The sequence below is a fragment of the Gracilinanus agilis genome, chromosome 2, assembly GCF_016433145.1.
Source record: "Gracilinanus agilis isolate LMUSP501 chromosome 2, AgileGrace, whole genome shotgun sequence".
Lineage (NCBI taxonomy): Eukaryota > Metazoa > Chordata > Mammalia > Didelphimorphia > Didelphidae > Gracilinanus > Gracilinanus agilis.
The window spans coordinates 288,970,911-289,042,038 of NC_058131.1; the positions used below are offsets into that span (position 1 = coordinate 288,970,911).

The window sequence follows — 71,128 nt, forward strand, 5'->3', positions numbered from 1 at the left end:
CCTTCCTCTGGCCTTCAACTTTGAGAGATAAGATGGACAATGTTCACCCCACTTTAGGCTGCTGAAAGAAAAGATTCTGGAGAGAAGCCAACACGGGAGGAAGGGGCAGTCTTCGCCTTGTGTCTGTCCCCAACTTGCTACACTGGGAATCCACCCCTTGGGTGAGATCTAGGACTTTCTCTCTTGGTTACATTGTACTATCTCACTCCCAATGGGAGAGCTCCTTTAATCTATATTATCTAATACGTATTCTCCTATGTATTACAATTTATGTGGTTCCTGTTTTGCTACCTGTTTGGATAAATGAATTTCTTGGTTAATTTATATATATATATATGTACTCATTGTAGAACTGATATTTGGTAGGAAAAGGTCAAGACTTGGAGTCCTTTTCTTCTCCATTAATGAACAACAATCAAAAGTTAGGTAAAACCTCATCTCCTAGACCAGTGATGGCAAACCTTTTAGAGACTGAGTGCCACGCCCTGCCCCCCACCTCACCTCCCTACCCCCCTTAATCCCAGACAGGGGAGGGAGGAGACACTCCTACTGAGCTGCTGGGCAGAGGGGTGGGATGAGAGCTCCACTCCCCTCCAGCTATGTGCCACACTGTGAGCTAGGCTCCCTTCACACCTAGCTCCTCTCCAATCCCACCACTGGAATTGTCTTTAGCACAGACTCAAGAGGCTGCCATGTGAGCCCCTCACCCCCTCTCAGTGCCTAACCCCAGACAGGGGAGGGAGGAAGCGCTCCCATTGACTGACGGGCAGAGGGATGGGTGAAGTGAGGACTGTCCTCAGGCACATGGAGAGGGGGAGGGGAACAGCTCTGCGTCAGTCCCTCTGGCTTTCTAGTAGTGAATTCTGGCACGTGACTGCAGGCGTGCCCACAGAGAGGGCTCTGTACTGTTTTTTGCACCTATGCCATAGGTTTGCCATCGCTGCCATAGACAAATAATATTTAAGGGAACAGATATAATTTTAGCTTGGTATTCTCTCTGTCTGAAGAGAGTAGAATGGCCAAGCTCTCTGGTCCTAACTTCCTATTTCCCTTCCTGTGAAGAATTATAGTCTCCCTTGGAGAAAAAGGTGGGGAAAAGAGACTAGAGATGGTCATTCTGCGCCCTTTGTGCCATACAATGACACCTCCATACTAAATGTGGAGGACAGCCTTGCTACCATAAAAAATATAGCATTCCCCAAAAGTCTTAGTGCAGTTGGAGAGAAATTAGGGAAGTCCTCATGTAAAAGGTGGCACTTGAAGCTGAGTTTTGACAGAAGTTAGGGCTTAGAAGAGGTGGAAGTGAGAAGGGAATGAATTCTAGGCTTAGGGGACAGCCTGCAGCCTGTGCAAAGGGATGAAAATAACCATTTTTTCATGACCTAAATGGCAAGGTTATTGTGATGAAAGCACATCAGAAACCTCAGTGAATGGGGCAGCTAGGTGGCTCAGTGGGTTGAGAACCAGGGCTAGAGATGGGAGGTCCTAGGTTCAAATCTGGCCTCAGATACTTCCTAGCTGTGTGACCCTGGGCAAGCCCCTTAACCCCCATTTCCTAGCCCTTAGACAATTCTGTCTTAGAATTGTTAATAAGAAATTAGGGATTTAAAATCAAAACAAAACCTCCGTGAACTAGGAAAATGTGAGTTGTTGCAGTCATCCCACTTCTCTATCCTGACAATTCTCCCTTTGCCTTACCTCCCTGATAAAACCCATTAGGGAAAGAGATCAAGTTTTATGCCCTATGGATGTATGCACAGCACCTTGTGCAGTACCAGGTACATCATAAGAGCTCACTAAATGTTCATTGACCATGAGGCTGCACTTCATTTTCTCCATTTCTCCTACCCAGTCATGCCCAATGTCTTGCAAATCAAGGTGTTGGTCCTTGTACTTCAGGATGACCCCCGGAGGATGACTGACTCTGAGAGACAGCAGATGGTCTGGAAGAAAATAGCTACCTCAGCTGTTGCTAAAATAAACAAATAAATAAATAATAAAAATTAAAAAAAATTCACCTTCTATATAGATGACCCAACATTACCCAATATTACCAAAGTAAATGATGGCACTGGCTCATTTCCAGTAGATTGTCCTTCTAGGACTTCCCACACAAGCTCTCAGAATCACAGGCTCTTGAGGGAAGGGATCATAGAGGTCATTAAGTGATATCTAACTAGAAATTCCCTAGACAATACTCCCAACAAGTAGTCATCCAGCTTCTGTTTGAAAAACTTTAATGATAAAGAATCCCATCTCCCTGAAGCCACCCATTCCATTTTGGGGTCCATCTGATGTTTAGGAAGTTTTTCCTTGAGAGGCATCTTTATGTAAAAAAAAAGTCCTAGACATAGAGCCAAAAGAGATTTGGGTTCAAACGCTAGATTTGCCGCTTAATACTCATGACTTTGGGTAAGTCACTTTTCCTTGGTTTTCAGTTTTCTTACCATTAAAATGAGAGTGTTGCACTAGATGATCTCTAAATTCCCCTCCAGTCCTAAATCTGTGGTCCTATGAAGCAGAAATCCATCTGTCTATGAATTTCAGCTATTATTTCTAATTTTTCTCTCTGAAGTCAACTCAGAACAATTCTACCCTCTCAAAACTGACATTTATTTAGCACTTTAAAGTTTGTAAAGATTTTTAAATATAAGGTTTCATTTAACCCTTATAAGAGTCCTATAAGGTATGTTCTAAAGGTATTAGTATCACAATTTTACAGATGAGGAAATAGGCTCAAAAAGGTTAAGTAATTTGCCCAGAATTACACATCTAATAATCAGAACCAGGACTCAGATCCAGGTATTTCCAAGTTTAAAACTCTTTTTTTTTTTTATCATATCACACTTACTCTTTTTTTTAGCCCTTCTCTTCTGTCTTAGAATTACTACTAAGTACTGGTTCCAAGGCGGAAGACCTGTCAAGGCTGGGCAATTAGGGTTAAGTGACTTGCCCAAGGTCACACAGCTAGGAAGTGTCTGAGGCCATATGTGAGCCCAGGACCTCCCATCTCTAGACCTGGTTCTCTATCCACTGAGTCACTTACTGCCCCTACACTTACTCTTGGAAGCTTAGGGGCCCAGGAAAGAAGGCCACCTCTTCAGGGGTATAGGATGGCATTTCTATGAACAAAGACTGGAATTCAGACTGGGATGGAGGAAACTCCTCTGGTTGGTGGAAACCACAGAATCTCAAAAAGTTAAAACTGGAAGAAACCTTAGAATTCATCTAGAAAGTAGATTATAGATTTAGGGATGCAGTGGGCCTTAGAAATCCCACTTTTTCATTCTACAGATATAGAAACTCAGGCCCATAAGAGCAAATTTACCTGATCAGGATCAGTGACAGTGGCACAGCTGATTTAACCTGGACTCCCAACTAAGCCTGGGGCATTTTTAATGCTGTTAGCATTAGGAAAGAGAAATGAGAACTAATTAGTGGAGAGAGTACTAAGGTGACACTGAGTATTTGTGTAAAGAATGGAATTAGAGCAGAGCTTCTTGGGAAAGAAATATGAATGGTTCCAGAGACTCTTTAGGGGAGACACATATGGAGAAAGAAAGACTTTGGAAGGTATAGACATGTAGAGAATTCAGGTTCTCAGCATGTGCCTGATTTCCAGCCTGCCTGCCTAGAGACTTTGAAAAAAGATTTGCCTTTTAGGTTTAGATCAAGGCTCTCTCTTGGTTGATGTTGGTGAGTATAAGCTAAAGGGTTACCCTTCCCTTAAACATGGGAGCCAGATTTTGTTTGGAATCCCCCCAAACAGTATCAACAATATTAAGGAGGTAGATAGATAGTCCTAATAGTGCTTACCCTAGGGTTCAAATATCCTCAGGGTGTTTTGGGGCATATCTAGTCTTTGCCATTGACTCAGTACCTCACTAAATATGTTCCCCCAATTCTAGCTGGTTCCCAAGCTCTAGTTCCAGTTACCAGTGAGATTAGTTTTTTACAAAAGAATAGTTATTCCAAAGATATGGTAAAAACAAATATACAAGTGGGAGGAATAATCTCCCCTCATACCACTATTTCTGAGGAGGGAACATAACTTGACTTACTAACTATATAGCATTAGTTCCAACAAGTTCCAAGTCCAAAGGCCACCCTCAGGCTTGCAATCCAGCACCCTGAATTCTCAGAGTAGAATCCTAATTCCAAGGTCTCTGTGACTTAAACTCCCAGGTTTTAGGGACCCTGAGCTTGCACCTACAACTGAAAAGGACCAACAAAATATGGAAACCCTGAATCACAAAGCCTCAATGGAGGTGGAATGGGGAAAGAAGTCCTTCATCCTCATACATTCAGCTCGCTTCCTGGCACCTAGGCTTTGGATAAAAGGAACCTCCACCACCGACCCCTGGCCTTTTCCAGAGATATTGGTCCAATCAGATAGTTCTAAAGAGGCTGCCTGTTCCAGCTATGCAGCCAATGGAGAGAGGCTGTTTCCATTCACACGACAGAGGAATGCAAAGAGTGAAAGATGGTTTCTTCCAGAAGAAGGCTCCTGCCATCTTTCATAGGGGTACCCTCCAGGAATATGCTAGAATGCTCTAGCTCTAGCTCAGGAACCCCAATTATTAAATTTTCAGTGTATTTAATCTCAGAAGCTGGCAAATACTACAAATCTTGATATGTTGTTTTGTTCATTTCTAGACTTTCTAAAAGAGAGAAATTGTAAAAGGATTCAGATTAAATTTAAAAGGATGTTGTGGAGGGCAGCTGGGTAGCTCAGTGGATTGAGAGCCAGGCCTAGAGACAGGAGGTCCTAGGTTCAAATCTGACCTGAGACACTTCCCAGCTGTGTGACCCTGGGCAAGTCACTTGACCCCCATTGCTCACCCTTTCCACTCTGCCACCTATGAGCCAATACACAGAAGTTAAGGGTTTAAAAAAAAAAAAAAAAGGATGTTGTGCTCAGTGGATAGAGAACAAAGACCTGGAAACATTAGGTCCTGGGTTTAAATCTGGTCTCAGATACTTCCTAGCTGTATGATTCTTGGCGAGTCATTTAACCCCACACCTTGTCTAGCCCTTTCCTCTCTTTTTCCTCTCTTCTGCCACCGAACCAATACTTAGTATTGATTCTAAAACAGAAGGGAATGGTTTAAAGAAAATAAAAAAGTATGTTGTATATAATTTGTTTTTCTCAGAGCTGATTTTTAAATATTTACCAGCACAACCCTGGGTACCTCCCTCTTATGGGATCTGGGTAAGCACAAAGGCTCATTTGCATATAAATTGGGCCAGATAACCCATCTTAAAGATGGGCATTGAAAAGAGCACATCCCCATCCATAGCCCTTCTCCTGTTCCCCACAAAACAGAACAGACTTCCTTGGAGAGGGGTAGGCCATGTAAGGCATACCTATCTTATATGGGGACATATATTTTACTGCAACTTTTTCGAAAGTCTAGATAACAGGAGGTGAGGACCTGGATTAGGGTAGTAGCTGTGTGAGTAGAGAGAAGGGACATATATGAAAAATCCTATGGAAATAAAAATGACAAGATTTGGTAACTGACTGGATCCGAAGGAACTGAGGGAACAGGAAGACTGAGGGATTGAAGATTACATGGAGGTGATAAGCCTAAATGTCCGAAAGGATTGCGTTGCTCTCATAGAAATATCTGATAGATATGTGAAGAAGGGCAGGTTTTGAGGGAGGACAGATAATGTAATAAGGGGCCAATATGGTGAAGGAGTACGAAGTACAGCAAGCTCCTCCTGCCCCCAACCAAATCAATCTAGAAAATGTACCAAACTGAACCCTGATCAGGAAAGCAAAAAAAAAAAAAATCATAGTGAGTCACTTTTCTAGCCCATGTCTGCATAAGGAGACAGACAGAGAGGTCTAAGGGCATTGGAGAAGCAATGTGGCCAGGACAATTGACCTGGAAAATAGAATGAAGAGAAAAAAAAATTAAGAATCACTGGACTACCTAAAAATCATAACCACAAAAAAAAGAGCCTTCACATCATATTTCAGAAAATCTTAAAACTGTCTAGTTCTCTTGGAACCATAGGAGAAAGTAGAAATAGAAAGAACCTACTGGCCACCTCCTGGAAGAAACCCCAAGATAAAAATTCCCAAGAATATTATAGTTTGAATCCAGAGCTCCCAGGTCAAAGAAAAACTCTTGAAAATCATCAGAAAGAAATCAAATAGTGAGGAGACAATCAGAATCACACATAATTTAGTAGTCACCACTATAAAAGAATATTAACATGCTATTTCAGAAGTCAAAGGACAAAGGACTCACTTAGAAGCAAGAATAATTTACCCAGCAAAATTGAGTATAATCGTTGGGAAGGGGAAATGTACATTCAGTGAAATAGAGGACTTCCAAGCTTTCCTGATGAAAAGACCAGAAGTGTGTAGGAAATCTGAAATTCAAACACAGGAGTAAAGAGAAATATAAAAATACAAACATGAATGATAAAGCACGAAATAAGGATAAACTGTTTACATTCTAATATGGGAAGATATGACACATGTACCCTCTCTGAACTTTATCACTTCTATATGAAGGGAGTCTAATTAATAGAAGGCCTGAGAGTGGTTCTGTTATGTCATGATGCTAAAAAAAAAAAAAGAAGAAAAGGAAGAAAAAGAAAAAAGGAAAGAAAAGAGGAAGGAGTAGGGGAACAGGCAGCATTTGAACCTCACTTTCACCAAACAGTCAAAGCCAGGAAGAATATCCAAACACAAAGTTGGATACAGAAATACATTTCATTCAATAAGGAAATAGAAAGGAAAGGGGAGAAAGGAGAATTAGAGGGAGGCTAGATCAAGGGAAGGCTTGATCCTAAACAAAATAAACTCCGAAGATATACTAAGAATATTTATAGCTCCTTTTGAGTTAGCAAAGATTTGGAATCTGAGGAGAAGCCCGTCCATTGGGGAATAGTTGAACAAGATATGATATAGATCTTGTTGATGGAATACTATTGTGCCGTAAGAAATGATGAAGGGAGTCATTTCAGAGAAACCTAGGGAGACTTGTTTGAATGGATGCAGAGTGAAGTGACTAGAAACAAGAGAGCAATTTATACAATGACAACAATATGATAAAGACAAACAATTTTGAAAGACTTGGGAAGTCAGATGAGTGTAATGACAAATCATGACTCCAGGGGACTAATGATGAAACATGTTACCAACTTCCTGATAAAGAGATGAGAATTAGCATACAGAATGAGACATTTATGTGTATATACAGATAGATTCATTTTCTTCTTTTTTAACTTTTAAAATGAAATATTTACTTCAGAAGGTACAATAACAACTGGACAAACGTATTGCCCCAACACTTGGAGGAATAATGCTACTCTCTGCCTGCCCCATCTGTCTCTGGAGAGAGGAAGGAGAAAGTTCCATAGCTTAGCTCCATTCCTATGGAGCACCTTCACAGTTCCAAGTCCAAAACCCTCCTTGGGCTTGAGCCCAGGCTCCTGGCTTCTCAGAGTTCCCATGCCTGGTTGGCTGATTGCACCATCCTGCAGGCAAACCTGGCTCCAGGGCTGCCATGGCTTAAACTCCTAGGCCCCTTTGGGATCACCTCCCAACACCTGAAACCCACCTCACCGCCTCCACCCCCAGCTCATTTCTTTACATTCTTCTTTCTGGCCTTTCTGCTGTGCTCTTTTTGGCAGCTCTAATCTGCTTTATCCAGTGGGTGTGGATCCCAGTTCACCAACAGTATGGGCAATGGGAACTGAACCAATAAAAGAGGAAGGAACAGAGCTGGGGGCTCAATGGATAGAGCCAGACTCTCCTGGTGAGAGGAGGTCCTAGGTTCAAATTTGGTCTCAGATACTTCCTAGCTGTGTGACCCTGGGCAAGTCATTTGACCCCAATGATCTAGCCCTTACTGCTCTTCTGCCTTGAAACTCATACTTAATATCAATTCTAAAAGGAAAGGAAAGATTTAAAAAGAGGAGAAGGACTTCCTTCTTCTGCTCTCTTTTACCCAAACGTTTTTTTAATGGACATGGCCAATGAAGAATTTGTTTCGCTTGACTACATGTTTGTAACAGAGGGTTTTAAAATTATCATTATTATTCTCAATGAGGGAAGGGGCGAGAGGGAAAGAGAGCAGATTTTTCCTGATTGAAAAAAAATGAATTTAAAAAATTATGTAATTAGATCTGAACTACCCAAAGTGAAAAGGGATAAGATAAAGCTCTCACTCACTGGTCATTACCCTGGAGCTGGAGCCAAGGAATGGCTAGGAGGTTTTTCTCTATGGTGCCTTTGCAGCTATTTGTTGTGGGTATTTGGCCAGCAGGTAGCTTATAATATCCCTTAGGAACTAACACTTGGTGCAGAAGGAGGGGAGGTCAAGAACTTACACAGCTGGAGAATATTGAAGGAAAAGACCAGATGTAGCTGTGTGGGAAACAAGCTTCAAAGGGAGGGTGGGATGCAGCCAAGGTTTTGCTGGTATCAGCTTGTACAGCCTGGAGAAAGTCAATTGTTAAGTATTCATTGTGAGCATTTATATCTTGGAAACCAATTAATACTACAAAACAGGAGTTGATTTATTATTTTGTTGATTGTCTAGACCAGTGGTTCCCAAACTTTTTTGGCCTACCGCCCCCTTTCCAGAAAAAATATTACTTAGCCCACTGGAAATTAATTTTTTAAAAATTTTAATAGCAATTAATAGGAAAGATAAATGCACCTGTGGCCATCACCGCCTTCCTGAATCTCTGCAGCACCCACCAGGGGGTGGTAGTGCCCACTTTGGGAATCACTGGACTAGACTTTAAAAAGCAATGGAGTGGGGGAGCTAGGTGGCTCAATAGACTGAGAGCCAGGCCCAGAAATAGGGGTCCTGGGTTCAAATTTGACCTCAGATATCACCTAGCTGTGTGACCCTGGGCAAGTCACTTAACCCCCCCATTGCCTACCCCTTACCACTCATATGTCTTAGAACCAATACACAGTATTGATTCTAAGATGGAAGGTAAGAGTTTAAAAAAAAAATGATAGAGAACATGTTAATGCAGATTAAACTTTTTTCTTCCCTGTAATATTTTATTGTACTTTTCCCCAATTACATGTAGAAATAATTTTTAACATTTTTGACATTTTGCAATCCAAATTCTCTCCCTCCCCATGTCCATACCTCCTCCCTGAGATGGCAAGCAATCAAATAAAGGTTATACACGAATGAAGATTAAACTTATATGGGTGTTGTGGATTTTCAGACAGCCAAGTTTTTATCATTTACCAAAACACACTCCTGAATCCAACCCATCTTTCTACTCTGGAGTGGTTTATTACCTACTCTATAGGGTCAGGCTACAGCAGCCTTGAAGTGAAACTACCATTGTCTAGGGATCCTGGCCCCTGCTTTGGAAACACTGATCTAAATGACCTCTGAAATCTCTTTCAGTTTTGAATTTCTTCCTTTTTTTTTTTTATTTAAACCCTTACCTTCCGTCTCGGAGTCAATACTGTGCATTGGCTCCAAGGCAGAAGAGTGGTAAGGGTAGGCAATGGGGGTCAAGTGACTTGCCCAGGGTCACACAGCTGGGAAGTGAACTTAGGACCTCCCGTCTCTAGGCCTGGCTCTCAATCCACTGAACCACCCAACTGCCCCCAGTCAGCTTTGAATTCCTATGACCATTTCCAACCCTGTCTTTTTAGGCTTTCCTTTGACATGAATTCCTGCCACAGAACCATAGTCATGTTCAGCCTCCATTTCAGCCTGATTTTAGGGTCTCTTCCATTTCAATATTAATTCTAAGTATTCCTTAGCACATCTTTTCAGCCTCTCAAACCAACCTTTCCCTCTCTATAGGACTCTCCAGCAGCTTCCTCCTCTGTTACCAATCAGCTAAGATGGCCTTGCCTTCTTATATCAAGCTTCTAACCTAACCTCAAAACCTTAATAGACCTTCACTCCCAGGCCCAACGACCCCAAGAGTTGTTACTCCTCCTCCTGAGCTTTATCACATGCTGGGGACAACCATTTGCCCCAGTCTGCCAAGCAGCTCCATTCCATGTTTTAAAATGTCTTTCAATTCCCTCTATTCCATGAAGCTGTTGCTTAACTGACCACAGGAAGTAGCCATTTCCCATTGTCTTCCTCCCTCTCCCTATTCTCCCAGAACACAGAACTCAAGTGAAAACTCTAGACTCTCCAGCAAGATTCTACAATTGTTCCTCCTCCCCATCTAGAATCAAAGAACTCCAGGGCTGGAAGAGGCCTGAAAGGATTACCTGGTACTGGGGTTTTTAATTTTTTTTTGTCATGTACCCTTCTCAGTATGACATCCTTACATGTATAAAATAAAATGCACAAGATTATTAAGGAAACCAAATATACTGAAATATCCACAGTTTCTACGACAGTTGCTCTTCTAATTGCTGTTCTGAATACCCCCAGAGACAGAGAGCTCACTAACTCTCAAGGCAACCTGTTATATTGTTGGAGACCTCCAAATAGAAGATATTCTTCCCTATATATTTTTTTCAAACCCTTAACTTCTGTGTATTGGCTCCAAGGCAGAGGAGCGGTAAGGGCTAGGCAATGGGGGTCAAGTGACTTGCCCAGGGTCACAACACTAGGCAGTATCTAAGGCAAGATTTGAACCCAGGACCTCCCTAAAATTAGCTTCAATCTCCTGAGCTATCCTTGATGGCATGGTTTTTGAATTTATATTCCTATCCTAGTTGCCCTTTTCTCAGCATGTTACAGTTTGCCAATGTACTGCCAAAGCATTATTTCAGCTTCAATAATATGTATTGAACATCATATACTGGGCAAATCATTTAATTTATGACATAGCCACCTATCATGCATATGTGATATTAGTTTAATTCAGTTCGGCATTTAAGTGGTGGGGAGGGCAGGAGTCAGGGGAAGAAAAAGATATATACACAAGTAACAAAATGTCACCTTAATACTTTTATTCTGTTGTATAGCCATTAAAGTTTGTCATACAAGCTGCAAACTTGTCACCAATTAGTTCACTTGACAAGAAATTATTAAGTCACTAGGCCAGACCCTAAGAATACAAGTACAAAATATGAAATTCTCTGCTTTGAAAGACCTTTCATGGTCATAGTGGGAGATATAACAGAGTTAAATAAAATACAAAAGAGATACAAAGTAATTTCTTGTGGGAGGGTAGGCACAAGCAACAGGAAAACCTACCTGTAAAAGGTAGTAGAGGAATAGCTAGGATGTCAGGCCCGGAGTTGGGAGGACCTGGGTTCAAATTTGACTTCATATACTTCCTAGCCGTGTGACCTTGGGCAAGTCAGTTAACCCCCATTGCCTAATCTTTACCACTCGTCTTCCTTGGACCAATACAGAGTCTTGATTCCAAGACTGAAGGTAAGGGTTGGGGGGGGGGGGGGGAGGGAGAAGAAATATCAGAGGCATACTGGAAAGAGACTAGCTTTGGAGTTAGGAGACTTGGATTTGAATCCTGGCTTGAAGACTTATAAGCATATGACCATGGGCAAGTTCATCTCATTTATCTCCACTGCAGAAAGAAATAACAATGCCTGACATTAGCCACTACAGAGTTTGCTGAATTTTGAGGAAAGTGCTTATAAACTTATAAACTCCAAGCAGAAATTTCTCTTTTCCTCATTTCTAATTATCTATCCATACAGATTTGTCTTTATAGTACCATAACACACCCACACCTGAAACTATCTACTTCAATATGCTTTTGGAAAATTGCACTTGATGTTTATTACTTCCAGAAAGTCCCTCCGGAGTTCCCTTAAGAGTAGCCTGAGGGCAGACTGGAAAGATAACTTGATGCAGTGGAAAGAACACTAGACTGTAAATCAGATGGCCGGCTTCTAATCTTGGCTCTGTCACTTCCCTGACGCATGGCCTTGATCAAGTCACTAGTTCTTTCACTTTCCTTATCTGTAAAATGGAGAGGTTGGACTAGATGGTCTCTGTGGTCCCTTCCAGCTTAGGCATTCTATCCTCATATTCTTTCAATGTGCAATAAACATTTATGAAGAGTCTTCTGTGTACAAAGCACTGTGCTCCTTTGGTCCAAAGGAGATACAAAGTTTAGATGAGACATGTTTCTTTGCCCCCATGAACTTCATGTAGTATTAGATAATAAGTACTTTAAAGTATAAAGTGCTCTGTGAAATCAAAAAAGAAAAAGGTTCATCCCACTCCTGATCCCCGTGGAGGAATCAAAGTTTCATGGAGGAGTTGGCATTTGATCTGGGAAATTCAGCATCAAGGAGTTGGGCAAGGGTTAAGGACCAAATAAGCAAACATAGATAGGGAGCAAAGTCTGACCAAGGGAGGAAAATATGGAGACATGGGAGGGGACAGATAATAGTTCAGTTACCCTAGAATAAAGAGGATGTGAAGAGGATTAGGATGACATTAAGCTGGCACCATTCTTGAAGTCCACGCAGAGAAGTCTGTACTTTCTCTAAAGAAGGTGAATTAGGCAGCGGTGTTGAAGAGCAGATTTGTAGAGGAAGGCAGAAAATGGAGGCCCAAAGGCTGAACTCCCTGTCTTCTGCCCTGCTCAGCCATTCCCACTCATAGTGTCTAGGTTTGAATCCTAAAGTCTCAAAATGAAACTTTAGCTCTAAGCACATCATTTGTGCTCTGACATGAAGAAACAGTGACATCAGCTAATAATAAATATGACATCTACAGTGGGACTGGGAACAGACGTAGCCTGAGGACCAATATCCTGTGAGTGGGCATGAGGGGGGTATTGCATGACTGGCCTGAAGACTTGTCAACAACACTAACTTACCCAGAAGAGATTACAAAACTATGACAGCAAATGTGCAAGCAAGCCCCCGATAAACCAACTTATCACGAAAGTTGTTTACCATGAAGCACTGTGGTGATCAGCAGGGTAGCCTTTCCCTTCAAAAGAGCACATAGAAGCATGAAATCTAACCTGCTCATTTCCTAAATAACAAGAATGAGATCAAGAAAGGGGAAGTGACCTAAAGTCAAAGAGAAAAGGGCAGAGATATGACTAAAACCCAGTTTACCTGTGCTCTCCAAGCAATGTCTTATTGGTCTCTTTCCCCCTCCAGGTCCCCTGCCCAACCCCACCTGTAAATTTTGCCTTCAGGTTAGTATGTTTTTCCCACTCACACTGAGGTGTCAATTACAAATAATATCTCACTTTGCTATAACATTTTTTTTAACCCATACCTTCTGTCATAGAATCAATATAGTGTACTGGTTCTAAGGCAAAAGAGCAGTAAGGGCTAGGCAACTAGGGTTAAGTGACTTGCTCAGGGTCACACAGCTAGGCAGTATCTGAGGTCACATTTGAACCCAGGACCTGCCATCTCTAGGCCTGGCTCTCAATCTACTACTGAGCTACCCACCTGCCCCACTTCCCATAACATTTTTTTGTTTTTTAAACCCTTGTACTTCGGTGTATTGTCTCATAGATGGAAGATTGGTAAGGGTGGGCAATGGGGGTCAAGTGACTTGCCCAGGGTCATACAGCTGGGAAGTGGCTGAGGCCGGGCTTGAACCTAGGACCTCCCGTCTCTAGGCCTGACTCTCACTCCACTGAGCTACCCAGCTGCCCCCCTTCCTATAACATTTTAAGAAAAGCACTTTTATTTTTCACAGCTCTGCAAAGCAATCAGTACCAATATTGTTATCCCCATTTTAGTGATAAAATTAAAACCCAGAGACTTGTTCAAGGTAACAAAAGTAATAGGAGGAGACTAGGATTAGGATTTGGATCTTCTATGACTCCAAATCCAATATTTCATTTAATCTCTCCCACTTTTGCTAATTTAACACAAGGGTTCTTAACCTTTTTGGGACCATTTTGCTACTCTGGTGAAACCTATGAACTTCATCTCAGAATGATTTTTTTTTTAATGTACAAACTAAATTATTTAAGATTATCAAGGAAACCAGATAGATGTAAATTCATTTAGAAAACAAAATGTTTTTAAATTCATGGTCCCCAGTGCTCTTTCTTCTCTCCTGCCAACAACTCAAACTCATCCAGTCCAGACCAACATCTTACCCTCCACCCCTCAAACTGTCCTTCTTCCCAACTTCCTTATTCCTTCTGTACCACCACCTAGTAACCCACACTTGAAATCTCTAAGTCCGCCATCTTTGACTTTTCCCTAACTTTTACCCTATCACACAGACAATTGACAAGTCCTTTCAATTTAATTTCTACAATGCCTATGGCATCTAACTTTCTAAGTCAGGTCCTCATTACCTTTCACCTTCACAACTGTGATGTTCCTAAATGGCCTCTTGCCCTTCCAATCCATCCTTCAAATAGCAATGGCTCCCTACTGCCTAGAGCAAAGTTCTCAATTTAGAATCCATGGATTAAAAAAAAAGATTCAATAACCATATTTTAATATGATTGGTCTTTATACTCATCTGCATTTTATTGTATGCATTTACTGTTTCCATAATCCCTCATTAAATAGGATTTTTATTGCAAAAATAAAAATAAAGTTCATGGCCCCTAGATAAAGAACCTCTGATAAGAAACCATTATTTGGAGGCAGCCAGGTAGCACAATGAAAAGGCCTCGGCCTGGAGTCAGAGGACTGGGTTCAAATCTACTCTCAGACACTGCCTAGCTGTATGGCCTTGGGCAGTTCACTTAATTCCAATTGCTTAGCCCCTACCACCTTGGAACCCTTAGTCTAAGACAGAAGATAAGAGTTGGTTTGTTTTTTAATCATTGTTTTTCTCTGTAGGAATTTGTATACTAATGAAGAATCAAAATCTGAAACCAAAAGATTTACTATTTAATGTTAGAATGGAAAGCAATAGGCTGAAATCATCCTGATTCAATCTATGGGACAGGTAGGTCTTGTTGTTCCAGTTCTAGAGACCCTGGCCCTCGGTCATTGCCCCTACCAAGTTCTCTTTTCATCAGATTCAGTTTCCTCATTTTGCAGATGGGAAAACTAAGAGGTTAAGGGCTTGCACAAACAGTATGTTACAGAGCCCTGAGTGAACCTCCATATTGTCCAGGCTCTTTGCATTGACCACAATGTAAAAAGCATCTATGGCTCAGCTTCCTGATCCTCTTACTCTCTGAAGCCAGACTCTGATCCGTTTCACTTGCCCTCCCTAGATTCAGTTTCCTCATTTGCAAAATCAGAACGTGGGATTACACGATCTTTAAGGTTCCTTCCAGCAATAAACTGAAGATTGGCAAAAGCTTTCTACCCTACTTCTGCAGATAGAAGGGTAGCAGGAGGGAGGGGGCAGGAGATGAGCCCGGGCATGACGTCAAAAGAGGAGTGGCTTGAAGCGTCCCAATTTGGCCCCTCCCGCCAACCCTCCGCTCTGGGTAAAGGGACCCAGGTGTGACGTCACACGCTTCACGTGAGATCGTAATGGATCCCTCCGCACCCAGGAGAAAGTAGTCCCAAAAGCCTGAGGAATCTCCACTACCCCAGAAAACGGAGACAGATATAGACTCATATCCTTCTAGGATCTCTGAGACGCCCTGCGATCTTGGGTGCCAGATCCAGGCCAGTTCCCGACCTCGCCCTTCCGCAGTGGCGTGGAAGTAGATCCGGCTTGTTGAAAAGACGATGGGTCCTTCCGCGGCGGGGGGAGGAGGATGGCGGCCGAGTCGATGCCGGAGCGGGAGAGGAACCCGGGGGAGAAAACAGCGGGTAAGTACAGGTCAGGGGCAAGCCTCCCCACATTCTCTGTAGAGCAGCGATTATGGGCTTCCGCGGTGACTGGCGACGAGGTCCTGGGCCGGCGGGGCTGCCCGGACAGGGCCCCGGGGTCCCCCGATCTTTTAGTCGCTCTCGCACTTGCCTGAACGGAAACCCAGTGCCTCCACAAGATGGCGCCGGGCCCAGAGCTCAGGCAGCGCTTGGGACAGCCCTCCGCCGCCAAGGCCCCGGGATCGCCGCAGTCAACCCCCTCCACTGGGGGAAAAAGGGGGAGGGGGGGACAGAGTGGAGAACGAACCACACTGACCCAGGGGGCCAATGGGCTGTACCACTGATCCTGGGACTGGGGGACCTCTGGGGGGCATGGACCATACCATTGACCAAGGGCACCAGCTTGTTCCCCCGACTGGGGCGGGAGTGAGGAACAGTGTGGCTAAGTGGCCAGAGCCACTGTTCCCTATGTGTGGGATGGTACCCCTAAAATTGAGAGCCCAGAAGTCCTGGGTCCCGTTGCCCCGGGAACTTTCCTCCCCAGGCCCGCAAACGCCCCACCCTAGCTGGTGCCTCAGTTTCCCCTGTGGGGTAGGATTTTGGGCTGGGGTGAATGAGGCAGCCTCTGGGGGAGGTTGGCTCATGGACACCCCCTGTTTTGTTACTCCTTGCAGAGTGAAGGCCCCAGACTGCGAACTGGCCCTGCTGTCCCAGAGCAAGCCCCCTTCTGTGCTTTGGGCTTCTTGCCCAGGGCACTGCCCAGCTTAGTGGGCAAGAGACAGTGGTCGCCACGAGGCCTGGGTGCAGGGGCCTCAGGACTTTCTGCACAGCACCCCCAAGAGATACCCCTGGTGAGGCCAGTCATTCCTGTGGTACCTGTGCCTGGTGCCCAGGCAAGCCAGGGCCATCGATGGAGGAGAATGAGGTGGAGAGCAGCAGCGATGCAGCACCCAGGCCTGCCCAGGAGGAGCCTTCTGAGAGTGGGCTGGATGTGGGCACCTCAGAGGCCATGTCAGCAGACAGCAGTGATGCTACTGCTGCAGCCCCAGGGCCCAGCCTCTTGTCAGAAGCAGATGATTCTGTTGTGGGGCAGAGCTCAGACCACGGCACCCGTTCCTTGGTACCAGATGGGGCTTGGGAGGAGGCTGTAAGGACTGGGAAGGGGCAATACCCAGTTGGGGAAGAGAAACAGTATACCAGAGAGCCCAGCAGGCTTTGTATAACCCATGGGGCCAACCCCTACGGGGACCCTTCCTACATTAAGAACATGGCCATAGTTCCCAGGTAGAAGACTTAAGGGAGCTCCTCTATCCTCCATTTCTAAATAATGTACTATGCCTGATATCCATTCTTTTTTAAAATTCCATTCAATTCAGTTATTTTTCTCCCTTCCTTTCTCATTAAATACTTAATATGAATAAAAGATTTGAAGAGAATGAATGAAGGGAAGAAAGCATTGCCATCATGTTCTGGTGGACATGGGGTTTACTCATGTGGTTACCCCTCACTTCTATCCCAAAATTTTATAAGTTATGGATTTGATCTAAAAGATCCCTTTCTATATTTCATTCATCAATCCAACAAATTTCATAAATCATTAAGTCCAAAACACTGCTAGGCACCAGGGAGACTTAGATAATAAGATAGAGTTCTTTAACAATCTAAGATAAAACAAATACCTTGTGATGTCAGATTATCATTAAATGCATCGAAGAAGTTTTTTTAAAAAGTACTTTGTGAGATCCGAGAGTGAAAGTCATTTGGGATCAGGGGAGGCTTCCAGCAAGAAATGGCATTTGACTTTAAAAGATGGATAGGAATTCAGCAGGTAAAAAAAGGGAGAGAAGCAGTGTAGAATTGTTTGGTATTTCTCAAACCGTGCCATAAGAAATCTTGAAACACTACAAGTTGTTTTTTTGCTTTTTTAATGACCCTTATATTATTAACAGTCATTAAAATAATTTCAGAGGATTTTACTTCAAGGGTTCTGCTAAAATTTTGTTGAAACTCAAGTTATATCACTGCAGAAAAAGTTTGAGAACCACTGGGATAATGAATGGATAAAGAGGCAGCCCTGAGGTCAGGAAAACCTGGATTCAAATTTTACCTTTGACACATACTGGTTGTGTGAGCAAGTGATTTAAATCCTTGGTGCCCCTTCACAATTCTCTGTGATTATAAATTACAGAAAAGTTCCAGATCTGCAATAATGGAGGGAGTTTTCTCACTGGATATTGCCCATGTCTATGAAAGAACAAGTTTGTCCTAATACAAAGAAAAGTATCCAGGACATTAGATGAGCCATCTTTATTTATTCACCCTGTTTTGTCCAGCAGGTGGGATATTTCCAGGTGTAGGAAACAGTAGGAATAAAGGCACAAAGACAGGAACATTCAGGGCCTCTAGGAGATTCAATGTGTCCACAGACTCCTTTCTTAATTATCTTTACTGGAGTCCCAGTGTATGGTAACCCTGGGTAAGAAAGGGTATGACCCAATACTGACCATCCCCACAACTGGAAACATTCAAATTACCTTTGATATGTCTCCAGCAGATTCATAAATCTAGGGTTGAGGGTATTAGAAAAGCTGTGGTCAAACTTCATTCTGTCTTAACCTGCAGGAGGAAGTGTCTGAAAGTAGCTGCAGCCGGGATGCCACCCCTCAGGGCTATCTGCCTGACTCTTCATCCATTGGCCCATCAGCATTAGTGTCCAGTGGGTCAGCAGGTGGCCCCCCAGTGTTGGTGCATTCCAGTGTACTTGCCGATGCTGCCATGCTGGTCTCCGACTCCACTGCTTCCTCCTCTGATTTGGGTTCTGCTATTGACAAGATCATTGAGTCAACCATCGGGCCAGACCTAATTCAGAGTAAGTGAGGGACTGATTGTGTGGGACCTGGGATTAGGCCATTTTTCCCATTGCTTATTCAACTCACTGCTGGTTCCTGTGCTTGGCTATAATGTGCCTACTAAAGGCAGTGTAACGTGGTAGAAAGAGTCCTTGCCTGGTACTTTGAAGACCTAGGTCTTAGACTAGGCTCACTGACTTGCAGTGTGACCTTGGGCAAGTCTCTTTCCTGCTCTGGGCTTCAGTTTTCTCATCTGTAAAATGAGGGAGTTGGACTAGATCAGCGATGGCAAACCTATGGCACAGGTGCCAAATATGGCACCCAGAGTGCTCTCTATGGGCACGTGGCTGCTGCCCCCTCCCTGCCCCGTTTGTTACTAGAAAGGCAGAGGGACTCAGGCAGAGTTGCTCCCCTCCCCCCCTCTGTCCAGAGGACATTTCTCTCATGCCCTGCCCCTCTGCCCAGCAGGCAATGGGAGCGCACAGGGGATAAGGTGGGCGGCTCACAGGTGGCAGAGCTGGAGGGGAATGGAGTGCTTGGGCCCTCTCTACACTCACTCCTTACTTCATCCACCCCTCTGCCCAGCAGCCCAATGGGAGCACTTTCTCCCTCCCCTGTGTGGGGTAAGGGGGGGCAGTGGATGAGAGGAGCACTGCACCCAGTCTCTGGGGAGGGGGGGCATGGCATTTAGGCATTTAGTCTGTGGGGAGGGCGGCACTCTGTCTCTGAAAGGTTCCCATCAATGGGCTAGATGATCTCTAATATCCCTGTTTTTTGTTTGGGAGGCAAGACTGATATGGAGTAGTTCAATGATAGTGTATAACAGTATGTACTGAAGTGCCAGAGGGGCTCTTACAAAACAGTAAGAGCTATGGAATATGGACTGGTACAATCAGAAAGCTCCTGGGGGGAAAGAGGGAGGGGAGACTAGAGCTACATGTCAGAGAACTGAAGAGTGGAAAGTGAAGGGATCCAAGGTGCAGAGTCAGGTCTGAACCTGGTGGCCCAGAGAACAGTTTTGGTTCTATTCCAGGTTGCATCGCAGTGACAAGTGCAGAAGATGGTGGTGCTGAAACCACCCAGTACTTGATTCTTCAGGGCCCAGATGATGGTGAGCACTAGCCTGGCAGCTGGTCATTGGGGCTGGAAGGAGGGAAGGAGTAAGGGTAAGAGAACAATGGCCCTGGAATCCAGAATGTCGGTCTCAGCTTATCTCACACATCTGATATTGCCAAAGTTACTCCTCTAGACATCATTTGTCCCATCTTTACAACAAAGGGGCTTGTACTCAACTACTTCTGAGGTTCCTTTACCCACCCTGACTGACATGCTATGATTCTTTGAAATGGGGGAGGCAGGGTCGGGGAGAATAGCATTCATCCTACAGCTTTTGTTAAGGACTTTGAGGTGATCCTCACTCTCTCGCTTCCCCAGGTGCCCCCATGGTGTCCCCGATGTCCAGCTCTGCCCTGGCCCACAGCTTGGCAGCTATTGAGGCTTTGTCTGATGGGCCCACCTCTACCTCTACTTGCATGGAACCAGCAGAAACCCAGGACTGCTCTCCCACCACCAACCCCCCACCAGGCCCTGCAGAAGAGCCTGACCTGCAGAGCCTAGAGGCCATGATGGAGGTGGTGGTCGTGCAGCAATTCAAGTGTAAAATGTGCCAGTACCGGAGCAGCTCCAAGGGCACCCTGCTCAGACACATGCGGGAGAGGCACTTTCGCCCTGGTACGTGGGAATGGGTGCGTCAGGGTGGGGAAGGTGCTCCCAGGGATGGGCAGAAGCAGTGGGAACTGGGCCCCGTGCCCCAGCTCCGCCACAGATTGGGGGTGTAATCTTTAGCAAAACACTTCCTCACCTTAGTTTGCTCCCTATTAAAATGAGAGTTGAACCAGACAGTTTGAAATACCTTCAGTCCTGCCACTAGTCCTGAGGCCCCTTCCTACTCTAGCATGCTTCTAGGGTCCTCTCTAGCTAAAATTCTCTGTTCTTATTTATTGGGTATGAGGGAGCTTGGTTAGTGTGTTCTGGAATCCACACAACAGCAGAAGGTGGTGAGTGGCCTCTTGGTGACTAAGCCTGGGGGACAAGTTGGCATGGCCTCTGCCTCACTTTTCCCATAGCTTCTACAACAACAGCATTGAAGAAGGGGCGTTCCAGGAAGTGGGGAGCTTCAGCTAAACCCCAGGAGGAAGAAGGACCAGAGGAGGAAGAAGATGATGACATTGTTGATGCTGGAGCCATTGATGACCTGGAAGGTGAGCACTGGCTGAGAGATTCTGGGGAAGGGAGGAGCAGGAGAAGGTAAGGGCTGAGGCTGGGGCTGGTGGGTGGAAGAGTGGACTTAACATACTGCCTTCCCCTTTGCCAGAGGACAGTGATTACAACCCTGCAGAAGATGAACCCAGATCCCGGCAGCCACGTCCCCAGCGTCCCATTCCTACATCCAGTGCTGAACGGCCCCGAAGGAGGCCTGGGAGGCCTCGAAAGCTGCCCCGCCTGGATCTCCCCACCCCTCCAGAGGGTGAGCCTTGTGAAAGAGGATGGGGTGGGAGGAGGGGAGGTAGCAAGCAGACTGTGGCATATCAAACCCATTAGAGAAACAGCATGATATAGTTCAGTGATTCCCAAAGTAAAAATTTAATTTCCAGGAGGCTAAGTAATATTTTTTCTGGAAAGGGGGCGGTAGGCCAAAAAAGTTTGGGAACCACTGATATAGTTGAAGTAGTTCTTGAAACTTGAAACACTTGAAATGTGCCTTCAAGTCTCACTTCTGACACCTAGCTCTGTGGTGCTACAAAAGTCTGTTAACCTCTCAGAGACTCAGTTTTCTCATCAGTAAAATAGAAATAAAGTTTACCTATCTCAGTGTGCTGTTGGGAGGAAAGTGCTTTTAAACCACAAAGTTCTAGGACAGCATTGGCGAAGGTTTTTAAGTTTGGATGCCCAAACTGCAACTTCAAGCTGCTTGTGAGCCCCATGTTACACCAGAGAGCAAAGGAGGAAGTGCCTGCTTTGAGGGGCAGGGCATGCAAAAAAAGTCCTCGGGCTCTGGGAATAGGGGGAACAGAGCAGCTCTCCCCGTGCTGGCTCAGCACGCATGCCAATACTTTGCCAGTGCTGCTCTAGGAGAGTCTGAGTTATCATAAGTATCCCCTAAATCTCAGTCTTCTAGACTGTCAAAGCACCTTTCCTTCTCTGCTGTCATTTGCACCTCAACACTCAGAAGGTAGGTAGGGCAGGTATTGTTATCTCTGTTTTATAGGTGATGATGCTAACTTCACAGAATCACAGAATGTAGAGAGTTAAGGGTCTTTAGAGGTCATCTAGTCTAACCCTGCCAATGTACAAATGGGAAGACTGAGCCTTAGAGAGTTGAAGTGACTAGCCTGAGATCTCATACACAGAACTAAGAGACCACTGGGCCCTGAACCTCATCTCCTAATTCCAAGTCCAGTGTTCTTTGCACAGGGCTACCACATTTCACATGGCATGTCTTTAGTTTGTCTGATGTATCTGTGGCATGGCTGTGAAGTGTCAGATCTTTTACAGGTGTGGAAGGGGAGTCACTGGTGAGTTCTCAGAGTGGACATGGTCTCCCAGAGCTGCAAGGACCTGAGGCCACTAGCTCATCAGGCCCAGAGCCCTGTGGGCCCAGTGAGGGGTCTGCAGAGCCCAGTGTGAGCCAGTCAGATGCAGAGAACACAGCTCCCAACACCAGGGAGGACTCAGATGTACTGCCCCGTCGGCGTGGCCGGCCCTCCCGGCGCTTCCTGGGCAAGAAGTATCGCAAGTACATGGGGCAAAGGTGAGGGGGGGAGGAGCGCCCCAAGTGGTGGAGAAGACAGCCCTTTGTGGGGCTGGACCCCTACCCCCATCTCATTGCCTGTCACTGAACCTAGCTTTTTCTACCTCCACCAGGTACTACTATAAGTCCCCCAAACCACTCCTGAGACCCTACCTTTGCCGAATTTGTGGCTCCCGCTTCCTATCCCATGAGGACCTACGTTTCCACGTTAACTCCCATGAGGCTGGAGACCCCCAGCTCTTCAAATGTCTGCAGTGCAGCTATCGCTCCCGCCGCTGGTCCTCTCTCAAGGTGTGCAAGAGTCATGGCTCCTGGAAGGGAAGGGAGAGAACCAGGGTGGAGTTGTAGGAAATGGGCTGCTTTGGAGTCAGGCAATCTGGATTTGAGTCTTAGCTGTGTGACCCTGGGCATGTCATTTCCTTTCTTAGGGCTTTAGTTTCCTCCTCTTTAATGTGACAAATTAGATGATCTTTCAAGCCCTAATATTTGGTTGCTTCGTAGTAAGCAAACTTGCAGGATTTCTGGTAGGGAAGGGAATGAGTGACCTTAGTCTCTAACTCTGGATGCCCGGGCACTTGAGGGAAGAGCATGCTCTAAGCCTGTTACCCTACCTGCCTCTCCAGGAGCACATGTTCAACCACGTGGGCAGCAAACCATACAAATGTGAGGAGTGCAGCTACACCAGTGTGTACAGGAAGGATGTCGTCCGACACTCTGCAGTGCATAACCGGGACCGGTCAGTGGAAGCAAGTGTGCCTTTAGGAGACTGACAGGCAGGCAGCTAGGTTATTACCAAAATAAAAAGGATGGGAGGTATTAAGTGGCACAGTGGTTAGAGAGCCAGGCTTGAGTTGGGAGGTCCTGGATTCAAATCTGTCCTCAGACACTTCATAGCTGTGACTGGAAAAGTCACTTAACCCCATTGTCTAGCCTTTGCTCTTCTGTCTTAGAGTTGTTACTAGGGCAGAAGGTAAAGGTTTTTAAAGACAAAAAAAAAGTAATAAAGGGAAAGGATGACAAGAACAATTCTAGACACATAGAGAGCATTTTATCATTTTCAAGACACCTGCCATATATTATCTTATGTTGATCTTCTTGATAGCTTTATGCTAAAGTTATCACCACCATGTTGTAGATCAAGAACTTGAGGTTCAGAGAGAGGTGGTGACTCCCGCCATAGTCCTTTAGTTCCTAGCCAGAACAATGGACTTGGCTCAGGAAATCTGGACTAAGTCTAAGTTTTATCACTTACTAGCTTTGTGACCTGGGACCAGGTATTCCAGCCCTCTGCACTTCAAGTGCTTCCTTTGGAAAATAAGGATAATGATAACCCGAATGATTTGCCTCAAGAGAGAAAGCTTTTCAACTGTGTGACCTTGGGAAAGTCACTTGACCCTAGCCACCAAGCCCTTAACTATTCTTCTGCCTTGGAACCAATACTTAGAATTGATTCTAAGACAGAAGGTAAGAGTTTTGTTCTTTTTTTTAAAGAGATAGAAAGAGCAAATAAGCTTTGCAGCCATAAGGCACTACTGATGTTTTCATTGCAGGGGGGGTAGTGGTTGGTGAGGAAGGAGTCACCTTCAGGGTCAAGGGAAACTTTTAGAATGGAAGGCTTCTTGGGGACTATGAGCACTTGGGATTAGACTTGGGAGGATGGGTCAGGGGGAGTCAGCTAATTCTCTGTGTATTTCTCCCTTATAGGAAGAAGAGGCCAGAACCTGTGAGTCTGGAGCTGTGGGCTGGGTTTGGGTACTGAGCTGGGAGGCATTTGGCCAAGGCCTGTGACTTATGGGCTTTGCCATTCATCCCTTCTGTCTCTGTGCCCCCACAGCCCCCAAAGCTGAGCTCCTTCCCGTGCCCTGTGTGTAGCAGAGTCTATCCGATGCAGAAGCGTCTCACACAGCACATGAAGACACATAGCACCGAAAAACCCCACATGTGTGACAAGGTGGATGGCCTGGGCCCAGAGGAGAGGTTGGGGAGGAGCAGGAGGGTGGGGCCCAGGGAAAAGACTCTGAGACTGCTGCCAGTGGGAATGCCAATGCTGTGTGTGAATCCTTGACCTCTTTCCATCCTGACATTTACAGTGTGGAAAGTCCTTTAAGAAGAGATACACTTTCAAGATGCATTTACTAACACACATCCAAGCCATTGCAAATCGCAGGTACTATCCCCAAGTCCCTTCAGAAAATCTAAGTTCAAGGAGTAGCTAGGCAGCTCAATGGATAGAGAACAAGGCTAGGAATGGGAGATCTGGATTCAAATCTGGTCTTAGACACTTCCTTAGCTGTATGACCCTGGGCAAATCACTTAATCCCCATTGCCTAGCCCTTACCACTCTTCTGCTTTGGAACAGATGCTTGGTATCAATTCTAAGACAGAAGGCAGGAGTTTTTAAAAAAAAAAGGAAAGAAAATCTAAATTCATATTGTAACTCCATTAATAGATGTATGACCCTGGGCAAGTCACCTTACCTCTCAGCCTTAGTTTTCCCCTCTGTCAGATGGAAATAATAATTCTTATACTGCTACCTCACTGTGCTCTTATGAAGAAATTTCTTTGTAAACTGTAAAATGTTATATGTGTCAGCCATAATTATCATAGTAAGTCTTATTGTTCTTTCTAGTGAAAGTCTTTGTCCTGTGGGGAATAGAGAATAAGAGAGGGGGTAGGGGAATGCCCTTTGACCCTGTCCCTGAAGGGCCTTGGCTTATGGGCCCTCCAACCCCCTTCCTGGCTTCTCTAGTTACTCATGCGCCCAACCCCAGGTTCAAGTGTGAATTCTGTGAGTTTGTCTGCGAAGATAAGAAGCTTCTACTGAATCATCAGCTCTCCCATGTCAGCGACAAGCCTTTCAAGTGTAACTTCTGCCCCTACCGGACCTTCCGGGAAGATTTCTTACTTTCTCATGTGGCTGTCAAGCACACAGGTCAGCCTGCCCTCTCTGATACCTTCTCTTTCTCCAGGGTGCCCTCCCAACTTCCAGCCACCCACCCCAGCTCTCCCTTCCCACTTCCTGACACTGCCCTCCCCTCAAACTTTATCCAGACCCCCCAGATCCCCAAGTCAATTCCAGTACATACAAGTCACTTTATAAAGAGAATTCCCTAGGCACAGAGGCACTTATTATCTAAGAACAAAATATCCTGGAGGGAGTATTAAAGAAATTTTGAATTAAGGAGACAGTTTACCAGTGGTCAGAAAAAGTCAGTCTAATACAGTCTAAAACAGCACACACATATCCAGAAGATGCTCTGTGCTGACTCTCTGCTGATCATGGGAGCTCACACTTCAAGTTTTTCTGTACATTGCTTTGTTTAGTGTGCCTCCCCTCCCACCCCCCAGTAGCCCTACTGGTGACTTAATAGAAGTAGGATCTTTCAGAGGATGCACCCGAGGCTCACAGAAAGGAAGGGACTTACTGAAAGTCATCAATGAATTGGGGGCAGAACTAGATGAGAAATCAAGTGACAGCATCCAGCCCTGCCTCCATCCCTCCTACTGTGGAGGTCAATGGGGCCCTTCAGAAGGGGCTGTGCCAGGTCCTCACCTTCTGGAGGAGCCCACAGTCTGCTTGGTGAAACAAAGGACTACCTTGGTGGAAAGAGACCAGGATGATGTAAAGGCAAAGTCCGGGGCCCCAGGCCCTGCTCCAAAAGCCATGTGACTTTGGGCAGGTCATTCTTCCCAAGCCACTGCTTCTGTCCCAGCCAAATGTAAGCTGGACTCAATGCCCTCTGCCATCTTTTTTAGATTGGGCATTCGGTGTCCTGAGGTCCCTCTCTTTTCTATAACCCTTTGTTAATAGAGGCACCCTGCCTGAATGCAGGGTGTGCTGCCGGGTATGCCATCACCCCCTTTCTCTCCTCTCTTCCACTCCGCTCCCACAGGAGCCAAGCCCTTTGCCTGTGAGTTCTGCCATTTCACCACGAGGCATAAAAAGAACCTCCGTCTGCATGTGCGCTGCCGGCACTCAGCCAGCTTTGAGGAGTGGGGTCGACGTCACCCTGAGGAACCACCCTGCCGCCGCCGCCCTTTCTTTTCAAGGCAGCAGATAGAAGAGCTAAAGCAACAACATGGGCAGCGCCCTGGGCTCCCTGAGTCTGCCACCCTTGATCCACCAGACTCCCCAGAGGTGAGGCAGGGGCGTCAAGGTGGGATGAGGGTGGAAGTCAGAGCCAGACCAAGGGTGAGGGGTTAGGGAGGTGAGGACAGAGTCTGGACTGGGAGAGGTGAAGATAGGGCTTGAAGCCATGTCCTATCCCTCAGGTTCCCCCGGAGTCAGCAACTCCTGAGACCTCCCAGCTGCTGTGTCCTGAGGCCCTGGGGGGTGCCACCATCATTTACCAGCAAGGTGAGGCTTTAGCAGGGGTATGAGGGGTAGGGTGAAGGGTGGCAGGGAGAGGTGGGCTCTCAGGCCACCAATTTTCTCCCCTGTTTCTTTTCTTACGACCCATATCCACCCTTAGGAGCTGAAGAATCCACAGCCTTGGCCACTCAGACAGCATTAGACCTTCTGCTGAACATGAGTACCCAGCGGGAGCTGGGAGGAGCTGCCCTACAGGTGGGACTGTGGAGGAGCTCCTTGTGTCATATCCCAACTCTCAGGAAGCCCCACATTTTCCCCAAATTGTCAAGTATTTCCCGGGCTGCCCATATGCTTAGTGTTGAGAACAGTGAGAAGAGGTGAGATAAACAGGACAGTCTTTGCTCCTGCTGAGCTCATAGTCTAGTTGGGGTAGTTTAAAGACTTGTGTTCTTTAAACCAGAGGTTCATCTTTGTATCGTGGATCCCCTTTGGGAAGCTAGTGAGGTCTATGGATTTCCTTTTAGAATAATGTTTTTAAATTTACAAAGGAAACAAATAAGATTACAAAGGAAACCAATTATATTAAAATAATCATCAAGCCATTTTTTTAAAAAGTCCATGGACCCCAGGTGAAGCATCTTAGCAGGAGAAGGTAAAATGCTGGTCTGAGATGTAGCTGTTGTGAACAGAGATGACTTTACAGAGGAGATGATGCTGAAGGATAACCCATTACACGTTTCTGAATCACTTTATTTTTAAGTGTCTTTCTTTGAGCATCTCTATAAGAAAAAATGTCCTTATTGTTCAGATGAGGAGACTGAGGCTCAGAAGAGTGAGGTGAGATCTAAGGGTATGATGGAAAGAGCACCAGGTCTGGGTTCAAATCCTGACTCTGCCACTTATTAGCATAATGACTTTGGACAAGTCATTTCCTGTTCTAGGCCTCAGATTTCCTCCTTTGAACCAAGAGTAGGTTAGATAAAATCATCTCCAAGGTCTCTTCTAGCTCTGCATTCATTGATCCTGTGATTCAGGTCACACAAGCAGGCAGTGTTAGAATCTCAGGTTCCTGCCTCCAAGGTCAGTGCTCTTGCTACTAGGTTCCATGTTCAGGGTCCCAGATTAAGGTGGTACTTGGATAGGTAGGCAAGAATCAGGAGGGTACAGTTTCCATAGGGGCAGAAAGGAAAAGCAGCCTGAACAAAGATGGGGCCTCAGAATGAGCCTGGAATGTCCAGGGCATAGAAAGGAGCTGGCTGGCTTGGGTGGACAGTACATGGTGAAGCTTGAGGGGCATGCAGTCACCTCAGCATCTTCCCTGGTAACAACCCATTACTTCCATGGCAGGTGGCTGTAGTGAAATCAGATGGCGTCCGGGCAGAGCTCTCTTCTCCTCCTGGGGAGCCCAGTTCCCCAGGAGCCTCTCCTCAGGTGGTCACCTTGCACGTGGCTGAGTCTGGAGGTAGCTTTGCTGGGGAGGGTCCAGTGGGTGTGTCAGACCTGCAGCAGATCACCCTGGCCCCAGTGCCATACAGTGGAACTAGCTACAGCGTCATTGCAGCCCCTCCTATGGAAGAGGGGACCTCTGCCCCAGGAACCCCATACAGGTGAGTCCCACTTCTGCCCACCCTAGCTGGTGACAGAGTGAAGTGTCCTTGCCCTTTGCTACCATCCAGGAATACAGTGGAGGGGATGTTTCTTGTCCAAGCAGCACCTGGATCTCAGCCTTTTCTTCTGTCTTCTCTTCCTAAGTGGTGCTCATTCCCCACCATGCTCTCTAGCACAGCCACCAATGATTTCAGTACATTACTCTTGACCACCCCAAAGAACAGACTCTTCAGAGTTCACAAAGATTTTGGAGAAAATTAGTCTAACTGATGCCTAAAAAGAGATAATACACACACACACACACACACACACACACACACAATCACTGACCAGGTATCATCATGCTTCTGACTGAAGGAAGTTCAGTGATGGGACAATCTTTGATCTCCCTGAGGTGGGACATATTCCCAATGTTCTTAGTTCTGGTCTCTGAGGCCAAGCAGAACAAGACTCATCTCGTGGCCCTACCAATCCTTGAAGGGAGCTATCCTGGCACCCTTATATCTTCTCTTCTCCTCACTCATCATAGCTAGTCCCTCTGAACCATGACGTCTTTCCCCACATGATTTTAGCCACTGCCTTCTGACCTTATTCTCTTTTATTAGTGTGCTTGCTAAAATGTGAAGTGCTTTAAATTGGACATAGCACTTCAGACATGTGCTGCTCAGGACAGAGCCAAATGGAGACCTTACTTTCCTCAGACTTCCCCATAATGCAGCCCCAAGATCACATCAGCTTTTTAAAATTCCATGTCTCACTATTGGTTCATGGAAACAAGCCCACTTGAGCACCCTAATGTTTTCATGTGGGCCATTGTTCAAGGCTCAACTCATGCAACAACTCTTATGGGAAGCCTTTCCTATGAACCTTACTGTTAGGAGTATTCTCTCCTCAAATTAAGGAAAATATAAGCTCCTTAAAGACACTAGTTTTTGCTCCTATTTTATTAGCCCCTAGCCTGGTGCCTTGCACATAGTAGGCACTTAAGGATTGTCTATCTGTGACACTTCCCCCAGTCTGACTGTCCCTGGGGGTTCTTTTCTGCTCCATTTCAGCTAATGTCTCCCAGGGTATGCCCTAGGAATATTGTTATCTCTCAAACCTTCTTCCTAGCCTTTTCTAGTGAGAAAGTGTTCTCAGTGCCTATCTGTAATTGCTGCATCCCAGATTCTCCTCTGTCCTCTTTCTCTTTCCAAAACTCCCCTCCTTTTGACCTTCTCTAACTGAAAGCATCCAGGTGCTTCTTACCTCATCTCCTGACTTTGAGTGTTCATTGATCTACAACTCCTTTACAATTCAGAGATTCCTATTAACCATCTGCCTGTTAAGGGCAGCTTCCATGTTGCTTATTATGAACAATCCTGGGTTTATGCTGTAACAGTTATCTCTGACTGTCAGTATTTAGATATAGAATATGTCATGGAATGAGGCTATTACAACTGGAAAGACCTTTGGAGATTGGGTTTAGTTTGCCTTGAAGCCCAAAGTAAGGAAGTGACTTCTCTGGTACAATAAGAAAGTGATGGTCAGGCCTAGAATCCCAGATCTCCTGCGTCCCAGTTCCATGCTCTTCCTCCCATGGCATGAATAATGTCCACAAAATCCTATTATCTCCCTTAAGATCCTATGACCCCTTCTCAGCCTTCCCTTTATCTCCCTGTACCCACAGCCAGGAACCCCCAGGGGAGGCCGCACAGGCTGTGGTGGTAAGTGATGCCTTGAAGGAGCCCAGCACCCACTATATCATGGCAGCAGATGGGACACAGCTACATCACATAGAGGTAAGAGGCTCTCTGGCTTCCCCAATCTCAAAAGCTGGCCCTCTATCTCCCCTGTGAACCCTCAACTACTTATTACTCATCCTCAAGATATTTGCCCCAAAATGCACCTATCTCCCACAACTATTTATAAGGATCAGATAACGTGATAAGTATTGACATTCTTTGTAAACTTTTAAGCACTATATAAATGTCAGCTAAGGTTAAAGAGTTGGAGAGGAGGAAGAGGAGTGACTGATATGTCCTGTTCCCTTCCAGAAGGCCCCGACACCACCACCACTACACCCTTTATCCCTTCGCCCACTATTGTCTTTCCATCCCCTTCACCCTCGTTTTGACAAGATGGAAGATCTCTGATTTGGGAAGGCACCTTCTTCAATGGCTGCCTTGTCCAGCCTAGATATGAACTAGAAAACACAGTATTACCAAGTAGTCAATATGCCTTTACTTGAAGACTTCCAGTAAGGGTGAGCCCTCTGCCTTGAGACAGCTCATTTTCACTTTGGACAGCTCTAATTGTCAGGGAAGTTGAACTGCTTCTCTGCAACATCTGCTTAATGTTTTTAAGTCTTTTCTTTGGAGTCAACCAGACTAAGTCAGAGATTTCTTCTGCATTTATAGTCCTTCAGATACGTGATGATAGCTATCTATCGTGTCCCACCTAAGTCTCATTTTCTCCAAGCTAAGCATTCCCTTTTCTTTCAGTCAATGGTCTCATGACAATCCTAGGGTCATTTGCCATTTTGATCACCTTACTGGACACTGTCCAGTTTTTTAATTCCTCCAGATCTAGATATAGTATTTCAACTGTAGTCTGACCGGGGCAGAACACAAGGACACTGTATGATTACCTCTTATTCCTGGAACTTAGACCTCTCTTAATGCAAAATAAAACCGTTCTTGGCTCCATAGATACTGTTGATTCATATTGAACCCCCAAATCTTTTCCAAATGAACTATGGTCTAGTCATGTCTTTCTAACCTTGTACTTATGAAGTTGACTTTTGAACCCAAGCATAAGACTTTTATTTATTTAATAGGGATAAGTGAAATCTTTAAACTTAGTCTCATGTTTTATGGTGTCAGACTCAGGTAGAAATAGTGGTAACTAAATCATACATCTTCTATTGTATTTTTATTTATCTTGTTAAATATTTCCTAATTGCTTTGTAATCTGGTTCAGGCTTCACCCTAGTTACAGGCCATAGGTTGAATGTTTGACACGTTTGTTCTAGCCTACCAAGATCTCTTTGGATCCTAACTGTCATGAAATGTTAATCATTTTCTCCTGCTTTATGTCCCCTGAAAAATTTATATTTATGCCATCTTTGCTTTTATCTAAGTTATTGATAAAAATGTAAAACAGCAGAAGTAGGTGCAGATTCCTAAGTCACTCCTCCAGACATGTTCTTCCAAATTTAATTGTTTTTAGGGACAAGCATATTCATATACCTCAGTAGCAACTTGCTTTATATAAAATCAGATGACAATTGATGGTAATGACTATCCTGATTCATTAAAAAAGTATCAAATTATGTTCAGTGTACCTGTTTAAGACTATCCAAGTTAACATGGAAACACAGCTATCTAAGGGGTCTGGTTATGAATCCATCTAACAGTACTATTATCTAGGCCAAATTGGACCATCTTTCCTTCATGAAAAGCATGAAAATGACTTCATCAAATGCTTTGCTAGAATCCAAGTAAATTATTTCTGTCACATTTTCCTGATTCCCTGGTCTAGCTGGGCAGTGGGCCTTGAGTGACTTGCCCAGGTCACACAGCTAGGAAGTATCTGAGGCCACATTTGAACCCAGGACTTCCCATCTCTAGGCCTGGCTCTCAATCCACTGAGCCACCCAGCTGCCCCCAACATGTGAGCTGTTCTTGAGGAGGCCTAGCTCATTCTTTGTGGTCCCCAACTCCCTTCACCAGATGCCCATTAACCATTCTTCCATCAACAAACATTCTAAAGTTTTGCCAAACCTCAGAATCAAGCTCACTGAGTTTTGAGTTTGCAAAATTCTTCTTTTCCCATTTTGGAAAATTAGACACTTGCCTTTTTCTAATCCCGTGGGTGCCCTTCCTATTTTTCATGAAATTACTTGTCAGCAATTCAGCAATGACATCTGACATTCCTTTCAGTGCTTCAGGCCATTCAAGCCTGGCCTGCTCTCATTGGAGACAGACAGGTGCTCTCTTCTTCTCAACTTACTTACCCTTGGTTTCACATCGCCATTGGCCATTTTTGTTCTATCTTTTCCGGTCGAAAGAAAGGTCAGAGGAAAACAGAAACAAAAGAATTAAGCAGTGATGCTTTCTCTGCACAAAGGGGACAGGACATTGGATATGGAGTCAGGAAGACCTAAATTTATAGCTTGCCTCAGATATTACTAGCTAACTGGGTGACCTTGGGCCTAACCTCGCTCAGCCTCAGTTTTCTCACTTGTAAAATAGAATTGAACCTGATGGCCTCAAGGGCTCTTGGCTCTTCTGACTTTAAATCTTTAATCCTTCAATCTATTATCATCATCCTATAAATACCAAGCCCATTCCTAGCTCTTTTTGATTCTCTTCTTTTCTCCAACGGAATACTTTTTGTCCTTAGCCTTTCCTTCCAATCTTAATTCATTTTCTTTTCCTTTAAAAACCCTTTCCTTAGAATTGATGCTAAGTATTACTTCCAAGGCAGAAGAATGGTAAGGGCTAAGCATTGGGGGTTAAGGGCTTTGCCCAGGATTACATAGCTAGGATATGTCTAAGGTCTCAACCAGGACCTCCCATCTCTGGTCCTGGCTCTCAATCCACTGAGCCACATCACTGCCCCCTTAGCTCATTTTCAACTTTCTCACTCTTTACACTATATCCTTGTAGGGCTAACCCATACTCCTCTATCATCATCTACATTTTGTAGTTCAATTTTTAAAAGGCTGACAATTCATACACATTGGTCTCTTTAGACAACTTCTCACTTTTTCATTGGAATACTTTTCTTTATGTCTTCCCTCTTACATTTGCCTCCTTGGTAGAATTTTAGTCTATGGGATTCTACTTATCCTCTGAGTCTTTTGAAATTTGCTTTCGTATAATCTAAGGTACATGGTCATACTGGACCCAGATTTCTTCTCTGTCATAAATTCTAAGATGGAGTGACTTCTTTTCCCAATGTTCCTATCATTATTTAAAAAACCCTGACCTTTTGTCTTAGCAATTCTAAGACAGAAGAGGACAAAAGCTAGGCAATTGGGGTTAAAATGACCTGCCCAGGGTCACACAGGAAGTATCTGAGACCAGATTTAAACCCAGGACTTCCCAACTCCAGACCTGGTGCTCTAACCACCATTCTACCTAGCTACCCCTTCCTGTAGTTTCTTTCTAAATAATTAGTTCTTCTTTGTTGGTATGAATCAAATTCAGAATAGAATTTCCCATCACTGGTTCTCCCTTTTTAAGGATAAAATTATCATGAAGATAAGTCCAGAAGTCATTAGCTGTTCTGATTTGTTCAGAGAGAGAGAGAGAGAGCTCTAAATGATATCCAGGGGGCAGCTGGGTGGCTCAGTGTATTGAGAACCAGGACCAGAGAGGGGAGGTTCCAATCTGTCCTCAGACACTTCCTATCTGTGTGACCCTGGGCAAGTCACTTAACCCCTATTGCCTAGCCCTTACCACTCTTCTGCTTTAGAACCAAGATTCTAAGATGAAAGGTAAGGGTTAAAAAAAAAAAAAAAAAAAGGATCAGAGCTGGGATTTTAACTAACTTCATTCTACTATGTTTTGTTGACTCATTGAGTCATAGCAGTGGGAGGTCCTGGGTTCCCAAGTGGCCTCAGATTCTTCTCAGCTGTGTGATCCTGGGCAAGTCACTTGACCCCTATTGCCTAGCCCTTACCGCTCTTTTGCCTTAGAATCAATACTATAAGACAAGGTAAGGGTTTAAAAAAATTTTTTTAATAAAATAAATGATATCCAAATAGTCTCCAATTACTGCTTTTCCAGGCTTGTGATATTTTCCAAACTCGTCTCTTTTCTATTTCTGCCCCATCTTCTTAAGTGTATGCCAGCTTTAATAATCATTTTTTTGTTTCTGAAACTAGTGATCTTTTTCTTCGTCTTTCCCATGCTTCTCCACTCTGGTAGGTGAAGATGCCTTCATATGTAGAGCATTTATTACAGATTCCTTGTTTCCAGAGCTGTATTCTAGTATGGGGTTCCTCCCACCAATTTCAAGTCAAATTTGCCTTCTTGTATTAGGATTTCTTATTTACTTTACTTGTTACTTTTGTCTATAGGTATAAGAACTCATGCTTTTTATTGCTAGTTTGCTATGAATTGGGGGCATCTTTACTGATAACTCCTTCATTATAGCTTCTCTGAATATTAACTAGATTGGTGATTATATTTTTCCCCCTCCTTCCTATTTCAATTTAAAGCCCTTTTGATATACAACAAATACATTCTTACGCCTTCTTGTTAGGTACACCCCATTTCTGTTTCAGGAGCCCATCAGTCCCTTGTTTTAAGCCAAGATCCTGAAAGCACACGGATGCCATTCTTTTTTTTTTTTTCTTCTCAGTTCCTTTCCCTTCACTTTTCTTGCTTTCTTCACTTTTTCCTTCTCCTCCATCTCTCCTTCTTCTCTTCCCTTCTCCTCCTCTAGCTTGTCTCCTTTTCTTCTCCAAATCTCATCTATGCTCCCTTGCCTCCCAAACTTTCTTTGCCATTTGAGTCCTGTTTCTGTCTTTCCTTTCTCTCTCAACCTTTCCCAAGCTCAGCCTGATTTCTCTTGACTTCTGGTCTGCCACTTTCTCATTCCAAACTAGCCCAATTAGTCTGTGGCACAATTACTCTTATTCTCTCTTTTCCCTTCCCAGTTTAGACAGATCCTGGTTCCCCCCTCACTGTCTCTTTTCTTTTCCCCACAGCTGAGTGCAGATGGAGGCGTTTCCTTCTCAGGCCCAGGGGTTGCCGATACTCCAGACTCTGGGGCTAAGTGGCCCCTATTGCAGTGTGGAGGACGGCCACTGGGCAGAGATGGCCCTGCACCTCCCTCCCCTGCAAGAGCCCTTAGGGCTGGGGTTACCCCAGTGGAGGACAGAGTGCCACCTACCTCAACTTCCCCACCTCTCCCAGCCACAAAAGCCTTGGGCCTGGTGGCTCCCTCGCCACCCCCATCTTCCTCAACAGCAGCAGCCACATCAGCCAAGAAGTTTTCCTGTAAGATCTGTTCGGAGGCCTTCCCAGGAAGGGCTGAAATGGAGAGCCACAAACGGGCCCACACTGGGCCCAGCACCTTCAAGTGTCCTGACTGCTCATTTGTTGCTCACCTGTGGCCTGAGGTTCGGGTAGGTAACAGGACTAAGGTGGGAGTACCTGAGCACAATTACAACCTCACTATATGTACAAGGCCAGTGCTATCTCACTGTGCTCTCAGTTCTCAATTATGTGGACTTCTGTTATGGTTATAATCCCACGCATTTAGATGGTATTTTTCAATCAGACTTTGAATCCTTCTAACAATGCCCCAGGGTCAACAGCTGGGCATTATCAATAGCCCTTTTTGATGACTGAGAAGAAAACCATGGTTCTGAGAAGAGAGGGCCTCACCTAGTCACATAGTCAGGGACAGAGCAAGGACTAGAATTCAGGTCTTCTGATTTTGAGCCAATAATTCTTTTGGTTGGATCCCATGGTTGTGACCAGTCAGCCTGTAATAATAGTTTGTGCCTGGTATATGTGATGTTTTGACAGCAAATTTATCTTTCCTAATCGTTATGTTGGGTTGGGTTGAACATTAAAATGAGCTTTTTTTTCCCTGGGTCTTTGTCAGCAGGGCGACAGAAGCAGGTGGCTTTGGGGTTGCATTACAAGCTTCTTAGCCAAGTTAGAAGGCAATATGGCCTAGTGGAAAGAGCATGGAATTTGGAGGCAGTGGCCTTGGATTTGAATCCCAGCTCCTACTACTTCCTAACTCTGTGACCCCTGCCCCTTCTTATAGGCAAGTTTCTTAGGCTCTCTGGGCCTCAGTTTGCTCATCTGTAAAATAAGGGTGGGGGTAGAACAGATGGTCCCTAGCGTCCCTTTCTAGTGTCTCAGATCCTGTTATGTAATTCAGTCATAGCTAATGTTTACCTAGCACTGTACTGTGGCTTTCAGAACATATTACTTATAACTATTCATTGAGATTGCAAGTCTGTTCTCATTTGACACAAACTGGAATCTAGAGCAGGGTAATGACTTTCCCAATGTGACATAATCAGTAAAAGCCAGGGATAGAGCCCAGGCTTCCTGGCCCTCCCTTCTGTAGGGTCATAGATTACATTAGAAGGGACCTTAGAAACCATCTCATCCAATCCCCACCTGTTTTACAGAGCAGGAATCTGAGGCCCAGGGAGGGCAGCTGGCCTCTGTTTATAATCCCAGGTGCTATTTGACCCCAACTTTCCTGTCTTTTAAATCCAGCTCTCTGACTACTATACCATGCTACCTTTAAGGTTCTTCTCCAGCTGCCTTCAGGTTGGTGGGCAGACTATGGGCTAGTTTCCTAGGAAAAAAGGGGTGATGTAAAGGGAGTTTCCATGATGCTCACTATCTCCTTGGGTACTTGCCAGGCCCACATGGCCCAGCACTCAAGCCTTCGGCCCCACCAGTGCAGCCAATGCAGTTTTGCCTCCAAGAACAAGAAGGATCTTCGGCGTCACACCCTCACCCACACCAATGAGAAGCCCTTCTCCTGCCACCTTTGTGGGCAGCGGTGAGAGCCAGAAGAGGTTGGGGAGGGAGGGAAGGACAGTAGAAGGAGAACGGACCTGGGGACTGGGGGTTGGGGCTGTCTGACCCTTCTCCCCTTTTGCCCACCAGCTTCAACCGAAATGGCCACCTCAAATTCCACATACAACGGTTACACAGCCCAGATGGAAGGAAGCCGGGCCCCCCAGTGCCCAGGGCCCCTCCCCGTGCCTCCACCCAGACCATCATCCTCAATAGTGATGATGAAACCCTGGCTACACTGCATAGTGAGCTCCCCTTCTCCTGACCCCCTTTCACTTTGGAACAGGGATACTCCAAGGCATTGATTGGGTTCAGGGGAGTGTATTTGGGCATTCTCTTGGGTAAGGGCACTTTCTTAGGGAAAACAAGACAACATATTTCCTATGGCCTAGGTAAGGCTATCTCACTAGTATGGTTTTCCCCAGAGCCGACTGAGGGACCTTCAGTATGAGAGTAGACCAGGTTTGCAGAGCTTGGGGTTCAGCACCAGGTTCAATAGGTGTCTTTTAGACTTTCCCAAGTCTGCGGCCTACTAACCTACCCCATCCTACTTCCTCTTCCCTACTCTTCCTTTTTTTCTCTCCTCACAGCTGCCCTTCAGTCCAGTCATGGGGTACTGGGGCCTGATCGGCTCCAACAAGCGCTGGGTCAGGATCACATCATTGTGGCACAGGAACAAACTGTAGCCAATCAGGTGAGGCCAAGAGGAGCCCTGGGATTTATGGGTAGGGTGAGGGGGGTAGGATCAGCAGGGAGATTAGGCTGAGACTAGTTTCTACGGGAGCTGGGTTTGTCTTGGTAGGAGGAAGCCACTTATATCCAGGAGATCACTACTGCGGATGGACAGATGGTACAGCACCTGGTAACCTCAGATAACCAGGTAAGTTTTTTTCATTGTTCCTTTGACTTCAGCCTCCCCCACCCCACAGCTTCATAAGAGATTAGGATTTAGGGCTGGGAGTAATCTTAGAGATTAGTCCAACCTTCATTTTATAGTTGGGGGAAAACCCATCCCCAGAGGAGTAAAATATCTAAATCAAAAATGGACAGCTCAGTCCCCATCATCTCTGATGTCTCTTCTAACTCCCTCACTCCCCTTGGATCTCAGAATGGTCACAGCCCCATCTTGGGCCCCTTAGTCCTCAGAATATGTCCTTTTTTTCTAGAATGTATATATTTTTTCCCCAGTGAGACCAACAACCCAGTGAGAGCAGGGCCTCTCTGGATCCTGTCCACAACCAGCCTAAATAGTTCCCCACCAAAGGTATACTAGCAAAATGATACCTAGTGATCACTTTCTTTTCTACTTCCTCAGGTGCAATACATCATTTCACAGGATGGGGTACAGCATCTCCTCCCCCAAGAATATGTGGTAGTTCCTGAGGGGCATCACATTCAGGTGAGGAAAGGCCTCAAGAGCAAAGGAGAAAGAGCCTGGAGGTGGTGGGAAGGGCTGATAGCTTCCTTCCCATGGTGGTGACTTATTTTTTTGTTATCAGGTACAAGAGGGACAGATCACTCATATTCAGTATGAGCAAGGCACCCCTTTCCTGCAGGAATCCCAGGTACTAGAATAGGGGATAATAGCAGGAATGGGACCCAAGAGGGATAAGGAAAATCCTGAGCTCAGTCCTCACTCTCTCTCTGGTCCCCCAGATCCAGTATGTCCCTGTATCTCCAGGACAACAGATTGTCACTCAAGCTCAGCTGGAGGCTGCTGCCCACTCAGCTGTCACAGGTACAGAACTGAGAATAGTAAAGGGTAGGGGAGAAATGGAGGGGACTCTGGGAGCAATTCAATTATGGAAGGGAATGGAACTGGGCCTCAACCTCCTAAGGCTAATTCCTTGCTTCCCTGCCAGCTGTGGCTGATGCTGCCATGGCCCAGGCCCAGAGCCTTTTTGGCACAGAAGAGGCAATGCCAGAGCACATCCAGCAGCTGCAGCATCAAGGCATTGAGTACGATGTTATCACACTGACCGATGACTGAGGAGACTCAACAAGGGAGGGGAGAAGCAAAGATGCCACAGGCAGTCCTGCCAAGGGATGGCACAGGATCTGCCTTGCCAACCAAGAAGGTTCCATGGGAACCAGGCAAGAGGTATCCCTGACTTCCTAATGAACTTGGGCCTGCCTTGGTGCCAGGGCTGAACAGGGCACTGGTGTGGTAAGGTGCTGCTGACCCACATCCACCCACCCACCCCCCCGGCCCTGGATGAAGCAGAGCACTGGGGCCTGCAGGCAGGCTTCTGAGAGAGGAAATCTATTTTTGTTTGGATAGATCAGCTGGCATGTCTGTCTGAATAAAGAAAAGGGACTAGGAGGCCAGCCCTGGCCAGTTTCACTGGATTGGGGTGGTTCTCTTCTGCTTTCTCTTTACCTGGTGCTGGTAGGTAAAGTGGCTCCCGGAGGTCAGTCCCCTACTGCCCCTAACAGAATGGCAGCACTGCTGTTGACTGTAGCTCAGGACTTTCCTGCTGGTGGCGCTCAACATTAAAGCATAAGAATTAGCTCTAGGGTTGGTTGGGGAAGGTATCATTTTACAGAAATTCAGTCACAAAGACAGAGCTTTAAAAGACCTTAGAGATCATTTCACCCAACCCCCCTCACTTTACAGATGAGGAAAATTAGGCTCAGAGAGAAGTGATTTGCATATGATCACAGGTAGTATCAGAGCTTGTTGTCATGCTCAAGTTGTAGATTATTACTGAATTACTTTTGAATTCTAGAATCATGCATTTCTAGACTATGGTCCCTTTGCCCTATAAAAGCTTTCTCAAACTCCTGCCAGTTTGTCCTTGGGGACACCAGAGGAAGTTGATAATCCACAGGCCTAAGGAACCCTAATTGACAAGTTTTGGGTGGCATGGGGTAGGCTCATTCAAAGGTCCCTATACACAATGGGTAAAACTACTCAGATCAATTAAAGACCAGGCTGGGCCTTTTAGCTCTTATATAACCTGGAAGGGTTTAGCCAGCCCACTAAACCTTTGCAGGGAAGAACCCAAGAAAAAGATGAATCTGGTTCCTGGCCTGATTTGGTTTCTGCCCCCTGCCCATAGAGCTCACTCCAAGGGGAGTCAGGGAATTGTGTGAATGAATCCCTATGTCCCTGAGAACACAGGGCCCTAAAAGCCATGGGCATACCAAAGGCCCCGAGGATTCCTTATCTCCTTGACCTGCAGCTAGTGGATGTATGAGAATAAAAAGGGACAGTGTCACGTGTGTGGGTGTGTGTATGCGCAGTGGGAACATCTCACTGGTATGAAGTGGCATAGGAAAAGGCAGCAACCATGATTGGGCCTGGACATGGGCTCCCAGGAAGGGGACCTGAGAAGCTCCTTCCTCCTCCCAGAACCCTCACACAGTCTTGGGGCTTTTCTGTATTTTCTTTTACACATGAAACAGCGTTAGCGACAGGACAGGGAGGATATGGGACTATTCACAAGGGACATGGAGTGAGCATGAGATTTTAAGGAAATAGGGGGAGAAGGATATGTGTGTGAGGAAAGCCATAGAGGGCCACCTTCTTCCTATGTCAGTGGCAGCCTCAACCCATCTGCTGCCCCATAGAGGATTGTGGGTGGTATCTTGTTCCTGGGGCTATATCAGGTGACAAAGTGAGGCCTGACGACAACACCACCACCACCACCCCCAGCTCAACTTTTGCACTGCCTGCTAAGTAGGGTTGGACTCTCGGCTGGTGCTCTGCTCCCGGCCAGTGTCACGGTCCTTGGCCTCAGAAGAAGAGGAGGTGGAGGAGCTCCCTGAGGTGGAGCCATGACTCCGGCCAGACTGCCGGTAGGCTGTGGTCAGCTCCTGCAGCCTTGCTGGCGTGGGCTCCCACTTGGCAAAGCCGGGATCATTCTGTAGGAATAGTACGGCCGTGTTGTGCACAGCCTTGTAGTAGAGCTCTTCCCTGTAAGGCAAAGGGGCCATTCTGCAATAGCTGCACCTGCTCTACCTGCCCCTCCTCCCCAGTCCACCCCACAAAATGCACCCACTTCTTGCAGATGTGCTGGGAGCCACTTCGGTACTCGTGGTCAAAGGCAGGAAGCACCAACTGGTGGCGCTTAAAGCGGCTGCGCTCCATTCGGGTTAGTGCTGGTGTGGGAGGGTCTCGCCACTCTGGGATGAAGACGATGAAGGACAGGGGCTCTGGGGAGCTCTCCAACAGCTTCTATGAAGCACCAATGGGGGAAGTGGTGCTGAGAATCTGGCATAGCTCAGGAACATGTCACCCCTGATCCCCCAGCCCACCCATGAGGGCCACAAACCTCAAAGTGAGAGACCATAGCATCCATCAGCTCCTCGCAGAATGGAGGGTTTGCCTCAAAGGAGCCACTCAGTGGGAAGAAGTCCAGGCAGGGCCTGAGAGCAGGGGAGGGAGGCCCATCAGAAGTCAGTCAACCTACCAAGAGCGGGTACCACCTATGTATATATCTAACGTGCTGGGTGCTGCTGTAGTGGAGGTTGCTGCTCTCAGCAAGCTGGAGGATTATAAAGGCAAGAGGACACCTCAGATCCTCCTCTCAAAGCCTACCCAAACCGGCCCTGTTAGCTTGATCTTTGTTTGACACTTAGGTCTAATGGCTTCATTTCTTACATGGAAGGTAAGTCACTTGGCACTTAGGCACTACCTAGTTATCCTCTCCCCAGTGAACCTGAGATTTATAAGGAACAGTTTTCTCACACAAAGTAAAAAACCAGGGGGTGGCAGGGTCACATAACCCATTAGTGGAATGTTGCACCCTTTCATGAAGCAGGTTTGATAAGATTCCCCTTCAGCAGCAACTAAACCAAAAAACTTCCTCCTTTGAGAAGAGCCAAGACTCAGTACTAACAGTCAAGAGCCCCTCTGATTTCAGAGCTATGCATAGCCTAGGCCACTGCCCACCCTCCTAGGCCAAGAGCAGCTGAGATCTCACCCTCGGGAACCAAAGTAGCCATCGGTGTCTGGGAAGGCAGAGCAGTACTGACGGAAGTAGCAGTTCAGGGGGGAGGCAAAACATTCAAAGCTGACTCCAAAGAGTCGATGCAGAGCTTCGAAGACATGTACTGGGAGTGAGCCCTGCAGGCCTGTTCCCTCATACAGTCCCACCCCGAACATCATCTACAGGAATAACCAAGAGAGCCACAGTTACAGGGGGAAAGACCACCACCTCTCCTCCAACCCAACCTTAGCCTCATCCCATAAGGCTACTCACACCACAGCTGTACCCTATACCTGATAACGTCGGAGAAGACACCAGACACGAGGCAGGAATCTCTCAAAAGCCGAGTCGTCGATGCAACTGTAGCGATAGAGGAGCCACTGTCAGAAGACAGAGAATTGAACATTAGCGGAGAGCTCCTGAGGGCTCCTTGCTCTGGGGAACGAGATTCTTCCATGTCAATAATTCAGCTGTTACTTTAGGCACTTTGTGTGTGTGCTGGGCATCAGGGAGACAGCCTAACACTCTAATACTTCTGGGGTTCTGCCCCTGTGAAGTTTTCAGTCTGGTAGGGGAATATGACACACCTAACTATAGTATATACTTTTACATAAACACATTAGTAATATAAAACAATTTGCATTTCTGTGGTATTTTAAGGTTTACAAAGCCCTTTCCTCACAATAACCAATGAAGATAGAAAGTATGTTGTGTAAGTGCTACCCCCGTTTTACAGATGAAAAAACTAGCTGTGATCCTGGGCAAGTCACTCAACCCCAATCGCCCAGTCCTAACTATTCTGCTGTGTAACTGCTACATAATATTCATTCTAAGCCAGAAGGTAAGGATTTAGAAAAAAAAAAGTTATTGACTAGGCTAGAGTCAAAATTAGTGCTGAAGTCTAGGTTCAAACCCCAGTTTCTTGACCCCACGTCCAAAGGCTCCACTATATCATAATGCCTTTCCATAACTGAGATATCTCCAGGCAATCTGGAATCCCAATCAAGGCCACTGCATGGGGACTTCTGATGTCTTGACTTGGGCAGACAGCTACTTGGGAGCTACTGATTTCTCCTGACATTCCAGCTTTCCCTTCTGACTCAGTTCCTCCATCCCACCACCAAAGCTTGATGCTTCTACCCTCACCAGTTTGCTGAAGAAGTTACGACTGACTTTGACCATCTCCCCCTTGTAGCGCACGCAGGCCACGTTGTTCTCCATGTGCATCTCCACACTGGGCAGGGGAGGTGAGGGCACGGCCAGCCGTACCGGGTAGCAGTAGACGAGTCGCTGCTCCACTTCTGCTGCTTCTGCCTCCTCTGAGGGAAGTGGGTGAGGTGAGGGCCCTGGCCTGGGGTGGCCCCACCCTGCTCCACTCCAGCCCATGCTCAACTCAGGTCAGGGAGCACCTTGAGGGGACTTACTGAGGAAGACTGGCAGGGGGCAGGCAGAGCTATACCTAGGGGGTTGCAGACCTAGGTCATAATTATATTGTAATTATTATAATAACAATAACAACAACTATTTATGTAGCACTTTCAGGCTTACCAAGACTTTTTCCTCACAACAAGCCTGCTTAAGTAAGAAATGCAAGTACTTTTACAGTACCCTTGTTTTGCAAAAAAGGAAACTGAAACTGAGAATCTGAGACTTCTCTTGCTCACTGAGCAAGTAAGTGCCAGAGCCACGATGTGAACCAAAGACTCTTCATTGAAAGTCTGGTACTCCTTCCACAACACCAAGTTATAAACTATGCACTGTAGCCCCCGAGCCCAGGCTCCACAGATATATTGGGGAAATTAGGTTAGAATAAACACCAAAGGTAGTGAATGAGGCTTAGTTTAGTCAGTGGCTCCTAATAATCTGTTGCATCACAGTCGTCCCTTGGATATGCACCTGGCTCTCTCAGAACTGCTCGTGTCACCTCCTTAGCGCCTGTGGACTGCCTCCTTGAGGTGACCACCCCATGCGATGTTCCCCTGGAATGCCTCACATGGAGATGAAGAAAGATGGCACCGATGTGTCAATGCTGGGGTCCCCATCAATGAGTAGGAGGAGTTAACATGTACTGCTGCTCCCTTACCAAACCCCTACCTGTTTTAACCAGGGTTCAAATCCAAGTTCTTCTACTTACTTACTATATTACCTTGGGTGGGTCACAACCTCTGAACCTCAGTTTCCACAGCCATACAAAGTTGGGATTGAATTAGGGGACCTCTAATCCTAACATACAATGTCTTTACCTCTCCTCTCCCTGCTATGGATTGAGAAGAGCTGCCAGCAATGGAACTGTAACCCTCTCCCCAAAAGGCAACAAGGCCCAATTAGTGTTTCCATGATCACAATTACTCCTTCCTCCCAGAACTAGTTCATGCTCCCAAGGGTATTCCTAGATACCATCCTCCACCCAAAAGCTCCCCAACCATCTTCCCTGATGGTCACCCCCATACCCGGGATGTTGTTCTCCTTGAGGATGGCAAGATGCTTCTCCCGGATTCGTTTGACGTACTCCAGGGAAATGTGGTAGATCTTGCTACATATACCCTCCACTGAGTCTTTTGCCGCAGCTGACACATGGGGGCCACACTGCTTTCTTAAGTGCTCCAGACGGTCCTGCAGCAGACATGCCCTGTAGATGCAGCCCCACCTACCCTGGGGAGCCCCCAACCCTCTCAACCCTCCTTTCCAAGGCCCAAGAGTGGCCACAACTCACCATATAGTCATCCTTGGAAGCTGAGTGGTCCTTCCGTAACCAACTGAAAGTATCTTCCACATTCCACTTCACCACCTTCCTGCTATCTGGGGATGCACTCCTACACAACATTCAATGGGAAGGGCAGCAAATCAGTACACTCAGGCCCCAGGACCAGATCAACCAGGAGGCACTGGTTCTACTTGCCCTCCCCACACACATATTCCACCTTCACAAGCCCTGTGTCAGGCAACGGCTCTATCCATCTTTCCACAGTACTTTAAGATTCAGAATGCATTTTTCTTATAATCCTGCTACATAGGTAATAGAAGTATTATCTCCATTTCACAGATGAAAATAGATGAGATTCAGAGAGAGTGACTGCCCAAGGTTAAAGAATTCATGTGAACACAGGAGAAGATTCAAACTTGGGTCTCCTGACTCTTAGCCCAGTGCTTACTTAGGAGCTAAAGAGGTGACTGACTCTCTGAGCCTGTTATGGAATTCCACAGAGAGACTCACAAGCTCTGACCTCCACAAGTACACCTATGGAGGGCCATATTTTCTTCTACTTTCTTCAGCCTTGGTATCTGGTATTTCTGTCAGTACTCTCAAACATGATAGAACCTAGAGTGTGAAATCATGATGCATAGGATGAACTCTGGGAAGTTCTATCACTCCTCCCCAACAACTTCATTCCTGGGGAATTTCCTTATAGAAGTATTTCTGGCTTGATAGTCTGGAAAGGGGAACTTCCTGACCTGGACTCAATGAGTCGCTTGGCAGCTTCTGCATATTTGAAGAGCAACCGCTTGGCTTCTTCCCGGAACTTGATTCGGGATAACCTGGGTCAAAAAGGGACAGCCATCAGGTTCAATGTCAAGGATACCCTCAAAGGGAGCAGGCTCTGCTCTAGGAGAGTCCCAAAGTCCAAGTGGACTTGGTAGAGGAGTACCTGATGGGAATGTCGTTCATGATTTCTCGAAACATGGAAGGAGACACAACTGGCTCACAGTTGCTCGGCAACAAAGGGTCAGGCCCTTTATCCACCACCTTGCGCTCAAGCATCCAGCGGTTAAAGGACTCCCTCGGGGGCTCGATGCCTGAGAGAGAGGCTAATATGAGCAATCCCAATGGGAGATTGGAGAACAGAAAGGAATATAAGACCTTGGGCATTCTGGGCAGTCCCAGAAATGACCCAGAAAGGAAATCATAGGATCACAGATACAGAGCTAAAAGGGGCCTTAGGAGTAATCTAGTCACTTCATTTTATAGATGAAGAAAATGAGACTCTGACAAGTGACTTGCCCAAGATCATACAGCTAATGACTGAGCCAGGATTTGAAACCAGATCCTGCTCTTCAAAATCCAGTGATCTCTGTACTTATATTACACTACCTCTTTAGAGACACAAAGACAGTTGGTGGCCATTCACCCAACTTTAAGCAACATAGATTTTATCTTAATATGAAACTTGAAGTCAGAGGAGAAAGGTGTTGGGCCTTGCATGTATCTGATCCTAATGATTGAACTCCTCAACTCCAGCCCCATCCTTGACCCCTGGCTTTTCCCAAAGGCAGAGGGGTGAGAAGGGGAGGAAAGGAACATAAAAACAACAAAGAAAAGCTGAAAGAACCATAAAAAAAAGTAGAGACCCAGCCAAAAAGAAGAACCATGAGCAAAGGGGAGACTGAGCCAAGACAGAAGAAGAACCATAAGCAAGAGGGGACTAAGCTAAGTCTTACCTTCACGCTGTTGGCACAGCTCCCGGTAATGTTGGCGAAGTTTCAGAATAAGCTGGGAACGGAGCAGTTCCACCTCAGGGTGCGGGGGCAGGACCTCAGATGGCCCCCGTTGCTTTATGACTGCATTTGTCTGGATGTCCAGATCCCAGTACACCCTTAGGTAATAAATAGTGGCCCATAAAGAAAGTAAGGAGTAGAAAAGATGAACTCCCAATCTCCAAATTTCTAAGAGAACCATCCAACCCAATAAATCACTAATAGCCTCTGAACCAATAACCCAATCCCAAAATGAGCCAGTAACTCACTGCTCCCTCTTGGCCTCCTACACAATGCCTGTACTAAGATGAAAAAGGCCTGAGGATCCCTACAGAGAGAACTCACTCAGTGGGCCGAAGGAGAGCTGCTTGCTGTTTGTCTTCAGGGGATGTGCCCCATATCTTCATAGTTGGTGTCCCAGGAATACTAGGGGAGCTGGGCACAGACTGAGCAGAAGGAGTCCCTGGGACTTCAGCCTGAAGAAAGGAATGATAAAAGTCACGATACTTGCCAAGGGGCAAGTCTTGCCAATATGGTATGTATGAACGTGGCTCCCTAAAGAATAATAGGGCCACTCTTCCTGTCACCAACACAGCAAACAAAACTCTTGACTAAGTCCTGATAATTATACCTCACAGGACTACGACACTTTACCAAGGGTCTCACAACAGTGCTAAGAAGGAGGGAAGGCAAGAATTATTATCTTTCTGTTACAGAAAGGATGAAGTTCCACTTTACAGTGAAGATAAGAGAATTTAAGGCTCAAGAGATAAAAGAGAATTTAGAGATAATATAACCCTTCCTTTTACAGATGAGAAAAATTAAGGCCGAAAGAGAAGAAATGATGAGCCCAGTTCACAGAGGGAATAGAAGTGCTGAATTAAAATTCAAACCCAAACCCTCTAACCCCAAATTTGGAACTTTTTCCATTACAACATGCTAGGTAACTTGCCCAGACTCATACAGTAAGTATCAAAGTCAAGTTCAGATTCAGGTCCTCTGCTTCTTTGTCTAGGTCTCTTTCCATTACACGAATGCCTTCAGGCCTAGCTGACCTTATTCCATGTTGTTCACACTAGCAGGACACACACCTTGGGCTTCTTTACGATGTTGCCACTGGGCTGCTCTTCTGAAAGCCTCCTTTTCCTTGGCTTGTTCTCCACTGGTGTTTCCACCACTCCAGCTTCTGAGTGCATCGGAGCCGCATTCAGCCCCAAAGGGTCCGACTGAGGGTGGGGGCCAGACCAGCAGAGTTATAACTGGCAATGCTGGCTCTCAGACTAAGCAGAGCCTATTACACAGTCCTGCCCCATACCCATCTCCCACCAACTGAATACCAAATAGCAAGTCCACCCTCAGGTAGCAAACCCTTGGCAATATCCAAAGTACTTTGCCAACCAGCTTCTCCAAGTCAAGTAAGAAGGGGTGACTCCCTCAAAAAGAGGGCACAAACATCTTCTACTCTTCTCAGAAAGCTGCATCAGCCCACCGTAGCCCTAAGCAAGGCACTTACAATGACATCATGCTGTCCCAGGACTGGCATCTCCCACAGTGACTGGTTGGTGAATCGATTAAAGTAGTAGGGGCGATTTTCTCGTCTGCTCCAACACTTCTCCCAGCCAGCCTGTACTAGCTCATCTGGAAACCAAGGCCAGAATCAAGGCAATCCAACAATTCAATATAATTGGCATTTATTAAATACCAGCTGGGAGCTGGGAGAAATACAAAGTTCAGATTAAATAAAGTCCTAACCTCTGAACATACAATCTAGTAGAGGAATTAAGACAAAACCAGAAATTTATATTACAGACAATAACAAAAGATAAATATATTAAATAAGTGAAAAAGATTGTGAAGTTCAAGGGGGAAGGTTGTTACCCAATGAGAATGAGGAGATCAGAGGTTCTCTGGAGAAGGTGGCATCTGAGTTGAGCATTAAGGGATAAATAAGAATTTAATAGGTGAAGAATGTAGAGAAAGATTCTCAGAGTAGGAACAGGGTGAGCAAAGGCAAGGAAATAGGAAAAGCAGGGCACAGTCAAAGGAGAGACTATTCCAGTTTGGTTGTAATGTAAAATGCATCATAGTAAGAACAGAAATACAGCTGGAAAAGTGGGGTGATGTTAAATTACAGAAAGCTTTGAATGCTAGGCAAAGAAACCTGAATTTTACTTATTTTATTAGCACAATTCCATGTAGAATACAAACCAAGAAGTTCCCTTCCCAAGATCCCAGAACCTCTTCCTTATATTCCCTTCATCGTTCCCTTATAATACCTGGAAGGTCCTGTACCAGTCGGATAGGCTTGGGGGAACTAGGTTGGCTTTGATTAGAGGTGCCTGGGGAGTGACTCAGCAGAGACGCCTCCTCTCTAGGACTGCCGTGGTTCTCATTGGCCATCTCTCAGCAACAGCATGAGACCTATTGTACATAGTAATCAAGTCAGAACCAAAAAGGCCCATTTTTACTCCTTTCCATATAGAATCCAGCAAGAAAAGTAGAAATCATTTCTCTGCTATAATACTAAGAGCTATTTCCAGAAAACCTCTTGACTACCCATTCTAGGAAAAAAAAAAAAAGCACACATTCATAGACTTAATACCATCCTATCAGGCAGACTACTGTAACGTTGAACATAAAGAGGCATAGGACAGAAGTCTACGTCCTAGGTGAGACACTTTCAACTCAATCATTTCAGAGGAAAGTGAGTGAATTTACTTAATTTTGATATGGAAATAGGGTAAGGGACACAGAATATAGCCAATACACTTAAGTGGAGTTAGGGAGGCATACTTAATTTGTTCATTCCCTAAAATGGGAAAAGTTCTGTGCTTAACTGAAAGGCTAGAAGAAAGTAGTGTTGCTAAACTGAGTAGCACTGGGCTAGGAGTCAGGTGATATGGGCACTAGGTGAGTGATTCTAGTCTAATCTCTTAGGTGCTGGTGTTTTCAACAGTAAAATAGCGATCTCTAAAATCATTTATTCCCAAGTCATAGGATCTAGGGACAGGAACCGACCTCAGTCTGAGCCCGGTGTTAAAACAAGCCTGTGAATTTCAGGGTCTGGGGCCAGAGGCCTAAGGGCTGACAAGCTCCATTTCTCTCTCACCCTCTGGGGTCTGAAGCATTAGCACGAAAAGAAGGCACTTCCAGGCCTTCACCAAGCCCTGCTTCTCTGGAGTCACTGCAGGATTTTCCCAGGGATGGTCCGGGCAAATGCTAGGTACGGTATGGTCGGGCACTGGTAGGTTGGTGGGTGGATAGGTAGGTCAGCAGTGGCTTGGGCAAAGTACCAGGGGCATCGTCAGACCTGCAGCTGGGCAGCAAAAGAAACACAGGGTCACTAGCGCACGAGGTGACATTAAAGCCAAGGAGAAGAGGGCATTGGGACGCGCACATAGGATTCTGAGGGAGGGGGCCTCGACCCAGAGAAACCAGCGAAGGCGATGGAAGTTATGCTGCCATCCCGGAATCAAAGGGGCAGGCGACGCAGTCTGGGAAAACCGGGAGGAGGGAGGGGTAAAGTAGGTGGGGAGGGTCGGTCGGGCTCCCAGATGCAGGATTAGAAAAGCTCTAGGAGTACCAGAGCCAGAGGAGTGCGCAAGCGCGGGATCGTTCTGAGCAGGAGAGAGGGGGCGGAGAGAAGGGAGGGGCGAAATGGGGCGCGCGCTCTCTCCTCCCTCTCTTCTCCGTCCCCCTCTCAACTTCTCTCTCCCTCCTTTTCTCTTCTTCCTGGCTCCCTCCCTCTCTCTCCAGCTCCAGGCGGGCGGGTGCGCGCACGCCGCCCTCTCTCCCGGGCTCCGCCCCCCGCCCTGCCGCGCGCTCCCGCCCCCGGGCTGAGGAGACTCTGGAGTCGCAGCCCAGCACAAAGGCGGCGACGGCGGCGAAGGCAGCGGCAGCGGCAGCGACGGGAGAGAGTTCCCCTAGGCCGCTAACCTCGGGGCCCCCAGTTTCTGGGCCTCCCCTTCCCGTCTCCAGTCGCCCGCCCGAGGGCCTAAGATGGCGGCGGCGGTGGCGACAACGACCGGGCAGAGCTGCGGCCCCGGGCGGAAAGCGCCTGGAGGAGTCGTCGTCGCCTGACCGCGGATCCCCGGACTCCAGCGCGGCTCGCGGCAGGACCGCGGCCTCCAGGGGCCCTTACCTGCCCGGAGCGGACTTGGGGGGACACGACTACATACTCTCCTTGGCCGCCCGTTTGGCCGCCTCCGCCTCGCCCTCCCCAGCGCCGCCGCCGCCATCTTGTGTCCCGGCCGGGGAGGGAGGGTGCCGTTGCGCATGCGCAGGCACCGCCTTTGAGGGCCTTCGTAGTCATCGCGCCGCCATCTTGAGTGTGGCGAAACCTACCCCCCGGGGGTGGGGAGTTCGGGAAGACTTCCTAGGGCTATAACCCTGAAAGTTTGGTTTCAGTTTCACGACTCACTCCACTCTAGAAAACGTCTTTTGGGTTTCCCTCATGGGCACTGTGTATTACTTGGGTTCCATTCCTGACTCTTCCACTCCTTATATTTGTAAGGTTGGTCACTTCTCTGAACCATGTTTCCCCCTCTTGAAATGACAGTGATTATATTCCCGTATTAAATGGTTGTAGTGAAAGCGCCGTAGAAGAGGGAGTTCTTAGCCGCAGTAATCCTTTCATAATAATGATGGTTAATGTTTATATAGTGGTTACTATGAACCAGGCACTGCACAGAAGTGCTTCACGATCATTTCATTTGATCTTCACACAATCCTGGGAGGTGAGTGTTTTTAACCCCATTTAAAAGACGAGGAAACTGAAGTAAACAGTTAAAATTACTTTAGAGGAGTCATCAGCTAGAAAGTATTTTGAGGCTGATTTGAACTCGGAGTCTGTCAGATTCCAGGTGGGGTGCTCTCTCCATTTTCGCCACTGAACAACCACCTCCTTTAATTTTGCCAACGAAGCCTCAAAGATTAATTTATTTGGTGGATCCTTCTGGCCTTTTGTAATTTTGATTTCAAAAGATTAGGATAGTATCTGAACTTCGTGGTTGCATTCTACACAGCTCACGTAGGAACTGAGGGATGAGCTTACACTCTTCCACTTAGGACAAGAAATTTCATCTCTCTGTATGTCAGTTTCCTCAGCCAAAGGGAGAGAATAACACTTTCACCACCTCCCTTTAGGAAGTGTTGGCAAAAGTTAAAACACATTAGAAATAGAACTGTTAAAATTATCAAATGAGATGATTTTAAAAAACTGTGAATCTTAAAGCATTATATGAATGTTGGCCATGATGATGACAATTGACCCAAAAAGAGCAAATGGCTTGCCCACAACTATATGGCAGTTGTGTGGCAATCTGGGTTTTACTGTTAAGGCCCAAAGCTCTTTCCATTCACGTAGTTATCTATTTATTGCATAGTGTGAAGAATACTAGACTTCAGAATCAGATCTGTCTTTTCTCTCTCAAACATAAGTGATCTTAGACAAATAACCCTTTCTATGCTTTAGTTCCTCTGTTCTAAATTGAAAAAGTTGGACTACAACATGATCTCTAAGGCCTATATGTTTCTGAGATTAAAGAGAAGCCATGACTGAAAGTTGCAAAAACTGAATAAGGCTAGACAGAGCTTAAATCAGCCTTCCTCAGCTCTATCTGGAGGAGATTCTGCAGAATTGGCCCATTTCTATCCTGTACCTTGTATTTATATTGCCTGACTTGACAGGCATGTGATGTTGCAGATGACAGGTGCTGCCCTCTTGGGTTATCACTGCAGTACTGATTCCTCCCTCTCCTACTCCCTAATTATTTCTCAGAAAAATCCAGTCTCCATGAGCAGAACAAGTTTGCTGCCTACTGTCTATCAGGCCATTTTTTGCTGAGTGATGGCTTCTCTGAGGGAGGCTTGTCTAATGGCTTATCTATACTCTCTCTGAGCTCTCCCATTTTTTTTTTTTTTTTTGCTTGAAGGGTTCCATTTCATACAAATTCCATATATATCCGACTACTTGTCAGTCTCTTTCAGGATCCTTGTCCATACCCTGTTTAGTAGCTATAGGTTTCCAAAACTTTGTCCTGGGCCCTCTTTCTTCACATTCTTATCTGGGCAATCTCAAACTCTACAAGTCTAAATCAAACCTTTTCTTTCGAACCTCTACCAAACTCTCCTGTTTTTACTAAAAGCACTACAATTTTTCTGGGTGCACAATTGTACAACCTCAGAGTCATCCTTAAATCTTATAATGTATGACATTTCAAGAACTTTTTTTTTTTTTAACTTTCATCGATAAGTATCGCTTCCAAGGTATTAAAGGCTAGGCAATGGGGGTTAAGTGACTTACCCAGGGACCTACAGATATGATGGGTCTGAGGCCAAATTTAAACCCAGGATATCCCACCTCCAGGCCTGGCTTTCTATCCACTGAACTACCTAACTGCCCCCATTGCAGAGCACTTTAAAGCTCATCTAACAACTCTGTGATAGAGGTATGTAGGACAAGGATTATTTTCACTATTTTCCAATTATATATCTCTGATGACATCCTTTATACCATTTCTCCCACACAATATTTTATTAGTATTATGTTTCAGGAAAGCAGTATGATTTAGTGCACAGAGGGAAGGGCTTAAAAGTCAGGAAGACTTGGTTTAAATCCTGACCCTAATTAATTGAATAACCCTGAGCAGGTTGCTTAGCCTCCCAAGTGCCTCTGTGGACTCCCCAAGAATTTAGCCACTAAATCAGAGGATCCTACTCTGTTTTGGTGGAGGAAACTCCTAAGTTTCATATTTTAATTCGATGTATATTTTGCCCATTTTGTTTTAATCTATTCACACTAACCATTCTCTCCAAGAATCCTTTCCTAATTCCCTCCTTATACATTTATCCCCTCCCTATTACCACGTTTTATTTTGTATATAACTTGCATGTCCTTATCCCTGAATATTTTTATCCCTTAAGGTGAATGCAAGATGCTCACAGAGATTTTTACTTTTGCACTTCTGTCAATAGATTTGGTACTTAATAATTATTAATCTAAGATTCTAAAGTTGACAAATATGGAAAAAAGACAAATGTTTGAGGAACAACAAGAAAACAGGTACACTAATGAATTGTTGATAGAGCTACAAATTGGCATAGTCCTTCTTTTGGAAAAGCAATTTGGAACTACATCCACAAAGCTACTAGACTGCATACCTTCTGGTCTAATAATACCTCTACAAGCCTTATGCTCTAAAGAGATCATTGAGGAATGGCTAAACAAATTATGGCATAGCAATGTACTGAAATACTGTTATGCCAAAAGAGAGAGACCATTAGGTATTTACTATATGCCATGCACTATTTTAAAAACTAGTAATAAAAATACAAGCAAAAAACTAGTGCATTCCTTTAGGGAATAGGGGAAAGACAACCTAGAAAGGAAGCTGAAAAGGAAGGGTAGGGGATGGGGACGGCTCTACCCCAGGAATGAGGTGAAAAAATAATCAGGAGAGTCCTGGGCAGAACAAGATTAGAAGGGAGCTTTTTGCAGTTTGGATATTTCCCCAAATGGAAATTCAGGGGTAGAATTCACCAATTGAAGGAAGCCACTATAACAGTGGAGAGACCTTGCCAGTCAAAGTAGGTGGAGGTAGAACTAACGAAAGAAATTGGAGATTGCTTCATAGAAAACTGGGAAGACTTGAATGAACTAAGAGTACAGAGTAAAGTGAATGGAGAATAAACAAAGATAAACAACTTTGAGAGACTTCAAAACTCTGAGAGCACAATGATCAACCTCGGTTCCACAAAACTGATCATGAAGTGTGCTATCCACTTTCTGACAAAAATAGTACAAAATAACATTTTTGAGGAATATGTCCAATTCAGGGACTTGTTTTGCCTGATCATGCATTTTTATTGCAAAAAAATTTTTGTTGCTGTTTTTTCCCCTCTAACATGGATGAAAAGTAAGAGGGAGATTTAAAAACATTGTATTCATTGGGGAAAAAAATATAATTAAAAAAATGCTTGTTGATTGAAATGCTTTTCAATCTAGGCATACTGGTCAACCAGCTGTTTCCTGTGCATGACTAACAGTCTCTCATGTCTATGTACCTTTGAACAGATGATACACCATATTTTGAGCCAGGCCTAATCTAGGCAAATCCAATTGTTCCTGGTTTGGGGATTAAAATGCAGTGAATTTATGGATCGTGAAATACAATGAAATTATTAGGTATTCAGAGAGTACAACTTTCAGAGTTAAAAGGATATAAAGTCTTTCATCTCATGCCCACCCCACTCCACCACCATCTTAGCAACCTCACACACCAAGTCAGGGGATCATTTCTCCGTCAGTAGATAAAAATTTTTACTTTGACTTATCAGACTGCACTTATATTGCACTATACTTTTTTGGCCAGCTAGGAAACAAGGGCCTTTAAGGGACCTGCTGAGTCTGCATGCCAGAGTCACTGCCCAGAATGTAAGGCACTGGGAGGGGTAGCCAAAGAAGAAGGGAAGGAAGAGGACACAGCTCTGACCTCAGTGTGGATAAAATCTTAATCAACTAGGGCTCTTCAGCAACTACCCCCAAGCCAAAACAAAGAATAGCTTTTACCATAGCCCATATCTGGACCCTCCTCATCTCTTCCTAGAATCTAGTTTGCTTCAAAACACCCATGTGCCTCTGTAACAAGAGTACCTAACATTACACCTACTCCCTTCTACCAACAGTTAATGCTCTCTTCCTTTTAGAAATTACTTTGTATATGTTTTGCTTGCTTCTTTATGCATGTGTGTGTGTGTGTGTATAATCCCTCCAATAGACTGTAAGCTGTTAAAGATAGGAATTGTTTAACTCTTGTCATTGTATTCCTCCCATCTAGCACAGTATATTGCATGTTTTTGTTGTTCAGTCATTTTAGTTGTGTCCACTTCTGCCCCTATTTGGGATTTTCTTGGCAAAGATACTGGAATGGTTTGCCATTTCCTTCTCCAGCTTATTTGACAGATAAAAAACAGAAATAATCAGGGTTAAGTGACTTGCCCAGGGTCATGGCAACTGGTAAATTTTCAAGGTCAGATTTGAATTCAGAGAGTTTCCCTGACTCCAAGCCCTGCACTCTATTCACTATGCCACCTAACTGCCTGTGTATCTTCCATATAGTAGATACTTCATAGATTTTTTTTTTAACCCTCACCTTCCATCTTAGAGTCAATACTGTGTGTATTGGCTCCAAGGCAGAAGAGTGGTAAGGGTAGGCACTGGGGGTCAAGTGACTTGCCCAGAGTCACACAGCTGGGAAGTGTCTGAGGCCAGATTTGAATCTAGGACCTCCCGCTCTAGGCCTTACTCTCAATACACTGAGCCACCCAGCTGCCCCTACTTCATAGATTTTTAATTGAATTTGCTACAGCAATTTGAAAAACTATTGATGTTAAAAATATGGGACAGAAGGAAGAGACCCATATGTCCAAAAAATGTAGCTCCTCTTTTTGTGGTAGCAAATAAATGGAAATGAGAGGTACCCATAAATTTGAGAGTAGTCAAAATGTGGTATGCTCATGTAATTAAATATTTTGCCACAAAAAGAAGACAAGTATGACAAATTCCAAGAAACTTGGGAAGACATGAAATGTTGCAGAGTAAAAAGAAGAGCACCAGAAAACCAATTTGCACAATCCACAATAACGTGAAAGAAAAACAACTTCAAAAGTTAGAAGAACTATAATCAAAGCAGTAACCAGTCTTGGTCATAACTTTAGAAGACTGTTGATGACATATGCCTGTAGAGCATATGTTGGGCAAACTGCGGCCCTCTGGCCAGATGCAGCCCCCTGAAATGTTCTATAGGGCCACACAACATTATTCCTAATCTGATGATTACAATGAGTAGGATACAATACAATGAAACTTCGAAAGAGTTGCCTTAGAAACAGACTGACAGATGAGCATTTCCTTTCTTTTGGCCCCCAATTTAAAAAGTTTGCCCATAACTGCTCTAGAGGTATAGAATAAGATATTTTTCATACGTAGCCAAAGTATCAATTTACTTCATTAGGTTGTACATACTGTTACAACGAACGCCTATTTGATTAGGGTTTGGAGATGAATTAAGTGGATAATAATAGAGATTGTTAAAAGGAATTTCATAATTTCACTGACTCATTAGGAACAGAAGTTTTATGCTAAAGGAAGGTTTTTAATTTGTATGCTGTCTCCTTAAGAGGCAGCAACAGACAAGTCTTTCCCTCTGTCTCTTTAAGAGGCAGTAGGAGAGAGGTTGGACCTCCATCTCTTTAAGAGACCCATTATAAAAGAAAATTCACTTAGTTCTGGGCTCCATGTTTCTCTGTCTTCCTACAGAGCAGGGTGTCTGGAGTTTCAGTGTTGTGCTCTCTGTCAGGAACATCTGGCAGTTAGCTGTTGAGAGTTGGAATTCATATATGAAGTTAAGAGTCTATTTCTGAGGGGTTTCTTCTTCCCAGCACTTAGAGGGGAGAAGGGCCTCACTCTGAGGGCTTTTCTCCTCAGAACTCCGAGAGAGCTACTGCACTGTCAACTGTGACAGGCAGTTTCTCAACTGAAAGTTAATAGAAGAATTACCTTTAGGAGTTTGTTACTGATAATTATTCATTGATTAGCTAGGTTAGAGAGATAGAAAATTATTTCAGTCAGACAGAGTAGACAGTTAGGCCTGCTTTTGTCAGGCAAGAAGAAAATGCAAAGAAAGCAGGTAGATTTTAGGGTTTTATTAGAGAATTTAGTATAGGATTAAGACTTATAGATATAGTATAAGGATTAAGAGATTTACTATCCTATTTCCTACATCCTGTTTCCTATCTCTACATCTCCTCATAGAATAAATAGTGTTGGTGGTGTACCAAACTGCTTCCAGCCTTCTATCAACCGCCTACAAAATAGTTTTACCAATAACAGCTTTAGTTTACCAATAACAGCTGTAGTTTGACCATAATAATGTAAAAAAATTCACAGAAGAAAAAAAGTTCAGAAGAGCAACAAACAGGATGATTTGGTTACTAAATTAATTTAATCCATTTTTCCAGAAACAATCTACATAACTGAGTTTCACATTAAATCTTTTTTGTGCTTCATATATTAAAATGTTTGTGATGGTTTGTTGATGATTGCTAAGTTTGGATGATTCAACTTCAGTTCTTCAGAGACTGTAGTATTCTATGACTCAGAGGCATACAACTACACTAGAAGAATATTGGTGTTGAAAAGATGAAACTGTTATTTCAGAGAAAAGTTTGGGGTCATTGGAAAAACTATAATTTCCCAAAGGCAAACTAGCCACCTAAGTACCCCATCTTCAATTCTGGGCCCAGATCATTGTCACTTTGCTTGTCTGTCAAAAGATACGTGTACTGAAGGATGAGCTTTATGGTTGTCTATCTGGATAATGAGTATGAACAAACTTGTGATACACAGTATTATAAATGAAAAACCTTACAGATAAGCAGTATTAAGAATATCACTAAATCATGTATGACCAAATCATTTGGCCGTGTTGGAATTTTTTAAAGTGTTTATCTTCCTTATAATCAAAACTACATATTGGTTCTAAAGCAGAAGAATGGTAAGGCCTAGGCAATAGGGGTTGTGATTTGCCCAGGGTCACACAACTAGGAAATGTCTGAGGCCAAATTTAAACCCAGGAATTCCTGTCTCCAAGCCTGGCTCTCTATCCACTGAGCCATCTAACTGCCCCTCTGTTGGATATTTTGACAAGTTTTTCTATTTATTTAGCCTTCCATGACTTCTTAAATGTTTTATCAGATGATATTCAACACAATCTTCCACCATGCTCCATAAGATTTTAGAAATAATAGCTATCATTTACATAATAGTTAAGACCAAGAGCTTTGCATATATTAATTCATCTGATCTTCATAAACTATAAAGTAAGTATTCTCATTTTCTACATGAGGAAACTAACAGTGGTTATTTGCCCAGGTTCACATACCTGGTAACTCTTTAGGGAGAGGATTTGACTTCAAGTCCAAAGCTCTGCCCATTCCTTTTAGCCATCTTAGATGGTTTTATATTAAACCAGTATGTCCTTGCCTGGAGTATCAAGGAGTCCCTGGGCTTCTCATATTAAATTATTTACATCCATTACACTTCCTTAGGAAATTTAATATGTTATTTTCAACACCTATTCCTTTTTCTATTTACCTTTTTTTTCTTTGCATCAACCACTTTTTTAAGTAGGGCAGGTTGATCTCAGGTGTGTGCCATATCTCATTTTATTCTTATTCCAATTTGATAAAACATAAGCTTCTTGAGAATAGTGCTTATTTTGTGTGTCTATGTTGGTATCTCTTTGTGCCTAGTATGGTGCCTCGAGCATAGTAGATACTTAAAAGACGATTGTTGATATGAATTTTTTCGCCAACTCTGCACTTTCTGTACACAGCTGATTCAGAAACAACTCAGTCAGCAGGCTTATTTTCTGTTGAAATATCCATTTGTGTGGGTGTGGGTGTGTGATAATCATCAAGAATGAAGTTTCCCAATACTCTTCTCTAAAGTATTCATACTACATAGGCATAAAGCTGCAGTGTGGCCTGTGAATCATTTTGGTTTTTTTTTGTCATCTCTATTCCCATTTTATTTTTATTATTTTTTTTTCCTAAAACCCTTCTGTCTTAGAATCAATACTGTGTATTGGCTCCAAGTCAGAAGAGTGGTAAGGGTGGGCAATGGGGGTCAAGTGACTTGCCCAGGGTCACACAGCTGGGAAGTGTCTGAGGCCAGATTTGAACCTAGGACCTCTCTTCTCTAGGCCTGGCTCTCAATCCACTGAGCTACCCAGCTGCCCCCTTTATGCCCATTTTATAATGAAGCCAGCAAGTGTCAAAGAATATGCTTGTAAACAACCTAGGTTCAGTGTGAAGAGATAAAATCCTGCCTGCATAATTCAATATTTGGATCCTATGGGGACAACAAACTCACTGTCTCCTTCTGATCAATCATGGTAGCTCACCCCTGAAAGGAAGGACCTGGTTCTGTGACTGACTTGTTCTCTTTCCTTTGAACCACCAGATGGCATCATGTAACTCAGTTACTTCCACTGAGAGGTGGAGAAGTTCTGGTCCTTTACCACCCCAGCATCCTGGCAGTCAAGCCCAGGGTGACTCAGCTATGCCAGGCCTGGGACTGCCTTTGTTTCTTTTCTGAGTAAATGACCAAAACATCAGCCTTGAGATAGGCAACTCTAGGGCTGGAGGTGACCTTGTAAATTACATTGGTCCCCACAGCTTTGAGCAATAAGAGGCATTTAACTACCCAAGACTGAGCAGTAACAGGTCTTGGATAAAGTGTCCATGGCCACACAAGCTACCCTAACTGTCTCAGTATGTACCTTCCCTATAAGGCAAGTGTGGAGTAGCCCACTGGATCTCCAAACTTCTCTTTAATCAACTTGCTCTTTGCCACTATCCCTCAACAACTTCTCCTTTAAAATTCACTTCGGCTAGATTTACCTAGTCTTCCTCTTCTGCCCAAGCCTTGGCCTTTACACTTAACAACCCATCAGTGTCTATAGTGATCCTTCCTCCTATACCCTAATCTCCCAATTTCTCAGCCACCTTAAACCATATGATTTATTTGCTTACTCCACCTTAGCCTTCTCATAAATTTCCACAAGTATTCCATTTTCTTAATCAGCAACACTGATATTCTCTACTGACCAGAACCCCTTATCTTTTCCTGTGCCTCACTCCATCTTTAACCTACTCTTAACACTTTTTATCCTAAATTCCAAACTTTCCACTCCTTAGTCCTTTCTCAGACCATTTATCCTTGTTCTGATTTCACTTTCCTTCCTTTCTAATCTCTATCTTATAATTAGCCAATTCAACTCTGTTTTTGAATCTCTTGTTGCTTGTCTTACTGCCACTTATCCTTTGGTTTACTTCTTCGGTTTACTTCTGGCATCCACCTCCTCAGCTCATACAGCATGTTGAAAGGAGCTAGAAGAAGCCATACCACATGGACTAAGAATATTATAAATTCATATCTAACTTCAGTTAAGCCCTCACTGCAGCAAGGCAATCTTTTCATTCTATCTCACTCCACTAATTTCTAAAACTAATTTCTTCAGGCCTTCTTTACCCTCCCGTTCCCTTCTTTCTCAGTTGAGAAACTTGCCTCTTACTTCCCTTCTCCCTTTTTCTTCATTCCAAAACTCTTTTTGACATTATCTCCCACTCTCTTCTTTTTCCTCAGACTCCCTGACAATCAAGGCCCTTCTCTTTGCCAGCCCTTTATTTGCCCTTGATCACATCCTGCCTATCAAATCACAAACTTAATCATCCTCTATCTGATTTATCTACTGGTTCCTTCCCTACTACCTTCAAACAGGCTCATCTCCACCCTTAAAAACTTTACCTTGACCCTACCATCTCCTCAAATTGTTGTCTTATATTGCTCCTCCATTTCTTGTGGAAAAAGAAGGAAGAGAACAAACAAGAACAAAAAGAACAAGGACAGGAACAAGACGACAGTATACACTTGTTACTTCCTCTTTTCCCATTCACTTCTCAACCCCTTTCAATCTGGCTTCTGACCTCATTGCTCAACTGAAATGTTTCCCTAAATCCTTTATAAATGATCTCCTAATTATCAAATCTAATGGTCATTTCTCAGTCTATTTTCCCTTTCAACCTATCTGCTGAATGTGAAACATGACTACCTTAACCTTCAGAATACTTTTTCCTGAGTTTTTTTTTTAATTTATTACTATCTCCTAGTTTTCTTACCTGTCTACCCATTCTTTATCATCTGTATCATGCTCTCTAACTGTGATATGCAAAACATATTAACAATATTAGTCATGCTGTGAAAGAAAACAGAGTCCAAAAAAACTCAACAGCACCACAAAAATAAAATTTTAAAGTATGCTTCAACCTCCATCCGTACTTTCTTTGTAGGTAGATAGCATTTTTCATCATGAGTGCTAAGGAATTATCTTAGATCATTGTATTGCTGAGAATTGCCAAGTCATTCACAGGTGTTCAATGTAATATTGCTGTTACTATGTACCATGTTTCTCCTGCTTCTGCTCACTCAGTTCATCTAAGACCAAGTTTTTCTGAAAGCATCTTGCTCCTCATTTCTTATAGCACAATAGTAATTCATCACAATCATATACCACAACTTGTTCAGCCATTCAATATCTTTAGGATATAGACCTGGTACTATGCACAATTTTATTGCCTTTTGGGTATAGTTTCAAATTGCTCTTCCTGAATGGTTGGATCAATTCACACTCTACCAACAGTGCATTTGCATCCCAGTTTTCCTACATTTCCTCCAATATTTTGTCATTTTCCTTTTCTATCGTATTAGCCAACCTGAAAGACATGAGGTAGTACCTCAGAGTTGTTTTAATTTGCATTTTTAATTTTTGCCATTTTAATTGGCATTTCTCTAATCCTGAATACTTAGTATTCAAATACTGAATTTTTAATACAGTTATTGATAGCTTTTATTTCTTCATTTGAGAGCTCCCTGTTTATATCCTTTGACCATTTATCAATTGGGGAATGACTTATATTCTTATAAATTTGATTAAGTTCTCTATGTATTTGAGAAATATGGCCTTTATCAGAAAAACTTACTGTGCAAAATTTCCCTCAACTTTCTGCTTTCTAATCTTGGCTGAACTGGATTTGTTTGTATAAAAACTTTTTTTTAAACCCTTACCTTCTGTCTTAGTACCAATTCTAAGACAAGAGAGGAAAAAGCTAGGCAATCAAGGTTTAGTGACAGGATCACAGCTAGGAAGTGTCTGAAGCAAGATTTGAGCCCAAGTCTTCCCTAATCCAGGCCTTGTGCTCTATCTACTGTGCTATCTAGCTGCCTCTCTATAAAAACTTTTAAAATTTAAAAATTATCTATTTTATATCTCGTACTGCTTTTGATCTCTTGTTTTGTCCTAAATTCTTCTCTTATCCATAGATCTTTCAGGTAAACCATGCTGCACCAAGTTAAAGTATCTCCCTTGATATCTAAATCATGTTCCTATTTTAATGATATCTTGGTATACACTATATAACTAGTTTCTGGCAAACTTCAAGTTTTCCCAGAAGTTTTTGTCAAACTAGTTCCAAAAGCTTGGATCTTTGAGTTTACCAAATATTAGATTATTTTGGTCATTTACTAGTGTGTATTATGTCTATTTCACTTAACCACAACTTTATTTCTTAACCAGTACTAGATTGTTTTGATGATTACTGCTTTATAATACAGTTTGAGATCTGGGCCACCTGGGCCACCTTCCTTCACATTTTTTTCCATTAATTCTCCTGATATTCTTGACCTTTTATTCTACCAGATGAATTTTATGATTTTTTTAGCTCTATAAAATAATTTTGGGGCACTGAATAAAGTAGAATTGTCATTTTTATTATATTGGATCAGCCCACCCATGAGCAATTAATATTTTTCCAGTTGTTTTAAATCTGACTTTATTTGTGTAAAAAGTATTTTGTAACTGTGTAAGAATGATAATAGGAATCCTTGCTTCTCTCATGACCTTATTAGGAAGGTTTGTAGCCTATCCCCATTATAGATAATATTTACTAATGGTTTTAGATTATTGGATGTTTGGGGTAGATGGAGTCAAGATGGTGGAGAAGGAACAGGGACCCATCTGGTTTCTACCAAATTAATCTCCAAAAAGCAATGATATAAGTATCAAAATGAATTCTGAAATAGCATAACCCACAAAAAGACAAGGTGAAGTGACTTTCCAGCCCTAAACAACTTAAAAGGCCAACAGAAGCAATCTAGTACACTAGGGTGAAGGTGGAGGATAATGTACCAGGAGAGGCCCCACCAAAGCACCAGGCCTTGGGCGCAACTAAAACAGCAGCCAAGGCTTCCAGAACTCTCAGCCATAAATGAATGGTAAAGGGGTGGGTGGGTATCAGACTGCAACTGCTCAGAAAGACTACAGAGGTCCCTTTGCTGGCTCTGGGTGCAAGAATCTTGTCATATTGCCCATACACAGAACCAGGTTGCAGTCTTGGGGTGCAGTCACAGGGTGAGGAGAAGCATCATTATATACCAGTATTTGTAGCCACTGTGGAGCAGGGGACCCTTATCACAGTTCCAAGGATTAAAAGAGTGCTTGGGATTACTCAGAGACTAGAGCATAGCCAGGAGAGTATTAAACACACCTTTCCTTACATCATACCACCTTGGAAGAACTGAAAGCTGAAAGATCCACAGTACCACCTCTGAAGGCAGCTGCACAAATAACCTGAAACTTGAAACAGTACTCAATTCACCATAGTTACAGAGCCCAACTTTAATCATTTTTTTAAACCAAAAGGAAAAGGAAGAAAATGAGCAAACAAAAAAATTCAACATAGAAAGTTACTTCACTGACAGGATAGACTGAAACTCAGAAGACAACAAAGTCAATAATGCTACAGCCAATGTCTCCCAGAAAAATATTCGTTGCTCTTAAACCCAAAAAGAATTAATGGAGGATCTTGTAACGGGGAAAAAGGGGTTTTATGGGTTCAATATATTAAAGATGGTCTCCAGAGGACTGAACTATTATCAATCCTCAACTAAGAATAATCTCAAATCAAAATTGACTTTTATGGAAATTTATTTACAATTAGGAAGTTTAAAGGTAGGGAAATTGAGAGAGAGAAACTCTGGCCCGGACCAGAGTTCTGGACCAGGTAAGAATTTAGAGGCCCAGCAGAGGGGCCCAGAGATTAATTAAACAAGGCTTCTAGCCACAAGGCCTTTTAGGGGTGTTCTCACCTTTGGTGATTAAATTTAAAGATGGGCAGTGTAGACTTAATCTAATTATCACAATCTCAAAGATTTTAGGAATCAAATAAGAGGTGGGAGAAAAATTAGGAAAAGAAACGAGAATGATGCAGCAAAATCATAAAAAATGAGTTAGCTTGGTAAAGGAGGCACAAAAAATGTACTGAAGAAATAAATATACTAAGAAACAGAATAGGCCAATTGGTAAAAGAAGCACAAAAATCCAGAGAAGAGAAGAATTTCTGAAAAAGCAGAATTGGCCAGATGGAAATATATATAAAAAAGTACACTGAAGAGAAAATTTTCTTGAAAGATAGAATTGACCCTATGGAAAAATTTATCAAAATTCACTGAGGAGAAAGAACTCTTTGCAAAGTAGAACTGGCCAAATGGAAAAGAAAGTATAAAAGCTCACTGAAGAAAATCAAGCTTTAAAAATTAGAATGAGGGTGGGACCCTAGGTGGCTCAGTGGATTGAGAGCCAAGTGTAGAGACAGAAGGTCCTGAGTTCAAATTTGATCTCTGGTACTTCCTAGCTATGTGACCCTGGGAAGTCATTTAACCCCCCATTGCCTATCTCTTACCACTCTTCTGCCTTGGAACCAATATACAGTATTAATTCCTAGATGAAAGGTAAGGGTTTAAGAAAATAAAAATTAGAAATGGGCAAATGGAAGCTAATGACTCCAAGAAACAAAGTCAAAAGAATGAAAAAAAGAAGAAGAAATGAAATATCTCATGGGGAAAAAACTGATCTAGAAAATAAGCCCAGGAGAGATTACTTAAGAATCACTGGACTATCTGAAAGCCATAATCCAAAAAAGAACTTTGACATCTTTCAAGAAATCATCAAGGAAAACTGTCTTGATATTCTAGGATCAGTGGACAAAATAGAAATACAAAGAATCTACCAATTACCTTCTGAAAAAGATCCACAAAGAATAACTCCCAGGAATATTATAGCCAAATTCCAAAATTAAGGAGAAAATATTGCAATAGAATTTGTCTTTTTTGTTTAATTTTAGTTTTTTTATTCTGAACTTAAGCACCAAATAAAATAAGCACTTTTTCTCCAAACCTTTCCCTCTTCCAAATATCCCCATTTCTGACAAAAACATTACCATTCTTAGTTTCCCAGGTTTATAACCTTGTCCTTAATTCCTCACTTTCCCTCATCCCACATATCCAATCCCCACATCTTGCCATTTCTAGTACGATAGCATGTATACTTGTACTTGCTGTGCCCATAGCCACTCCTTTTTTTCAGACTCTCTTCACCTTTTACCTAGAGTATTACAATAGACTTCTGATCAATCTCCTTTCTAGTACCTCTCTATAACTAGACCTCTTCTATGCTCCTACCAAGCGTAAAAGGGAATTCTTGGTTCTCTTTGAGTTCACATTTGTGAAAAGGGAATCCTTTGTTCTTTGCTTAGTTAATCCTTTCATTGGCATTCTTGAACTAGGTGGAGGAGCTCACAAACCACTTAGTGAGTTCACACCTTACTTGATGCTAGGTGAGAACAATCCAGAAACTTAAGTGAACTCCAAGAAGAGAGTCACTCCAAAAAGGAAGTCGGCTTCAAGAATAAGGTTGGCTCAAAGAAGAGAGTAGGCCTTACGAGTCACTTTCAGCTCCAGTCATTCTTGGGTGAGTGGATAGCTGGTTTTCCCTAACTGTCTTCTGGAGATAGTTTAATTCTGATTGAAGGTTAACAAGTCCTGGCTGAGCCAAGCACTGGAACAATATTTAGTTAGATAGATTAATATCTTTCCTACCCTTCTGTATTTCTCTACTTTATAAATAAAAGATTTATAATTTTCATATATTTAGCCAAACCATTAATTTTAACACTTATACAAAGTAGTTTTCCTTAAGCTCCTATCTGACCATATTACTCCCCTAACCAATATACCTCAATGGCTTACTATTGCTCATAGAATAAAATATATCTCTTTATTTTTTTAAAAAAAAGTACTTACCTTCTATTTTAGAATTAATGTTAACTATTGTTTCCAAGGCACAAGAGCAGTTAGGGCTAAACAATGTGGGTTAAGTGACTTGTCCAGGATCACACAGCTAGGAAATGTCTAAGACCAGATTTGAACCCAGGACCTCCCATCTCTAAGCCTGACTCTCCATCCACAGAGCTACCTAGCTGTCTACCCCACTTACCTTTTAAAACCTTTCACAAACCAGTGCCAACCAGTCTTTTCAGCTTTGTTTTATATTACCTTTATTCTTCAATTCATCCAAACTGTCTTCCTTTCTGTCCCTTATACATAATATTCCATCTCTGATCTCAATGCCACTAAGGGTCCCTCAACTCATGCACAAGGCCAGGTTCAATCCTGGGGGAGCATGCCCCCTAAAAGAAGGATCAGACTCACTTTTTCTCATATTCATTGACTCATTACACTTTACCCAAAGAACTCCAGGGAAAAATTTATGGCAGTGATGGCAAACCTTTTAGAGATGGAGTGTTGTGTCCCTTCCCACCCACATGCTGGGCATACCCCTTCCCCCCTTACCCAAACAGGGGAGGGAAGAAGCACTCCCTTTGGGCTGCTGGATGGAGGGCAAATCACTTAACTCCAATTGCCTAGTCCTTCCCTCTCTTCTGTCTTGGAACTGATATTTAGTAGACACAAGGTAAGCATTTTTCTTTTTTTAAGTTTTAGAGTAACTTTGCCTAGGGTTGCCCGCAATGTACAATCTGTATCAATTTAGGACCCAAGAATACCTACCCTTTCAGATTCACAAATGTGCCAAGGCTAGAAAGACCCATCTCAGGAACAAAGTTTGGTCACTGAAGCTTATGTCAGAAACATCAAGCAGCAGAAGCAGATTGGGCTTTGAAATAGAGTCAGGTTTAGAGTTGGGAGGTCCTGGGTTCAAATCTGGTCTTAGACATTTCCTAGCTGTGTGATCCTGAACAAGTCATTTAACCCACATTGTTTAGCCCTAACTGCTCTTGTGCCTTGGAAACAATAGTTAACATTAATTCTAAAATAGAAGGTAAGTACTTTTTTTTAAAAAAATAAAGAGATATATTTTATTCTATGAGCAATAGTAAGCCATTGAGGTATATTGGTTAGGGGAGTAATATGGTCAGATAGGAGCTTAAGGAAAACTACTTTGTATAAGTGTTAAAATAATAGGACTTGTTAACCTTCAATCAGAATTAAACCTAAGCTGTTGTGTGCAAGCTGTTTGCCATTTCTCCTGGAGATGGGGAAAGGGTGCCTGTCCTTCCCTAACACCCCACAGGAAGTCTAGGGGGAGAGTTTTTTTGCCACACACATTCTGGACACCAGAAAGATGAGAAAAGAGTCAGAAGGTGTCTTCCCTTTTAAAGTCTACTGGATGGGTAGCCCTCTTGGCTCAAAGGCCAATCATCTTGACATAAATATCTCTTATTGTCATCATAGGACCAAAGGGCAAATGAAGGAATTGCTTCATTGTCCCAATACACCTAACTAAACATGGTTGACCAGAGGCAGCCAGAGCAACTCAATACATGCTCCACGGAATGTCTCCTACAGGCCACACATGCCGCATGGACTTTTATTTCAATCTAAACCTTAATATGCACACATATACCCAGCCACCTCTCACACACACCCAGGGGTATACTGGTAAATATTTAACAACCAGATCTGAAAAAAATATCTATAACACACTGTTAAATTTAATCTGCATCGTTAACATTTTCTCCATTAGTTTCCTAAATCTAGGTAATTAAAATAAATCATGTCTTAATGTGTAGCATTTGTTGATTTCTGAGATATAAATGCTCAAATTGAAAATTATTGTAATTAGCTCTTGTGAGCCAGTTTGAGCTGGCTCTAACACACCCCTTATATGATATACATATATATCATATATTCTATATCATGTAATGTTTCATATATGTGTTGTTATATAATATGTAGCATAGTTTATATAATGTTATTACTTTTTTCATTTTGGTCTTGTTTATATATTTGAATATTTGTATTTGTTAATAGATTTTTAAGAGAATAAAAAATAAGTCATAAAAATATTTTAAATGAAAGGAGATTGTTTTTAATCTTCTTTGTACCATTGGCCCCTTTACCTCTCAGAATAAAGTGTGTTGCCTGCATTCATAATGAAAGAAAATACTAAAATTTCAGTTTAAATTGCCTTGGTTAGGTACCTAAATGTACTTTACTCTATGTATGTCTACTCTTCCTAATGGTATATATCTGATAGCGTTCACCCCAAGTTTATGGGGGATGTGTATTTTTTGTTGATTTTCTTATGGTACAATTTCAGTATATGCCTTTGCTTTGAGCTAATTATGTCTGCTGACTGACTAGAAACAAGGTAAATATGCCAGCTCTGATTTTAGGCCTCAGTTTTTTTAACTGTACGATAAGAGGGTTGAATTAAATTTTTCCTAAAATCCCTTCCCTTTCTAATATTCTGTTTTAAAGGCCCACTTAAGTCTGATATTTTGTGTTCTAGTCTTTTCTAGCTTTGACATTTGATGTTCTTCCATATCTGATATTCTATGATGCTAAAAATGTACAAGAAATCAATTTCTTCATCAAAGCCTGATGCCAGCCAATTTGATAGTGCAGAGGATAAATGATCATCCTACTCTGGTAAAGAGGAATTATCTCAGAGCTCTCTTGGATTTTCTCATCTTTAAAAGGTGGGAGTTAGACTAGATAACCTCTAAGACTTCTTCTATCTCTAAATCTGTGATCTTCTGGTTCTGAGATCAAAGTAAGTTAATCTATACAGAAGAGAACAGAGTTCACCTTTCTGTGTAGTAACTGAGACAAGATGGGAATAATTGACTCCCAGCTACCAGGGTCTTTAAAGTCCAACCCTTAAGCCTCAAGATTTGATTGACTCATGACAGAAAAGCTGTCCAATTGAACCATTCTGTCCCCAGTGAAGCAGCTAAGTGGCTAGACTGCTGGGCCTGGCTAGAGTCATGAAGACTGGAGTTCAAATCTGCCCCCAGACATTTAGTAGCTGTGTGACCCTGGGCAAATCACTTAACTCTGTTTGCTTCAGTTCCCTCATCTGTCAAATGAGCAGGAGAAGGAAATGGCAAACCGCTCCAATATCTTTGCCAAGAAAAGTCCAAATGGGGTCACAAAGGATCAGATGTGACTTGAAAAACAACTGAACAACAAGCTGTCCCTAGAGAGTTGGAGGTCTCCAAGCAGAGCCTAAATGATTTCTTGTGGGAATGTAGACAAGATTCCTGGTTTGAGTAGGGGTTGAACTAAATGAGCCCTGAGGTCATTCTCAGCTCTAAGATGGTATGATTCATTAGCTTTTTCTAAGCCAAAAAAATAAACTTGCAGACCTGGCAGAGATCAGGGAGACAAACTGGGACAAGGAAGGTCACAGAACAAGGAAGGAGAGGAAAGCTTCAATGGAAACTATGATTTATTAGACAGTGAGGAGGACTTGGGCTATTGAAAAGCAATGAAGACTCCACACTAAAGATAGGAATACAGAAGGGCTAAAGAATTTGAAGAGGTCAGGGGCCTAAAAGAGTTGACTTTCTTTGTTTATGGGAAATTACTCAATCCTAAGGGATCAGGGATAGAAAGAATGCATGGTTGATAGCCAGCCCCAGATCTCCTCGAAAAATAGGGACAGGGGTGGTTAGTGTCAAGAGGAAGCAAAATAAACTTTGAGCTTCTCAGGGTTTTAAAGAATCCCAGGCCTCCAGGTTATTGGGGTCCTTACTTTGTAGCAGCCATCCATGAAACCCAGCCTGCAGGCCCAATGTTCTTTCACAGTCATGAGATGTGTGCTCATACCCTTACACAGTAACATATTAATCTGATGAACCGTCTACCCTAATAAGAGTAATACTTTCTTTAGTAATTTTTCTTAAACCCTTACCTTGTCTTAGAATCAATACTGTGTACTGGTTGCAAGGCAGAAGAGCAGTAAGGGCTAGGCAATGGGGGTTAAGTGACTTGCCCAGGGTCACACAGCTAGGAAGTGTCTGAGGTTAGATTTGAACCCAGGATACCTCTCATCTCTAGACCTGGATCTCAATCCACTGAGCCACCCCGCTGCCCCCTTTAGTAATTTTTTAAAATACCTACTAGGTACTAGCTCTGTACTTGGCACTGTGGGAGATAAAGATAAGTTATCATCCTACTTCTCAAAGAACCTGTAAGTATCACTGTGAAGACTAACACACTTGGGTCTTAGAATATTAGTCCCAGAAGGTCACATTACCAGTAAGCTAGTTCTACTTCCTTTTATGAAACAGATCAATAATAATAATATAACACAGTCCACCATAAAGATTGAATGAGCTATAAAGAGAGATCAATGAGGCCTGAGAACAACACAAAGTGTTAGAGTTGGGAGGGATCCCAGAGATTCTCTAGTCCAATTCTCTCATTTTAAAAATGAGGAAATAGATGTCGGGAAGTTTCAAAAGGACTACAAAGAAAAAAAACAACCTTTTTTTTTTTTAAAAGAAGATACAAGTTATTTTTACCAGACTTCAAAGCACAAGGACAGATCAAAATATAACAATTCAAATCTCTGCACATGACACAAAGCATTAAACAGTTGTCATTTCTCCTTTCCTAACTCTACAAACTTTACCCTAGAGAGGCAGCAGTCCCACTATTTTTCCACTATGGTTCTCTGAATTCTTGAAGCAGGCTTCTGGAAATAATTGGTCTCTTTGTAGATTGCAGATTAAATCAAGGTCTATACTCCTGGGACCCTCTTCCCCCTTTACTTGGGTCTCTCCTGCCCATCCTCACACATGCAAACCCTAACAATCACATGCAATAGCTCACATGCTCCAGCCGTATGAGATCAGCGAGAGGGGTTTCAATTTCAGGACAGGAAGCCGGGCAAATGTGTAGGAATACAAGTGTAAGGGAAGGAAGGAGCTTCAGTGGGGAAGATACAGACAACGCGGCGTCCCCAAGCCAAACTTAAGTCCTTGAGTAGTGGACAGATTGGGAATACCCAAGGGAGCGAGGGAGGGGGAGCAGCTCCAAGCATCTATGAGCCAGCCAACACCCCCTGTAAAGATGAGATGGGAGTAGATGGAGTAAGGAAGGTGACTGACTGACTAGCCCTTGAGCTGAGGACTCCAGCTCAATTAATATCACTAGAGGGAAGGCAGG

At 43.9% G+C, this 71,128-nt stretch overlaps 2 protein-coding genes across 2 annotated transcripts; one reads left to right on the forward strand and one right to left on the reverse strand.

The window, feature by feature from the left end:
• The first annotated feature begins 16,568 nt into the window (after positions 1-16,568).
• Positions 16,569-39,212, forward strand: ZNF335 (zinc finger protein 335). The gene is made up of 27 exons (XM_044664101.1): positions 16,569-16,778; positions 18,281-18,527; positions 19,541-19,618; positions 19,942-20,238; positions 20,634-20,768; positions 20,882-21,034; positions 22,063-22,303; positions 22,432-22,609; positions 22,942-23,054; positions 24,023-24,041; positions 24,153-24,269; positions 24,409-24,485; positions 25,090-25,250; positions 26,212-26,456; positions 26,591-26,675; positions 26,791-26,885; positions 27,978-28,237; positions 29,908-30,019; positions 34,942-35,361; positions 36,628-36,770; positions 36,878-37,032; positions 37,378-37,481; positions 37,590-37,667; positions 38,103-38,186; positions 38,287-38,352; positions 38,444-38,525; positions 38,650-39,212. The coding sequence occupies exons 1-27, from the start codon at positions 16,569-16,571 to the stop codon at positions 38,775-38,777; spliced, it is 4,083 nt and encodes a 1,360-aa protein (XP_044520036.1). The 3' UTR covers positions 38,778-39,212.
• Positions 39,213-39,306: 94 nt separating this feature from the next.
• Positions 39,307-50,419, reverse strand: PCIF1 (phosphorylated CTD interacting factor 1). The gene is made up of 17 exons (XM_044664102.1): positions 50,336-50,419; positions 49,304-49,510; positions 48,471-48,615; positions 47,708-47,832; positions 47,286-47,420; positions 46,540-46,670; positions 46,159-46,313; positions 45,369-45,516; positions 45,175-45,258; positions 44,435-44,534; positions 44,172-44,334; positions 42,868-43,040; positions 42,015-42,101; positions 41,716-41,900; positions 41,065-41,158; positions 40,792-40,967; positions 39,307-40,706 (listed from the first exon to the last, which is right to left on the reverse strand). The coding sequence occupies exons 3-17, from the start codon at positions 48,592-48,594 to the stop codon at positions 40,466-40,468; spliced, it is 2,121 nt and encodes a 706-aa protein (XP_044520037.1). The 5' UTR covers positions 48,595-48,615; positions 49,304-49,510; positions 50,336-50,419; the 3' UTR covers positions 39,307-40,465.
• Positions 50,420-71,128: the final 20,709 nt, after the last annotated feature.

Excerpts from the sequence above, each read along its gene's own strand:
- PCIF1 (XM_044664102.1), bottom strand. The coding sequence starts at position 48,594 with ATGGCCAATGAGAACCACGGCAGTCCTAGAGAGGAGGCGTCTCTGCTG. Across the intron at positions 44,535-45,174 it reads AAGCGACTCATTGAGTCCAG|GAGTGCATCCCCAGATAGCA; the intron begins GTCAGGAAGTTC and ends AATGTTGTGTAG. Across the intron at positions 40,968-41,064 it reads CTATGGTCTCTCACTTTGAG|AAGCTGTTGGAGAGCTCCCC; the intron begins GTTTGTGGCCCT and ends GGTGCTTCATAG.
- ZNF335 (XM_044664101.1), top strand. The coding sequence starts at position 16,569 with ATGGAGGAGAATGAGGTGGAGAGCAGCAGCGATGCAGCACCCAGGCCT. Across the intron at positions 21,035-22,062 it reads TCTCCCCACCCCTCCAGAGG|GTGTGGAAGGGGAGTCACTG; the intron begins GTGAGCCTTGTG and ends GATCTTTTACAG. Across the intron at positions 28,238-29,907 it reads GCCCCAGGAACCCCATACAG|CCAGGAACCCCCAGGGGAGG; the intron begins GTGAGTCCCACT and ends CTGTACCCACAG.